Source organism: Lucilia sericata, unplaced genomic scaffold (assembly GCF_015586225.1).
Source record: "Lucilia sericata isolate MDLA Ls3-8-SP2 unplaced genomic scaffold, ASM1558622v1 Contig002244F_arrow, whole genome shotgun sequence".
Taxonomy (NCBI): domain Eukaryota; kingdom Metazoa; phylum Arthropoda; class Insecta; order Diptera; family Calliphoridae; genus Lucilia; species Lucilia sericata.
Genome location: NW_023996070.1, coordinates 1 through 64,670, shown reverse-complemented (window position 1 = coordinate 64,670; position 64,670 = coordinate 1). Strand labels below are relative to the sequence as shown.

Below are 64,670 nucleotides of genomic sequence, written 5' to 3'. Positions count from 1 at the left end.
TTGGTGGGAATAAAGTATCACAGATTTTATCCTTTATGCCTAGGGCTTCATTTTAGCCATAAATAGACTGTTATATGTTTTTAGATTCAAAAATCGATTTTTGGTGGGGAAATAGAGTGATCGCATATTTTAATCCTTATAGGCTAGGCTTCTAGTTTAGTCCAGAAAATGGACTTTTATGTTTTTCACTCAAAAATCGACTTTTGATAGGAATTATAATGATCAACAGATTTTAAACCTTTAGGCCCTATGGCTCTAGTTAGCCAAAAATGGACTTTTATGTTTCAACTCAAAAATCGTTTTTTTTGGTAGGAAATATAAAGTGGATCACAGTTGTAATACTTTAGGCCCCCCCCCCCCTAGGGCTTCTATTTAGCCAGAAAATGGACTTTTATGTTTTCACTCAAAAATCGATTTTTGGTAGGAAATATAAGTGATCACAGATTTTAATCCTTTAGGCCCTAGGGCTTCTAGTTTAGCCAGAAAATGGACTTTTATGTTTTCACTCAAAAATCGATTTTTGGTAGGAAATATAAGTGATCACAGATTTTAATCCTTTAGGCCCTAGGGCTTCTAGTTTAGCCAGAAAATGGACTTTTATGTTTTCACTCAAAAATCGATTTTTGGTAGGGAAATATAAGTGATCACAGATTTTAATCCTTTAGGCCCTAGGGCTTCTAGTTTAGCCAGAAAATGGACTTTTATGTTTTCACTCAAAAATCGATTTTTGGTAGGGAAATATAAGTGATCACAGATTTAATCCTTTAGGCCCTAGGGCTTCTAGTTTAGCCAGAAAATGGACTTTTATGTTTTCACTCAAAAATCGATTTTTGGTAGGGAAATATAAGTGATCACAGATTTTAATCCTTTAGGCCCTAGGGCTTCTAGTTTAGCCAGAAAATGGACTTTTATGTTTTCACTCAAAAATCGATTTTTGGTGGGAATATAAGTGATCACAGATTTCAATCCTTTAGGCCCTAGGGCTTCTAGTTTAGCCAGAAAATGGACTTTTATGTTTTCACTCAAAAATCGATTTTTGGTGGGAAATAAGAGTGATCACAGATTTAATCCTTTAGGCCCTAGGGCTTCTAGTTTAGCCAGAAAATGGACTTTTATGTTTTCACTCAAAAATCGATTTTTGGTAGGGAAATAAGAGTGATCACAGATTTTAATCCTTTAGGCCCTAGGGCTTCTAGTTTAGCCAGAAAATGGACTTTTATGTTTTCACTCAAAAATCGATTTTTGGTGGGAAATAAGAGTGATCACAGATTTTAATCCTTTAGGCCCTAGGGCTTCTAGTTTAGCCAGAAAATGGACTTTTATGTTTTCACTCAAAATCGATTTTTGGTAGGAAATATAAGTGATCACAGATTTTAATCCTTTAGGCCCTAGGGCTTCTAGTTTAGCCAGAAAATGGACTTTTATGTTTTCACTCAAAAATCGATTTTGGTAGGGAAATATAAGTGATCACAGATTTTAATCCTTTAGGCCCTAGGGCTTCTAGTTTAGCCAGAAAATGGACTTTTATGTTTTCACTCAAAAATCGATTTTTGGTAGGGAAATATAAGTGATCACAGATTTTAATCCTTTAGGCCCTAGGGCTTCTAGTTTAGCCAGAAAATGGACTTTTATGTTTTCACTCAAAAATCGATTTTTGGTAGGGAAATATAAGTGATCACAGATTTTAATCCTTTAGGCCCTAGGGCTTCTAGTTTAGCCAGAAAATGGACTTTTATGTTTTCACTCAAAAATCGATTTTTGGTGGGAAATATAAGTGATCACAGATTTTAATCCTTTAGGCCCTAGGGCTTCTAGTTTAGCCAGAAAATGGACTTTTATGTTTTCACTCAAAAATCGATTTTTGGTAGGGAAATATAAGTGATCACAGATTTTAATCCTTTAGGCCCTAGGGCTTCTAGTTTAGCCAGAAAATGGACTTTTATGTTTTCACTCAAAAATCGATTTTTGGTAGGAAATATAAGTGATCACAGATTTTAATCCTTTAGGCCCTAGGGCTTCTAGTTTAGCCAGAAAATGGACTTTTATGTTTTCACTCAAAAATCGATTTTGGTAGGAAATATAAGTGATCACAGATTTTAATCCTTTAGGCCCTAGGGCTTCTAGTTTAGCCAGAAAATGGACTTTTATGTTTTCACTCAAAAATCGATTTTTGGTAGGAAATAAGAGTGATCACAGATTTTAATCCTTTAGGCCCTAGGGCTTCTAGTTTAGCCAGAAAATGGACTTTTATGTTTTCACTCAAAAATCGATTTTTGGTAGGAAATATAAGTGATCACAGATTTTAATCCTTTAGGCCCTAGGGCTTCTAGTTTAGCCAGAAAATGGACTTTTATGTTTTCACTCAAAAATCGATTTTTGGTAGGAAATATAAGGTGATCACAGATTTTAATCCTTTAGGCCCTAGGGCTTTAGTCTAGGCTTTAGCCAGAAAATGGACTTTTATGTTTTCACTCAAAAATCGATTTTTGGTAGGAAATATAAGTGATCACAGATTTTAATCCTTTAGGCCCTAGGGCTTCTAGTTTAGCCAGAAAATGGACTTTTATGTTTTCACTCAAAAATCGATTTTTGGTAGGAAATATAGAGTGATCACAGATTTTAATCCTTTAGGCCCTAGGGCTTCTAGTTTAGCCAGAAAATGGACTTTTATGTTTTCACTCAAAAATCGATTTTTGGTGGGAAATAAGAGTGATCACAGATTTTAATCCTTTAGGCCCTAGGGCTTCTAGTTTAGCCAGAAAATGGACTTTTATGTTTTCACTCAAAAATCGATTTTTGGTGGAAATAAGAGTGATCACAGATTTTAATCCTTTAGGCCCTAGGGCTTCTAGTTTAGCCAGAAAATGGACTTTTATGTTTTCACTCAAAAATCGATTTTTGGTAGGGAAATATAAGTGATCACAGATTTTAATCCTTTAGGCCCTAGGGCTTCTAGTTTAGCCAGAAAATGGACTTTTATGTTTTCACTCAAAAATCGATTTTTGGTGGGAAATAAGAGTGATCACAGATTTTAATCCTTTAGGCCCTAGGGCTTCTAGTTTAGCCAGAAAATGGACTTTTATGTTTTCACTCAAAAATCGATTTTTGGTGGGAAATAAAGTGATCACAGATTTTAATCCTTTAGGCCCTAGGGCTTCTAGTTTAGCCAGAAAATGGACTTTTATGTTTTCACTCAAAAATCGATTTTTGGTGGGAAATAAGAGTGATCACAGATTTTAATCCTTTAGGCCCTAGGGCTTCTAGTTTAGCCAGAAAATGGACTTTTATGTTTTCACTCAAAAATCGATTTTTGGTGGGAAATAAGAGTGATCACAGATTTTAATCCTTTAGGCCCTAGGGCTTCTAGTTTAGCCAGAAAATGGACTTTTATGTTTTCACTCAAAAATCGATTTTTGGTGGGAAATAAGAGTGATCACAGATTTTAATCCTTTAGGCCCTAGGGCTTCTAGTTTAGCCAGAAAATGGACTTTTATGTTTTCACTCAAAAATCGATTTTTGGTGGGAAATAAGAGTGATCACAGATTTTAATCCTTTAGGCCCTAGGGCTTCTAGTTTAGCCAGAAAATGGACTTTTATGTTTTCACTCAAAAATCGATTTTTGGTGGGAAATAAGAGTGATCACAGATTTTAATCCTTTAGGCCCTAGGGCTTCTAGTTTAGCCAGAAAATGGACTTTTATGTTTTCACTCAAAAATCGATTTTTGGTAGGGAAATAAGAGTGATCACAGATTTTAATCCTTTAGGCCCTAGGGCTTCTAGTTTAGCCAGAAAATGGACTTTTATGTTTTCACTCAAAAATCGATTTTTGGTGGGAAATAAGAGTGATCACAGATTTTAATCCTTTAGGCCCTAGGGCTTCTAGTTTAGCCAGAAAATGGACTTTTATGTTTTCACTCAAAATCGATTTTTGGTGGGAAATAAGAGTGATCACAGATTTTAATCCTTTAGGCCCTAGGGCTTCTAGTTTAGCCAGAAAATGGACTTTTATGTTTTCACTCAAAAATCGATTTTTGGTGGGAAATAAGAGTGATCACAGATTTTAATCCTTTAGGCCCTAGGGCTTCTAGTTTAGCCAGAAAATGGACTTTTATGTTTTCACTCAAAAATCGATTTTTGGTGGGAAATAAGAGTGATCACAGATTTTAATCCTTTAGGCCCTAGGGCTTCTAGTTTAGCCAGAAAATGGACTTTTATGTTTTCACTCAAAAATCGATTTTTGGTGGGAAATAAGAGTGATCACAGATTTTAATCCTTTAGGCCCTAGGGCTTCTAGTTTAGCCAGAAAATGGACTTTTATGTTTTCACTCAAAAATCGATTTTTGGTGGGAAATAAGAGTGATCACAGATTTTAATCCTTTAGGCCCTAGGGCTTCTAGTTTAGCCAGAAAATGGACTTTTATGTTTTCACTCAAAAATCGATTTTTGGTGGGAAATAAGAGTGATCACAGATTTTAATCCTTTAGGCCCTAGGGCTTCTAGTTTAGCCAGAAAATGGACTTTTATGTTTTCACTCAAAAATCGATTTTTGGTGGGAAATAAGAGTGATCACAGATTTTAATCCTTTAGGCCCTAGGGCTTCTAGTTTAGCCAGAAAATGGACTTTTATGTTTTCACTCAAAATCGATTTTTGGTGGGAAATAAGAGTGATCACAGATTTTAATCCTTTAGGCCCTAGGGCTTCTAGTTTAGCCAGAAAATGGACTTTTATGTTTTCACTCAAAAATCGATTTTTGGTGGGAAATAAGAGTGATCACAGATTTTAATCCTTTAGGCCCTAGGGCTTCTAGTTTAGCCAGAAAATGGACTTTTATGTTTTCACTCAAAAATCGATTTTTGGTGGGAAATAAGAGTGATCACAGATTTTAATCCTTTAGGCCCTAGGGCTTCTAGTTTAGCCAGAAAATGGACTTTTATGTTTTCACTCAAAAATCGATTTTTGGTGGGAAATAAGAGTGATCACAGATTTTAATCCTTTAGGCCCTAGGGCTTCTAGTTTAGCCAGAAAATGGACTTTTATGTTTTCACTCAGAAATCGATTTTTGGTGGGAAATAAGAGTGATCACAGATTTTAATCCTTTAGGCCCTAGGGCTTCTAGTTTAGCCAGAAAATGGACTTTTATGTTTTCACTCAGAAATCGATTTTTGGTGGGAAATAAGAGTGATCACAGATTTTAATCCTTTAGGCCCTAGGGCTTCTAGTTTAGCCAGAAAATGGACTTTATGTTTTCACTCAAAAATCGATTTTTGGTGGGAAATAAGAGTGATCACAGATTTTAATCCTTTAGGCCCTAGGGCTTCTAGTTTAGCCAGAAAATGGACTTTTATGTTTTCACTCAAAAATCGATTTTTGGTGGGAAATAAGAGTGATCACAGATTTTAATCCTTTAGGCCCTAGGGCTTCTAGTTTAGCCAGAAAATGGACTTTTATGTTTTCACTCAAAAATCGATTTTTGGTGGGAAATAAGAGTGATCACAGATTTTAATCCTTTAGGCCCTAGGGCTTCTAGTTTAGCCAGAAAATGGACTTTTATGTTTTCACTCAGAAATCGATTTTTGGTGGGAAATAAGAGTGATCACAGATTTTAATCCTTTAGGCCCTAGGGCTTCTAGTTTAGCCAGAAAATGGACTTTTATGTTTTCACTCAGAAATCGATTTTTGGTGGGAAATAAGAGTGATCACAGATTTTAATCCTTTAGGCCCTAGGGCTTCTAGTTTAGCCAGAAAATGGACTTTATGTTTTCACTCAGAAATCGATTTTTGGTGGGAAATAAGAGTGATCACAGATTTTAATCCTTTAGGCCCTAGGGCTTCTAGTTTAGCCAGAAAATGGACTTTTATGTTTTCACTCAGAATCGATTTTTGGTGGGAAATAAGAGTGATCACAGATTTTAATCCTTTAGGCCCTAGGGCTTCTAGTTTAGCCAGAAAATGGACTTTTATGTTTTCACTCAGAAATCGATTTTTGGTGGGAAATAAGAGTGATCACAGATTTTAATCCTTTAGGCCCTAGGGCTTCTAGTTTAGCCAGAAAATGGACTTTTATGTTTTCACTCAAAATCGATTTTTGGTGGGAAATAAGAGTGATCACAGATTTTAATCCTTTAGGCCCTAGGGCTTCTAGTTTAGCCAGAAAATGGACTTTTATGTTTTCACTCAAAACTCGATTTTTGGTGGGAAATAAGAGTGATCACAGATTTTAATCCTTTAGGCCCTAGGGCTTCTAGTTTAGCCAGAAAATGGACTTTATGTTTTCACTCAAAACTCGATTTTTGGTGGGAAATAAGAGTGATCACAGATTTTAATCCTTTAGGCCCTAGGGCTTCTAGTTTAGCCAGAAAATGGACTTTTATGTTTTCACTCAAAACTCGATTTTTGGTGGGAAATAAAGTGATCACAGATTTTAATCCTTTAGGCCCTAGGGCTTCTAGTTTAGCCAGAAAATGGACTTTTATGTTTTCACTCAAAAATCGATTTTTGGTGGGAAATAAGGGTGTTCACAGATTTAAATTCTTTAGGCCCTAGGGCTTCTAGTTTAGCCGGAAAATGGACTTTTATGTTTTCACTCAGAATTCGATTTTTGGTGGGAAATAAGGGTGATCACAGATTTTAACCCTTTAGGCCCTAGGTCTTCTAGTTTAGCCGGAAAATGGACTTTTATATTTTCACTCAGAATTCGATTTTTGGTGGGAAATAAGGGTGATCACAGATTTTAATCCTTTAGGCCCTAGGGCTTCTAGTTTAGCCAGAAAATGGACTTTTATGTTTTCACTCAAAAAACGATTTTTGGTGGGAAATAAGAGTGATCACAGATTTTAATTCTTTAGGCCCTAGGGCTTCTAGTTTTTGTGGGAAATAAAAGTGATCACAGATTTTAATCCATTAGGCCCTAGGGCTTCTAGTTTAGATTTTGATCCGTTAGACCTTAGGGCTTCTTGTTTAGCCAGAAAATGGACTTTTATGTTTTCACTCAGAAATCGATTTTGGTGGGAAATAAGAGTGATCACAAATTTTAATCCTTTAGGCCCTAGGGCTTCTAGTTTAGCCAGAAAATGAACTTTTATGTTTTCACTCAGAAATCGATTTTTGGTGGGAAATAAGAGTGAACACAGATTTTAATCCTTTAGGCCCTAGGGCTTCTAGTTTAGCCAGAAAATGGATCTTTATTTTTTCACTCAGAAATCGATTTTTGGTGGGAAATAAGAGTGATCACAGATTTCAATTCTTTAGGCCGTAGGGCTTCTAGTTTAGCCAGAAAATGGACTTTTATGTTTTCACCCAGAATTCGATTTTTGGTGGGAAATAAGAGGGATCACAGATTTTAATCCTTTAGGGCCCAGGGCTTCTAGTTTAGCCAGAAAATGGACTTTTATGTCCATTTTTGGTGGGAAATAAGAGTGATCACAGATTTTAATCCTTTAGGCCCTAGGGCTTCTAGTTTAGCCAGAAAATGGACTTTTATGTTTTCACTCAAAACTCGATTTTTGGTGGGAAATAAGAGTGATCACAGATTTTAACCCTTTAGGCCCTAGGGCTTCTAGTTTAGCCAGAAAATGGACCTTTATGATTTCACTCAAAACTCGATTATTGGTGGGAAATAAGAGTGATCACAGATTTTAATCCTTTAGGCCCTAGGGCTTCTAGTTTAACCAGAAAATGGACTTTTATGTTTTCACTCAAAACTCGATTTTTGGTGGTTAATTAAAAGTGATCACAGATTTTAATCCTTTAGGCCCTAGGGCTTCTAGTTTAGCCAGAAAATGGACTTTTATGTTTTCACCCAGAATTCGATTTTTGGTGGGAAATAAGGGTGATCACAGATTTAAATTCTTTAGGCCCTAGGGCTTCTAGTTTAGCCGGAAAATGGACTTTTATGTTTTCACTCAGAATTCGATTTTTGGTGGGAAATAAGGTGATCACAGATTTTAACCCTTTAGGCCCTAGGTCTTCTAGTTTAGCCGGAAAATGGACTTTTATATTTTCACTCAGAATTCGATTTTTGGTGGGAAATAAGGGTGATCACAGATTTTAATCCTTTAGGCCCTAGGGCTTCTAGTTTAGCCAGAAATAGACTTTTATGTTTTCACTCAAAAAACGATTTTTGGTGGCAAATAAGAGTGATCACAGATTTTAATTCTTTAGGCCCTAGGGCTTCTAGTTTTTGTGGGAAATAAAAGTGATCACAGATTTTAATCCGTTAGGCCCTAGGGCTTCTAGTTTAGATTTTAATCCGTTAGACCCTAGGGCTTCTTGTTTAGCCAGAAAATGGACTTTTATGTTTTCACTCAGAAATCGATTTTTGGTGGGAAATAAGAGTGATCACAGATTTTAATCCTTTAGGCCCTAGGGCTTCTAGTTTAGCCAGAAAATGAACTTTTATGTTTTCACTCAAAAATCGATTTTAGTGGGAAATAAAAGTGATCACAGATTTTAATTCTTTAGGCCATAGGGCTTCTAGTTTAGCCAGAAAATGGACTTTTATGTTTTCACTCAGAAATCGATTTTTGGTGGGAAATAAGGGTGATCACAGATTTTAATTGTTTATGCCCTAGGGCTTCTAGTTTAGCCAGAAAATGGACTTTTATGTTTTCACTTCAAAAATCGATTTTTGGGTGGGAAATAAGAGTGATCACAGATTTTAATCCTTTAGGGCCTAGAGCTTCTAGTTTAGCCAGAAAATGGACTTTTATGTTTTTACTCAAAAATCGAGTTTTGGTGGGAAATAAAGTGATCACAGATTTCAATCCTTTAGGCCCTAGGGCTTCTAGTTTAGCCAGAAAATAGACTTTTATGTTTTCACTCAAAACTCGATTTTTGGTGGGTAACTAAATGTGATCACAGATTTTAATTCTTTAGGCCCTTAGGGCTTCTAGTTTAGCCAGAAAATGGACTTTTATGTTTTCACTCAAAACTCGATTTTTGGTGGGAAATAAGAGTGATCACAGATTTTAATCCCTTTAGGCCCTAGGGCTTCTAGTTTAGCCAGAAAATGGACTTTTATGTTTTCACTCAAAACTCGATTTTTGGTGGGTAACTAAATGTGATCACAGATTTTAATTCTTTAGGCCCTAGGGCTTCTAGTTTAGCCAGAAAATGGACTTTTATGTTTTCACTCAAAACTCGATTTTTGGTGGGAAATAAGAGTGATCACAGATTTTAATCCCTTTAGGCCCTAGGGCTTCTAGTTTAGCCAGAAAATGGACTTTTATGTTTTCACTCAAAACTCGATTTTTGGTGGGAAATAAGAGTGATCACAGATTTTAATCCTTTAGGCCCTAGGCCTTCTAGTTTAGCCAGAAAATGGACTTTTATGTTTTCACTCAAAAATCGATTTTTGGTGGGAAATAAAGTGATCACAGATTTTAATCCTTTAGGCCCTAGGGCTTCTAGTTTAGCCAGAAAATGGACTTTTATGTTTTCACTCAAAAATCGATTTTTGGTGGGTACTAAAGTGATCACAGATTTTAATCCTTTAGGGCCTAGGGCTTCTAGTTTAGCCATAAAATGGACTTTTATGTTTTCACTCAAAAATCGATTTTTGGTGGGAAATAAGAGTGATCACAGATTTTAGTCCTTTAGGCCCTAGGGCTTCTAGTTTAGCCAGAAAATGAACTTTTATGTTTTCACTCAAAAATCGATTTTTGGTGGGAAATAAGAGTGATCACAGATTTTAATCCTTTAGGCCCTAGGCCTTCTAGTTTAGCCAGAAAATGGACTTTTATGTTTTCACTCAAAAATCGATTTTTGGTGGGAAATAAAGTGATCACAGATTTTAATCCTTTAGGCCCTAGGGCTTCTAGTTTAGCCAGAAAATGGACCTTTATGTTTTCACTCAGAAATCGATTTTTGGTGGGAAATAAGAGTGATCACAGATTTTAATCCTTTAGGCCCTAGGGTTTCTAGTTTAGCCAGAAAATGGACTTTTGTTTTCACTCAGAAATCGATTTTTGGTGGGAAATAAGAGTGATCACAGATTTCAATTCTTTAGGCCCTAGGGCTTCTAGTTTAGCCATAAAATATACCTTTATGTTTTCACTCAAAAATCGATTTTTGGTGGGAAATAAGAGTGATCACAGATTTTAACCCTTTAGGCCCTAGGCCTTCTAGTTTAGCCAGAAAATGGACTTTTATATTTTCACTCAAAAATCGATTTTTGGTGGGAAATAAAAGTGATCACAGATTTTAATCCTTTAGGCCCTAGGGCTTCTAGTTTAGCCAGAAAATGGACTTTTATGTTTTCACTCAAAAATCGATTTTTGGTGGGAAATAAGAGTGATCACAGATTTTAATCCTTTAGGCCCTAGGGCTTCTAGTTTAGCCAGAAAATGGACTCTTATGTTTTCACTCAGAAATCGATTTTTTGTGGGAAATAAGAGTGATCACAGATTTTAATCCTTTAGGCCTTAAGGCTTCTAGTTTAGCCAGAAAATGAACTTTTATGTTTTCACTCAGAAATCGATTTTTGGTGGGAAATAAGAGTGATCACAAATTTTAATCCTTTAGGCCCTAGGGTTTCTAGTTTAACCAGAAAATGGACTTTGGTTTTCACTCAGAAATCGATTTTTGGTGGGAAATAAGTGTGATCACAGATTTCAATTCTTTAGGCCGTAGGGCTTCTAGTTTAGCCAGAAAATGGACTTTTATGTTTTCACCCAGAATTCGATTTTTGGTGGGAAATAAGAGTGATCACAGATTTTAATCCTTTAGGCCCTAGGGCTTCTAGTTTAGCCAGAAAATGGACTTTTATGTTTTCACTCAGAAATCGATTTTTGGTGGGAAATAAGAGTGATCACAGATTTTAATCCTTTAGGCCTTAAGGCTTCTAGTTTAGCCAGAAAATGAACTTTTATGTGTTCACTCAGAAATTGATTTTTGGTGGGAAATAAGAGTGAACACAGATTTTAATCCTTTAGGCCCTAGGGCTTCTAGTTTAGCCAGAAAATGGATCTTTATTTTTTCACTCAGAAATCGATTTTTGGTGGGAAATAAGAGTGATCACAGATTTTAATCCTTTAGGCCCTAGGGTTTCTAGTTTAGCCAGAAAATGGACTTTGGTTTTCACTCAGAAATCGATTTTTGGTGGGAAATAAGAGTGATCACAGATTTCAATTCTTTAGGCCGTAGGGCTTCTAGTTTAGCCAGAAAATGGAATTTTATGTTTTCACCCAGAATTCGATTTTTGGTGGGAAATAAGAGGGATCACAGATTTTAATCCTTTAGGGCCTAGGGCTTCTAGTTTAGCCAGAAAATGGACTTTTATGTTTTCACTCAAAACTCGATTTTTGGTGGGAAATAAGAGTGATCACAGATTTTAACCCTTTAGGCCCTAGGGCTTCTAGTTTAGCCAGAAAATGGACCTTTATGATTTCACTCAAAACTCGATTATTGGTGGGAAATAAGAGTGATCACAGATTTTAATCCTTTAGGCCCTAGGGCTTCTAGTTTAACCAGAAAATGGACTTTTATGTTTTCACTCAAAAATCGATTTTTGGTGGGAAATAAGGGTGTTCACAGATTTAAATTCTTTAGGCCCTAGGGCTTCTAGTTTAGCCGGAAAATGGACTTTTATGTTTTCACTCAGAATTCGATTTTTGGTGGGAAATAAAAGTGATCACAGATTTTAACCCTTTAGGCCCTAGGTCTTCTAGTTTAGCCGGAAAATGGACTTTTATATTTTCACTCAGAATTCGATTTTTGGTGGGAAATAAGGGTGATCACAGATTTTAATCCTTTAGGCCCTAGGGCTTCTAGTTTAGCCGGAAAATGGACTTTTATGTTTTCACTAAAAAAAACGATTTTTGGTGGGAAATAAGAGTGATCACAGATTTTAATTCTTTAGGCCATAGGGCTTCTAGTTTAGCCATAAAATGGACTTTTATGTTTTCACTCAGAAATCGATTTTTGGTGGGAAATAAGGGTGATCACAGATTTTAATTGTTTTTGCCCTAGGGCTTCTAGTTTAGCCAGAAAATGGACTTTTATGTTTTCACTCAGAAATCGATTTTTGGTGGGAAATAAGAGTGATCACAGATTTTAATCCTTTAGGCCCTAGGGTTTCTAGTTTAGCCAGAAAATGGACTTTTATGTTTTCACTCAAAAATCGATTTTTGGTGGGTACTAAAAGTGATCACCGTGTGGAGTTGTCAGATCTCCCATCGGACGCGTCCCAGGTGGCGGATAGGGGGAGCTAAGCATGGTCTTTTTCGACACATTGGACATAATGGTCGAAAACGACGACGCTAGCTCGAGATAAGGCAGACCTGACTAGATACATTTTTTTGACAAATGGTCTAACAAGCCTGTCATATCTAGATGAGTGCATGAATCAGGACAATCTTTTATCACATCAGTGGATACATTTTTGACAAATGGCCTACTGATATGTAAAGAGATGGTAGAGTGCTGATATGATTTATGGTACACCTGATAACAGGCGGTCATATATGATAACAGGACTTCTCCTGTTCCCCATGCACAAATCCGCGGACCAAAACTGTCAACCCCACCCCCATCCCCATATTTCCCAATCCACCTAGTTTATCCCTCTTCAATCCAATCCCAATAACCCATTCCCTCATCCCCCACTTGTAAGGTTAAGGTGGTTGGAAGCAGTGCCGAGAACCTGAATGGCTAGTTAGTGGTTAAAGAGGACTAGTCGTTAACAGCTCCCCTCCGATGCCAGGGCACGGATCGGTTGTAATGCTTAGCCTAGCCCACGTACGCCGTCCCTGCGTGGGTCGTCCACCCATTACGCGCCTACTCGTGGGAATCACATGGAGAAAAAAACAAATAAACAAACAAACAACAAACAACCCGTGGAAAGCCAGTTGGGGAAACCTAAACTGGTGGACTGCAAACAGCCTGCTATCCAACCTTCTGGTGATAGCACGGCTGAACGCAGCGAGGAAATCTTGTCCGTAGTGGCAAGCACCTCATCAGCTGCACAAGCCTTAGCTGGTACGCCAGCAAATACCCCTGCCTCGGGCACTGCGGACCAAGCAGTGACCCCCGCGACTTCTGGACAGGTTGGATCGTCGAACTCGATGTCGGGTCCAACTAATGCCCCCTCAACCGCCCTCACGGCTAACGAAAACCCCCCTAGTCGCAAAGATCCATCTAGGAAGGCTTTTGTTCAAAGGCGTGCCGCCATGCGTTTAGTCGAGCGACTTGGAGTTAAGTCGGTCGATACGCTTACCCCGGACGAAAAATCGTCCCTAGATTGGGCTAAAGCCCTACTGGCTCAGCCGGAGTGTTCTGACCCTCCTACAACCTCAGATGCAGCGGACCAAGCTACATCTGCAGGGCCTAAACGGCAGCGATCGGAGGAAGAACATGCTCTCCAGGCAGTCCCACAGCCGAAGACTAAACGTCAGAAGCAGTTCGAGACTCGTATAGTCAATAGACCCTACAGCGAAGTTGCCAAAAACCCGCTGGTTAGGGCCATTGTTGACAAGAGTGTCAACGACGGAGCTATCTCCCAGGATAAATGGTTGATAATCCGTCAAAAAATGCTGGAGGTGTATTGGAAAATTCTCAAAGAGAATCCCGGTCCATCTCCGCAGAATGATGATGCTGGCTGGTACCAAGGTCACATCAAACTGCTGGCGTGCACGAACGAGCGCTCAGCAAACTTGCTTAAGTTGGCGGTTACGTCTATAGGGGAAGTGTGGCCCGGCGCGAAACTTGACGTGATCCCGGTTAGTGAGATACCTCGCAGACCGAGATCAATCACGGTTATTCCGGCGGAACCACACGAACCAGAGGCGATTCTGGCGTACCTTCAGAGTGGAAACCCTGACCTACCTACCCACAATTGGAAGGTAGTCAAGGTCTCCGAACCTGAAGGTGCTAACAGAAAGGCGGTCGTGGTCCTTAATAAGGAATCGTTGCCGTTACTCCGAGAGAAGCAAGGCAAAGTATACTACGGATTTGATAGTATCAAGCTGCGCGTCTACCGGGGTGACGACAAACTAGACCCCAAACCGGTAAGCACGGACGGAGGAAAGGTAGACGATACCACTAACTCTGACGACCAAATGGACGCCCAATCAAGTACAGACTTGATTGGGAATCTATTTGATAGCCAGGGCGAAGTGATTGACGAAGACGAGCTTCTGAAAACAGACCCAGAAGACGCCGACGTCACAATCGTCTACGACCCTGACCAAGATGAAGGTGATCCAAGTGAACCTTCACCACTCTAAAGCAGCTTCAGCTGCATTACACCTCCACCTTGGATATCAAGGGGAGGATATAGCGTTGATCCAAGAGCCGTGGACCCATAACGGCAACATACTTGGAATCAACGTAAAAGGCTATAGAATACTATACGCAAAAGGCACAGGTAACATTAGATCTTGCATACTTGCTAAAAGCACCCTAAATATCTTCATTCTATCTGATTACAGTGATGAAGATACAGTAACCGCAGCATGGGAGACAGAGGAATCCACAATGTGGATCCTCTCCTGCTATATGGCGCACGACCAGACAGACCCCCCGCCAAGTAACACGGTCGTCAGGGCAGTAAGTGCAGCAAACGGAAAACGCATCCCTGTTATTATAGGCGCAGATGCAAACGCACACCATACACTATGGGGTAGCACCAACATCAACACACGAGGTGAGTTCGTATTAGACTTCATTTTAAATCATAATCTTGAAGTAGTAAATAGAGGTTCAGAACCTACATTTGTAGTTGCAAATAGACAAGAGGTACTGGACATAACGCTTGTAAATACAAGTCATTCGCACATAATCCGAAACTGGAAAGTATCGGAAGATTGTTCCTTTTCAGATCATAGATATCTCGTATTCTCAATAGAAAATACACAGGAAAGGAAAACCCCCTTTCTAAACAGAAGAAAGACAAGATGGGAAGAACAAAATCGAATCCTGACAAGTCTTCTTCAAAATACGCCGGAAATAAACAATACAGCAGATATTGATAGAGCTGTAGACAACCTTACACGCTCTCTTAATCAAGCAACAAGAAGAACATGCAAACCTTCGATACCAAAGGGTAAAAGTAAACCTCCTTGGTGGTCCTCGGAAATAGCGAAGACTAGGAATAGATGTCGCAAACTTTTCAATGAGGCCAAAAGATCAGGTGAATGGTCCACATATAAAGCCTCATTGAATAAATTTAAGAATCAGGTTAGGAATGCTAAACGCTGCTCATGGAGAAGCTTCTGTGGTAGCATCGAAAGCTCTTCAGAGACAAGTCGTTTATGCAAAATCCTGTCTAAATCACAAACCGTTCAAGGCTACATCCAAAAGCAAGACGGTGAGTGGACAACGAGTGAACAAGAATCCCTACAGGAATTAATGGACACTCATTTCCCAGGTAACTTACCATTAGATATTACAATGGAAAGACCACAAACGTATTGTCAAACCCCGATCGGAATAACTATAGACGAGGGAATGATAAAATGGGCAATAAACAGCTTTAACCCATATAAGTCACCGGGCCCGGACGGCATAATTCCAGCTGACCTGCAATATAATGCAGAATTAGTTATACCATGGCTACTTGAAATATTTCAAGCCTGTCTTACATGGTCATACGTACCAGAACAATGGACCAAATGCAGTGTGACGTTTATCCCCAAAGGAGGAAAAACAACGCACATTAAGGCAAAAGATTATAGGCCCATAAGTCTATCATCGTTTCTGCTTAAGACCCTAGAGAGGATCATCGACGTCCACATAAGATCGTCAATAGATCCTATGCTCCTATCTCCCTCACAACATGCCTACACCAAAGGCAAATCAGTTGAGACGGCCCTACACTCACTAGTGGGACATATAGAAAAATCCTTGGAATTTGGTGAATACACGTTAGTGGCCTTTCTGGACATAGAAGGAGCCTTTAACAACGTCAAACCCGACATCATCATATCAGCTCTAGAAGAGCTCGGTATTGAGACATCAGTGATTAAATTCATAAAAGACCTTCTTCAACACAGGATTATCCGTTCTAACATGGGAATGGCATGTATTCAAAGAATGGCAATCAGGGGCACACCTCAAGGTGGAGTCCTATCACCACTTTTATGGAATGTGGCCATAAACAGCCTACTAATGAAACTGGACAACCAAAGATACAAGACTGTCGCTTACGCAGATGACGTTGCGGTAGCAGTATCAGGTTTCCATCTGAATACGATATCTCAAAGACTCGAATCAGCACTCAATCTACTAAGTAAATGGAGCGTTGATAGTGGTTTGAGTGTAAACCCTAGTAAAACCGAACTTGTACTCTACACCAGGAAATACAAGATCGAAAATTTTACCCTACCTCGACTAAACGGAGTCGTACTCTCACTTTCGAACAGTGCGAAATACCTAGGGGTGATACTTGATAGTAAACTATCATGGAAGGAAAATATCACAGCCAGAGTAAACAAAGCCTTAATGGCAATGTACATTTGCAAGAAGGCCATAGGGAAAAGATGGGGACTAAATCCCAAACTGGTAAATTGGATCCATGAAGCGGTTATTAAACCTATTCTCTTTTACGGGGCTGTTGTCTGGTGGAAAGCACTGGACAACAACTCCAATTGTATACTTCTTGATAAGGTACTAAGAAGGATAGCAATCCTTATAACAGGAGCACTGAGAACAACTTCAACCAAATCTCTATTCGCAATGCTTAATTGGATCCCAACGGATCTGATAGCCAGAAAACTGGCACTCATCACTGCCCTCAGACTTGATGCCATAAATGCTTGGACACACAGGCCATACGGCCATGCGGCTATTATGAGGGAAACATCTTTCCTCCCGGGCAATATTGATTACTGTATACCCAAACCTTTCCTCCGTAGGGACTTCGGATACACAATATCCGAAAACTCTTCACCGGAGGATAACAGTTCCCCAAGAACCCTCCTGGTATATACGGATGGTTCTAAAAAAGGGGAACGAGTTGGAGGTGGCATTTTTATCCCTGAATTTGGAACTAAAATAAGCTTTAGGATACAGAATAATTGTAGTCCACTACAGGCTGAACTATCAGCCATAAAAAGAGCAGCAAATTGGCTTTGGTACTACAGAATATCAAACAGAGATATTCAAATTTGTACCGACAGCCAAGCTGCTATCAAATCCCTGATTGGTGTATATACTACATCTAAACTAGTCCAGGAATGCCGGGCATCCTTAAACAGGATGGCGAGACATTCAATAATCGTGCTCAAATGGGTACGGGGACACGGGGATTTGACTGGCAACTATATCGCTGATGAATTAGCGAAACTAGGAGCCTCAATGTCCGACAGAGACATAGACATCTTTTGCGGAATACCGCTAAAAGCTTGCAAGACCATAATAGATGGAAAGTTCTATGAAATTTCTCAGACAAGATGGCGTAATGAACCAACTTGTATCAATACAAGGAAGATATGGCCAAATTTGGATAGTAAACGCACGTCATATCTTCTGCAACTAAACCGCCCTCATATCAGCAACCTTGTTGCTGTCATTACGGGGCATATCTCATTGGGAAACCATGCAAGAAGACTTGGAATTCCCCACAACGACTTCTGTAGAAGCTGTCAAGACGAAGAGGAGGAAGAATCCATCGAACATCTTCTCTGTCAATGCCCGGCGCTAGCGGACACTCGATCAGTATATCTAGGAAAACGACTATTTGATGACTTGTCAGAACTATCTAATCTAGGACTGGATAACATAAATGCCTTCATCAGGCACAGTAACTGGTTTTAGGACCACCAAGCCATAATTAAGGCACTCGCTAGTCCGCAAGGACAGACCTCTCAATCTTCTCTTCCACTTCAATTTCTCTTCTATGACTTAATCCTAAACTATCTTCTACTATCCTCTACCCTCTTTCTTTTATATTTTATTATCTTTACAGGTATCACAAAGGGACCAACAGGACCCAAGTGTGCGTCTTTGCAGCCTGAATACCTAACCTAACCCTAAAAGTGATCACAGATTTTAATCCTTTAGGCCCTACGCCTTCTAGTTTAGCCATAAAATATACTTTTATGTTTTCACTCAAAAATCGATTTTTGGTGGGAAATAAGAGTGATCACAGATTTTAATCCTTTAGGCCCTAGGCCTTCTAGTTTAGCCAGAAAATGGACTTTTATGTTTTCACTCAAAAATCGATTTTTGGTGGGAAATAAAAGTGATCACAGATTTTAATCCTTTAGGCCCTAGGGCTTCTAGTTTAGCCAGAAAATGGACTTTTATGTTTTCACTCAAAAATCGATTTTTGGTGGGAAATAAGAGTGATCACAGATTTTAATCCTTTAGGCCCTAGGGCTTCTAGTTTAGCCAGAAAATGAACTTTTATGTTTTCACTCAGAAATCGATTTTTTGTGGGAAATAAGAGTGATCACAGATTTTAATCCTTTAGGCCTTAAGGCTTCTAGTTTAGCCAGAAAATGAACTTTTATGTTTTCACTCAGAAATCGATTTTTGGTGGGAAATAAGAGTGATCACAGATTTCAATTCTTTAGGCTGTAGGGCTTCTAGTTTAGCCAGAAAATGGACTTTTATGTTTTAACCCAGAATTCGATTTTTGGTGGGAAATAAGAGTGATCACAGATTTTAATCCTTTAGGCCCTAGGGCTTCTAGTTTAGCCAGAAAATGGACTTTTATGTTTTCACTCAGAAATCGATTTTTGGTGGGAAATAAGAGTGATCACAGATTTTAATCCTTTAGGCCTTAAGGCTTCTAGTTTAGCCAGAAAATGAACTTTTATGTTTTCACTCAGAAATCGATTTTTGGTGGGAAATAAGAGTGAACACAGATTTTAATCCTTTAGGCCCTAGGGCTTCTAGTTTAGCCAGAAAATGGATCTTTATTTTTTCACTCAGAAATCGATTTTTGGTGGGAAATAAGAGTGATCACAGATTTCAATTCTTTAGGCCGTAGGGCTTCTAGTTTAGCCAGAAAATGGACTTTTATGTTTTCACCCAGAATTCGATTTTTGGTGGGAAATAAGAGGGATCACAGATTTTAATCCTTTAGGGCCTAGGGCTTCTAGTTTAGCCAGAAAATGGACTTTTATGTCCATTTTTGGTGGGAAATAAGAGTGATCACAGATTTTAATCCTTTAGGCCCTAGGGCTTCTAGTTTAGCCAGAAAATGGACTTTTATGTTTTCACTCAAAACTCGATTTTTGGTGGGAAATAAGAGTGATCACAGATTTTAACCCTTTAGGCCCTAGGGCTTCTAGTTTAGCCAGAAAATGGACCTTTATGATTTCACTCAAAACTCGATTATTGGTGGGAAATAAGAGTGATCACAGATTTTAATCCTTTAGGCCCTAGGGCTTCTAGTTTAACCAGAAAATGGACTTTTATGTTTTCACTCAAAACTCGATTTTTGGTGGGTACTAAATGTGATCACAGATTTTAGTTCTTTAGGCCCTAGGGCTTCTAGTTTAGCCAGAAAATGGACCTTTATGATTTCACTCAAAACTCGATTTTTGGTGGGAAATAAGAGTGATCACAGATTTTAACCCTTTAGGCCCTAGGGCTTCTAGTTTAGCCAGAAAATGGACTTTTATGTTTTCACTCAAAAATCGATTTTTGGTGGGAAATAAGGGTGATCACAGATTTAAATTCTTTAGGCCCTAGGGCTTCTAGTTTAGCCGGAAAATGGACTTTTATGTTTTCACTCAGAATTCGATTTTTGGTGAGAAATAAGGGTGATCACAGATTTTAACCCTTTAGGCCCTAGGTCTTCTAGTTTAGCCGGAAAATGGACTTTTATATTTTCACCCAGAATTCGATTTTTGGTGGGAAATAAGGGTGATCACAGATTTTAATTGTTTTTGCCCTAGGGCTTCTAGTTTAGCCAGAAAATGGACTTTTATGTTTTCATTCAAAAATCGATTTTTGGTGGGAAATAACAGTGATCACAGATTTTAATCCTTTAGGGCATAGAGCTTCTAGTTTAGCCAGAAAATGGACTTTTATGATTTCACTCAAAAATCGAGTTTTGGTGGGAAATAAAAGTGATCACAGATTTCAATCCTTTAGGCCCTAGGGCTTCTAGTTTAGCCAGAAAATAGACTTTTATGTTTTCACTCAAAACTCGATTTTTGTTGGGTACTAAAAGTGATCACAGATTTTAATCCTTTAGGCCCTAGGGCTTCTAGTTTAACCAGAAAATGGACTTTTATTTTTTCACTCAAAACTCGCTTTTTGGTGGAAAATAAAAGTGATCACAGATTTCAATTGTGTTTGCCCTAGGGTTTCTAGTTTGGCCAGAAAATGGACTTTTATGTTTTCACTCAAAAATCGACTTTTGGTGGGAAATAAAAGTGATCAAAGCTTTGAATTCTTTAGGCCCTAGGGCTTCTAGTTTCGCCAGAAAATGCACTTTTATGTTTTTTACTCAAAAATCGATTTTTGGTGTTAAATAAGAGTGATCACAGGTTTTAATCCTTTAGGCCCTAGGGCTTCTAGTTTAGCCAGAAAATGGACTTTTATGTTTTCACCCAGAATTCGATTATTGATGGGAAATAAGGGTGATCACAGATTTTAATCCTTTAGGGCCTAGGGCTTCTAGTTTAGCCAGAAAATGGACTTTTATGTTTTCACTCAAAAATCGATTTTTATGTTTTCACTTAAAACTCGATTTTTGGTGGGTACTAAAAGTGATCACAGATTTTAATCCTTTAGGCCCTAGGGCTTCTAGTTTAGCCAGAAAATGGACTTTTATGTTTTCACCCAAAAATCGATTTTTATGTTTTCACTTAAAACTCGATTTTTGGTGGGTACTAAAAGTGATCACAGATTTTAATCCTTTAGGGCCTAGGGCTTCTAGTTTAGCCAGAAAATGAACTTTTATGTTTTCACTCAAAAATCGATTTTTGGTGGGTACTAAAAGTGATCACAGATTTTAATCCTTTAGGCCCTAGGGCTTCTAGTTTAGCCAAAAAATGGACTTTTATGTTTTCACTCAAAAATCGATTTTTGGTGGGTACTAAAAGTGATCACAGATTTTAATCTTTTAGGCCCTAGGGCTTCTAGTTTAGCCAAAAAATGGACTTTTATGTTTTCACTCAAAAATCGATTTTTGGTGGGTACTAAAAGTGATCACAGATTTTAATCCTTTAGGCCCTAGGGCTGCTAGTTTAGCCAGAAAATGGACTTTTATGTTTTCACTAAAATTCGATTTTTGGTTGGAAATAAAAGTGATCACAGATTTTAATCCTTTAAATGGACTTTATGTTTTCACTCAAAACTCGATTTTTGGTGGGTACTAAAAGTGATCACAGATTTTAATCCTTTAGGCCCTAGGGCTTCTAGTTTAGCCAGAAAATGGACTTTTATGTTTTCACTCAGAAATCGATTTTTGGTGGGAAATAAGAGTGATCACAGATTTTAATCCTTTAGGCCCTAGGGCTTCTAGTTTAGCCAAAAAATGGACTTTTATGTTTGCACTCAGAAATCGGTTTTTGGTGGGTACTAAAAGTGATCACAGATTTTAATCCTTTAGGCGCTAGGGCTTCTAGTTTAGCCAAAAAATGGACTTTTATGTTTTCACTCAAAAATCGATTTTTGGTGGGTACTAAAAGTGATCACTGATTTTAATCCTTTAGGCCTTAGGGCTTCTAGTTTAGCCATAAAATGGACTTTTATAAGAGAAATAAGAGTGATCACAGATTTTAATCCTTTAGGCCCTAGGGCTGCTAGTTTAGCCAGAAAATGGACTTTTATGTTTTCACTCAAAAATCGATTTTTGGTGGGAAATAAAAGTGATCACAGATTTTAATCCTTTAAATGGACTTTATGTTTTCACTCAAAACTCGATTTTTGGTGGGTACTAAAAGTGATCACAGATTTTAATACTTTAGGCCCTAGGGCTTCTAGTTTAGCCAGAAAATGGACTTTTATGTTTTCATTCAGAAATCGATTTTTGGTGGGAAATAAGAGTGATCACAGATTTTAATCCTTTAGGCCCTAGGGCTTCTAGTTTAGCCAGAAAATGGACTTTTATGTTTTCACTCAGAATTCGATTTTTGGTGGGAAATAAAGGTGATCACAGATTTTAATCCTTTAGGCCCTAGGGCTTCTAGTTTAGCCAGAAAATGGACTTTTATGTTTTCACTCAAAACTCGATTTTTGGTGGGTACTAAAAGTGATCACAGATTTTAATCCTTTAGGCCCTAGGGCTTCTAGTTCAGCCAGAAAATGGACTTTTATGTTTTCACTCAAAAATTTATTTTTGGTGGGTACTAAAAGTGATCACAGGTTTTAATCCTTTAGGCGCTAGGGCTTCTAGTTTAGCTAGAAAATGGACTTTTATGTTTTCACTCAAAAATTGATTTTTGGTGGATACTAAAAGTGATCACAGATTTTAATACTTTAGGCCCTAGGGCTTCTAGTTTAGCCAGAAAATGGACTTTTATGTTTTCACTCAGAATTCGATTTTTGGTGGGAAATTAAAGTGATCACAGATTTTAATCCTTTAGTCCCTAGGGCTTCTAGTTTAGCCAGAAAATGGACTTTTATGTTTTCACTCAGAATTCGATTTTTGGTGGTAAATAAGGGTGATCACAGATTTTAATCCTTTAGGCCTTAAGGTTTCTAGTTTAGCCAGAAAATGGACTTTTATGTTTTCACTCAGAATTCGATTTTTGGTGGGAAATAAGAGTGATCACAGATTTTAATCCTTTAGGCCCTAGGGCTTCTAGTTTAGCCAGAAAATGGACTTTTATGTTTTCACTCAGAATTCGGTTATTGGTGGGAAATAAGAGTGATCACAGATTTTAATCCTTTAGGCCCTAGGGCTTCTAGTTTAGCCAGAAAATGGACTTTTATGTTTTCACTCAGAATTAGATTTTTGGTGGGAAATAAGAGTGATCACAGATTTTAATCCGTTAGGCCCTAGGGCTTCTAGTTTAGCCAGAAAATGGACTTTTATGTTTTCACTTAGAATTAGATTTTTGGTGGGAAATAAGAGTGATCACAGATTTTAATCCGTTAGGCCCTAGGGCTTCTAGTTTAGCCAGAAAATGGACTTTTATATTTTCACTCAAAAATCGATTTTTGGTGGGTACTAAAAGTGATCACAGATTTTAATCCTTTAGGCCCTAGGGCTTCTTGTTTAGCCAGAAAATGGACTTTTATGTTTTCACTCAGAATTTGATTTTTGGTGGGAAATAAGGGTGATCTCAGATTTTAATCCTTTAGGCCCTATGGCTTCTAGTTTAGCCAGAAAATGGACTTTTATGTTTTCACTCAGAATTCGATTTTTGGTGGGAAATAAGAGTGATCACAGATTATAATCCTTTAGGCCCTAAGGCTTCTAGATTAGCCAGAAAATGGACTTTTATGTTTTCACTCAGAAATCGATTTTTGTTGGTAAATAAGAGTGATCACAGATTTTAATTCTTGAGGCCCTAGGGCTTCTAGAAATAAAAGTGATCAAAGCTTTGAATTCTTTAGGCCCTAGGGCTTCTGGTTTAGCCAGAAAATGCACTTTTATGTTTTCACTCAAAAATCGATTTTTGGTGTTAAATAAGAGTGATCACAGATTTTAATTGATTTTTTAAACTAGAAGATTAAAAATATTTAAATAACTTCTCTTATATTAACCGTTTACAAATTAACTCCACCCCTGCTTTCACTATAAATGTTTTAAATGAAAAACAAATCTCTCTGTCCCTCGTCTGTCGTTGACTAAAATTGCAATAAACAAGAGTTTAAAATGTAAGAAAGAAAAAAAAAAAACAACATTTTTTTGTGGAAATAATTTTCAACAACGTGTAATTTAAAAGTGACATGATGTGGCGCAGCATTAAGAAAGCGTAACTATCTAAAGATGTTACGTATCAGTGCATTTGTAGGTACAACATAATATACATATTGTACGTATTTACATACATAGATATCTAAACTTATTTACACATATAAATGTACATATGAATATACATATGTACACAACAAACTGACACTCTTACATGCAACATTGCAAAATATTTATAAACATTGTTATGTATGTTTATTAGGTTGCTGTCAAATAGATGGGTTTGAAAAAAAAAATCAAGTTAATCAAAATTAATATAAGATATCAGTTATCACAAACCTATTTCGATTATGTAGAGATCGTTAACTCTTTTATCTCTTTTCATAGAGCTGGTGATCTTAATGAGTTGATAATTGATTAGAAAGGGGGATAATTTAAAAGATAACTCTAAAAGTTATTTACAATTCCTAATGATCGCGAGCAGGTGATCTTCACCGATCTCCAAAATCATACGAAATGGAGAAACTAAAACTTTTAGAGAGAGAGACTAAAATTGTTTCTTAATTGAGGGATAATTTAAAAGAAACTGATGATCATAGATCTTTTAAAGTTCTCTAGAATTTCTGAAGGAATTAAGGTCTTTTGTAGGCGATCTTCATTGATCTCCGAAATCATAGGAAAAAAGTTAACAAAAGTTGATTAGAAAGAGGGACAATTTCCACCATCTTTACCGATCTCCGAAATCATTTAAAATTGAGAAACTAAAGCTGTTAGAGGGGGACTTAAATTGATTAAAAAGAGGGATAGAAACATATGATTTTTACAGATCTATAGCTCTTTAGAATTTCTAAGGTATCGTGCAAACGGAAGGCTTTCGCAAGTAGATGATCTTCAACGATCTCTGAGGGATAATCTAAAAGAAATAGATGATCTTCAGAGATCTTTTCAATTTCTAATGCTGGTGATCTTCACCGATCACCGAAGTCATATGAAATTGAGAAACTAAAGTTTAAATAGATTGGAGAGAGTAATAATTTCATCCATCTTTACCGATCTTCGAAATCATACAAAATTTAGAAACAAAAGTTGTTGGAAAGGGACTTACTTAAATTGATTGGGAAGAGGTATAATTTAAAAGAAACCGATGATCTTCACAGATCTTTAAAAGTTATTTAGAATTTCTAAAGAATCGTGTAAATGGAATAGGAAAAGAGTTAACTAAAGTTGCTAGAGATGGGTCTTAAATTGATTAGAAAGAAGGACAATCTCCTCCATCTTTACTGATCTTCGTAATCATTCAAAATTGAGAATCTAAAGCTGTTAGAGAGGGACTTAAATTGATTAAAAAGAGAGATAGAAACATATGATTTTTACAGATCTATAGCTCTTTAGAATTTCTAAGGTATCGTGCAAACGGAAGACTTTCGCAAGTAGATGATCTTCAACGATCTCTGAGGGATAATCTAAAAAAAATATAGATGATCTTCATAGATCTTTAAAAGTTATTTTCAATTTCTAACGCTGGTGATCTTCACCGATCTCCGAAGTCATATGAAATTAAGAAACTAAATTTGCCAGACAAGGGCTTTGCATTGATGACATCTCACTGATCTTCAAAATCATACAAAATTTAGAAACAAAAGTTGTTGGAGAGTGACTTACTTAAATTGATTGGGAAGAGGTATCATTTAAAAGAAACCGATGATCTTCACAGATCTTTAAAAGTTATTTAGAATTTCTAAGGAATCGTGTTAATGGAAGGCTGTGGCAAGGAGGTGATCTTTACCGATCTTCATCGAAATCATACGAAATTGAAAAACTAAAGTTTCTAGAGAAGGCCCTACTGATTAGAAAGAGGAATAATTTAAAAGGAACAAATGATCTTCAAGGATATCTAAACGTTATTTACAATTTTTAAAGAACTTTCAAAAGTAGGTGATCTTCGCCGATCTCCGTATCTATACGAAATTAAACCTAGGACAAAAATGTTGAAAAATATTTTCTTAGAATGAACCAAACTTTCATTTATGATAGTATAATCGAATAAATTTAAATTCTCTACACAGATTTTATTTTAATTAATTTCATACAATTCATTTATTTTATTTCAATTATTTCATTTTAATTATTGGCTAATTCACTTCGATTAAATACCGCACGTTAATTAACTTATTCGCTCATCATCAACTCTCAACTGACTTCTCTTTTTGCTTTTACTCCTTCTCCTTTTCTGACATTTGACATCTTGACCAGTGATGTAAACTTTTGCGCTTTCAGTCGGCCAACCTGTCATCACAATCGACCTCGATTGATTGCTGGACTGTTCTCGCCGATGTCTTCTTTCTCATCATCACTTGACGACTCGTATTCGACTGGTGGTAGGGTGCAAAATGGCTTGATTTTATCGGATGCATAAATTGACGTGTAGTGACGCTGCGTTCGTCTAGACCCAGGCAAATCCTCGATGACGTACCGGTCTTTATCGAGAACCTTTGTTATTATGAATGGGCCCTTATAAAGAGGCTCCAACTTTCTAGAAGTACCCGTCGATGTTGCCTCATTTTCTGCTAGAACTAAATCGCCCACGCCGAATTCTTTAGGTCGGGCATGTTGTTGGTCATAACGTTTTTTAGCTACTTGTCGTTGCAAGTTAATCTTCTCAGCTGTTTCGGCACGCAATTCTTGCAAGGTGTGGTCATCTATTACCTCGCTACTGTGTAGGGCAAGGACAAGTTTATTTTGTAAAATATCCCTAGGCTGAAAACCGAATAAAAGTTCTTGAGGTGTTTTTCCTGTGGTCTTATTAACCATGGTGTTGAGAGACCACTGTATTCGCCGTAATTGTTCGTCCCAACGTTTGTCTTCTCTCGTAGATGGTCGAAGCATTCCTAAGATTGTACGATTTGTACGTTCCGCATGCCCGTTAGCTCGTGGTGTACGGACGGCATTTAGTATATGTCGTATATCATTATTTTGGCAATATCGCTCGAACTCGTGCGACGTAAACGCCGTTCCACGATCGGTGATGATTCGTGTTGGCACGCCAAAGTATTCGCTGATTTCGTTTAGGTTGCTAATAACGTGTTTGCTCGCTGTACTTTTTACTGCTTTTATTAGGGTGAATTTGGTAAATGCGTCCACGATGACCAAAATGTGTTCGTTGCGTTTAGATGATTTTGGGAACGGACCTAGGTGGTCCATATGTACCGTATGAAATGGAACGGGTGTTATTTTATCGTAGTGGTATTCGCCCTCGTGCCTTCCACCAGGAGATTTATTGAATGCACATTCCACACACGCTTTGATATGCAATTTTACAGCGTTTCGCATTCTAGGGAACCAAAAATGTTTTTGAAGACCAGTTAACGTTTTCTCCACTCCCAGATGTCCTGCGTTGTCGTGTTGTCCTTGTATTACGCGCCACCGTAGAGCTTTTGGAACCACCCATAGACAATTTTCACTGACTTTGCGGAATAGTCTGCCGTTCTTGATTAAATACTTCTTGCACATTTCTTTATTACCAGCTTTAACCTTTTCAATAATTTCACGGATATTGTCGTCTTGCAGTTGCATCGAAAACAGGAGATCTTCTTCATTTACAGTTGTTTTTGCGATACGTAATGACGCCGGATCCATAGCACGAGATTCTTCGCATGGTGCCCGACTTAACGCGTCGACGTGTTGCATACGTAGACCGGATCGATGCTCAATATTCAGATCGAAATCCTGAATTCGCAACCACCATCTGGCTATTCTTGGGATTAGCTCCTTTTTCTGCATAGTCGTTTTAATAGCATTACAATCGGTTATGACGGTTACTCTTTTTCCGTACACGTAATAACGGAAACGTTCAAGAGTTTCAACGACCGCCAAAGCTTCCAACTCATAGCTATGATATTTGCGTTCATCATCTGTAGTTGACCGGCTGAAAAAGGCTACAGGTTTCCATCCATCGTTTTCACTTTGTAGAAGTGCGCCGGCTAGGCCTATTGAACTTGCGTCTGTATGTATTTGGTGCTCTGCCGCGGTTCTATAACCTACTACTACCGGACTTGTTGTGAGGCTGGTCTTTAGCTTTTTAAAGGCTTCATCCTGCTCATCCTTCCACTGGAACTGCATATCCTTTTTTAATAAATTACGTAACGGCTCGGAAATTAAAGCGTAGCCTGGCACGAATTTGCGAAAGTACCCACTCAAACCTAAGAATTGTCGCACTTCTCGCACGTTAGATGGTGTAGGGAATTCTAATATTGCGTTTGTTTTTGCCGTTCCCGGACTCATACCGCCACTATGAATTTGATGGCCAAGGAACTCAATTGATTGTTTTAAAAACTCGCACTTATTGACATTGACGGTTAAACTTAGGTCACGTAAGACATTAAATACGCGACGTAATTTGCCGAACATTTCGTCAATGTCGTTGCTACCAACCACAATGTCATCCATATAATGAATGATGTCGCCATCCTGAGTTTTCTCCCTTATTAACGCCATCAATCGTTGGAAAACTGCAGGCGCGTTTTTGAGTCCAAATGGCATCCGTTTAAACTCATACATCCCGTCAGGTGTCACAAAAGCGGTAAACTTCTGGCTGCTTTCTTCGATTGGGATTTGATAATATCCGCTATTCAAATCCAAAATCGTGAAGTAGGTAAACTTCATCACTTCCTACAAACGCTCCTCGATGTTTGGAGTGGGGAAAATCTCCTTAACCATATGTTGGTTTAAACGCCGATAGTCTATACATAATCGATCGTCGCCGTTTTTCTTTTTTACGAGTACGATGGGACTGGCATATTCCGACGTCGATTTTCTGATAATATCGTTCGATAAAAGCTCATTTATTAATTTTCTTACCGATTCTTTTTAGTTTCTGGGAGTCTATACGGTTTCGTTACGATTGGCTCATTTGTTGACAGTTTAATTTTCATTTGCACTGCACGCGTTAACCCGAGTTCACTCAGTTCTTTGCCGAAAACATCACGGTATTCGTTAATCAGTTCAAATAAACAGGATTGAGTTGTGTTATCGATTACACCATATTTAATTTCCGTTATTTTATTACGCGATAATTCATTGTTTTTGGGGTTTTCGGTATTTAAATATTCGAAATGTTGTCCTTTATCGTTACATATAAGGCGTACACTATTGTTTGCGAAAATATCGTTACCGATTATTATATCTGATGAAAATGTGTCGTCACCCGCAACGTACAGATCTACCGAGAGTTCAACTTCATCGACAATAATTTTTGTTTTTATAATTTCGTTTAAGACGCGAGTACCGCCACCAACACCATTAATACGCACACTACATGATTCTCTATTTTTATTTATTTTAACCGCTTTCGAGTGTTTAATCATACTGCATTCACTGCCGGTGTCGATTAATGCAAACATTTCCACCCCATTGACTCTCACTTTTTTATCAGTACAAATTTTCTTCACACTATTCGTATTCCGTACGTCTGACTTGCCGCAGTTTTCAGGTGAGCCCCTCGGATGCACTCGTTGGCAATCTTTGCACCTCTTACGCCGTTGTGGTTTAGGGCACGCACTGGATATATGACCTGCCTCTGAACAGTTGAAGCACACGATTGATCTACGTTCAATTTTTGGCTTGGCCCCAGTGTCTATTGTTTTATTTACGTTTTTGTTGTTATCAACACGCTTTGGCGTTGCATTGCAGCCTGCAATGTTCGTAAAATATTCTTCTAAGGCTTCTCGCATTTCTTTCATTGATTTAAATCGAACTGTAGCAATGGCTAACTGCAGCTCACGATGCTTCAGCCCCTCTCGAGTGTATTTAATTATCGCAGACTCACTCAAACCATGTCGTTTACCTAAGGCGCTCATTCTAAAACAGTATTCGTTTATGGGTTCGTCATTTCCCCTCGTTGCGTTGGACATTTTAAAGTGTACGTCAGCCTCATCTGGTACTGTACTAAACTCCTCTTTCAAGGCAGCTGCAAGCTCAGACCAAGTCACGAAAAGGTCTGACGATGCGTCCAGCCATAATTTAGCGGGACCTTTCAACTTGGAGTATATCGCCAGCATCAAACACCGTTCATCCCAATCATATGCACGTATAGACTTTTCGACTCTGTCAATGAATTGTTCAACACTAAATATTGAATCCTTTGTGGGATCGTATTCCGGGAGGGTATCAGAGATTTCCTTTACGCTGTATACATTTCTTTGACGAGATTCACGATTTGGTAATGGTGATCTCGGATGACGATCCTGCACATCGGTACGTATTTCTGTTGAGGTTAAGGGTTGAGCGTTTTGATTCGTTTGTCGTTGTACGATAGTCATCACGTTTTCTATCATACTCCGTAAATCATCGATTTGTGCCCGCATACTTCCGTCTAAGCGGGTCTCATCTACCTCGATTTCGTCGGAACCTTCAGCTTCTATAAGACGTTCTACTAGTTCAGCTTTTGAACCATTTGTTGACAAATCTCGTTCTCGTAGCAATTCTCTCAGGTCGATTACTTTCAGGGATGATATGAGTGGCATAATTGTAGATATTTTCCGTTCTATTTACGTTACACACGATTTTCTAAATTATAATTTCGTTAAAAGGCGTTGGGAATTATAAATCGTTGGACAAATATTAATTATTACACGTTCAATTAATATTTAATCGTTATTTATTTTTTTTTAATTCGTATTCAAGGCGTTTGGTGCCACTGTATAAAACATTAGCAGTTTTGTTTTGATTTTCGTTTTTCGTTACAAATTGATTTTCTATTTATGAGTTTATTTTTTTACTTAAATGTTCTTCTTTACATTTCGTTTTACATCATATTTCTTTTTCATATTGTTTAGTCTTTTGTACTAAGTGTATTCCTAGTTTCTCTTTAAATGAAGTTCTTGTGCCAATTTTATTACGTTCCTGTTTAAGAGTATTTTCGCGAGAACAATAAAACCGACTGCGCTTTAAATGATCATTGTTTTCTTTTCTGCCGTCTCCCAAAATTCATATTATATGTATTTATAATGATCATTAATTTCGTTGGCATTTATAACTGCATGTATGTAAGCAGATTTTTTTTGGAACTTTACAATAATTTCTTAACGCACTTATATACATACATATTTGTATAATTTTTTTAAACGGTATTTTTTCAAGATTTTTTTTTTAATTCCACACTTGTTCTTTCTAAACACTAGACGAGTGTTTATCCCACTTCTGAACTATAATCGAATAAATTTAAATTCTCTACACAGATTTTATTTTAATTAATTTCATACAATTCATTTATTTTATTTCAATTATTTCATTTTAATTATTGGCTAATTCACTTCGATTAAATACCGCACGTTAATTAACTTATTCGCTCATCATCAACTCTCAACTGACTTCTCTTTTTGCTTTTACTCCTTCTCCTTTTCTGACATTTGACATCTTGACCAGTGATGTAAACTTTTGCGCTTTCAATAGAAACATTAGTACCTTATTTTTACCCCCTACAAACGTTGCCACCCTATTTTACATATTTGTCATAATGATAGTTAATGTTGAAATAAATTTAATAATAATCATAATTTCAATTGCATAATAAACGTCAATATGAATGAAGTACAAAAAAATATGTAAAATAAAAAAAAAAATAATAAAAAAGTGGTTGCGTTTATTGTAAGAATATTCAACTGATGAAAGCAAAGTTGACAGATGCCAATAACTTATTCATAAATTCGATGTACAAACCACTACACGTGCATTTGTAACAAAAAAAAAAAAAAATGTTTATGTATCTGAGAATATTGTGTGGGTGCGTATACAGCGATGCTTTAAACATCATTCCCTTAACCATTCACCACTAGTAAGGACTTCGTCATATTGATTTATAAAATCATTCATACTTGTTTGTTGTTATTGTAGCTGCTGTTTGTATAAAAAATATGTATATTTTTTGGATTTTATTTTTTTTTATATAAAATGTTATAAATCGATTAGCCTAGTTGTCAAGAAAACAACATTTTTAGTCGAAGAGCATATTCGTATTGAATAATATTTCTTCGTCTTGATAGAGTTTAGTTTGGTTTAGTTTTTCTTTTCGTCTTTTTCCCATTTTTTTGTCAAAAAAACAAGCTCAGCATTAAATAACCACAAACTCACATAGTATTTATATGAGGAATACTTTACTCTGAAATACGAGTTTATGGATGATATTGATGTTGTTGCTACACATTTAAAGTTTTGTTAAATATTGCGAATATTTGTTGTTATTTTATTTAGTAGACATTGTCCATTGGAAAATTTTTCTAAACAATACCTATGTTTAGCAACAACTCCAATTCTGGCAACAAATGTTGCTGTGATATTTTACATTATGATTAATTGCCTGCTTATCAAAAGAAATTGTTTATCCGGGGGGGTTTTTCATCGATTAAGATGGATCACATCCATAAAATTTAATTTACCACAGATTATATTTAGTCTAGTCTATAGTCTAGTCTATAGTCTAGTCTATAGTCTAGTCTATAGTCTAGTCTATAGTCTAGTCTATAGTCTAGTCTATAGTCTAGTCTATAGTCTAGTCTATAGTCTAGTCTATAGTCTAGTCTATAGTCTAGTCTATAGTCTAGTCTATAGTCTAGTCTATAGTCTAGTCTATAGTCTAGTTTATAGTCTAGTCTATAGTCTAGTCTATAGTCTAGTCTATAGTCTAGTCTATAGTCTAGTCTATAGTCTAGTCTATAGTCTAGTCTATAGTCTAGTCTATAGTCTAGTCTATAGTCTAGTCTATAGTCTAGTATAGTCTAGTCTATAGTCTAGTCTATAGTCTAGTCTATAGTCTAGTCTATAGTCTAGTCTATAGTCTAGTCTATAGTCTATCTATATCTAGTCTATAGTCTAGTCTATAGTCTAGTCTATAGTCTAGTCTATAGTCTAGTCTATAGTCTAGTCTATAGTCTAGTCTATAGTCTAGTCTATAGTCTAGTCTATAGTCTAGTCTATAGTCTAGTCTATAGTCTAGTCTATAGTCTAGTCTATAGTCTAGTCTATAGTCTAGTCTATAGTCTAGTCTATAGTCTAGTCTATAGTCTAGTCTATAGTCTAGTCTATAGTCTAGTCTATAGTCTAGTCTATAGTCTAGTCTATAGTCTAGTCTATAGTCTAGTCTATAGTCTAGTCTATAGTCTAGTCTATAGTCTAGTCTATAGTCTAGTCTATAGTCTAGTCTATAGTCTAGTCTATAGTCTAGTCTATAGTCTAGTCTATAGTCTAGTCTAGTCTAGTCCATAGTCTAGTCTATAGTCTAGTCTATAGTCTAGTCTATAGTCTAGTCTATAGTCTAGTCTATAGTCTAGTCTATAGTCTAGTCTATAGTCTAGTCTATAGTCTAGTCTATAGTCTAGTCTATAGTCTAGTCTATAGTCTAGTCTATAGTCTAGTCTATAGTCTAGTCTATAGTCTAGTCTATAGTCTAGTCTATAGTCTAGTCTATAGTCTAGTCTATAGTCTAGTCTATAGTCTAGTCTATAGTCTAGTCTATAGTCTAGTCTATAGTCTAGTCTATAGTCTAGTCTATAGTCTAGTCTATAGTCTAGTCTATAGTCTAGTCTATAGTCTAGTCTATAGTCTAGTCTATAGTCTAGTCTATAGTCTAGTCTATAGTCTAGTCTATAGTCTAGTCTATAGTCTAGTCTATAGTCTAGTCTATAGTCTAGTCTATAGTCTAGTCTATAGTCTACAGTCTAGTAAATAGTCTAGTCTATAGTCTAGTCTATAGTCTAGTCTATAGTCTACTATAATTTAGTCTATAGTCTACTATAGACTAGTCTATAGTCTAGTGTATAGTTAGTCTATAGTCTAGTCTATAGTCTAGTCTATAGTCTAGTCTATAGTCTAGTCTATAGTCTAGTCTATAGTCTAGTCTATAGTCTAGTCTATGTTAGTCTATAGTCTAGTCTATAGTCTAGTCTATAGCTATCTATAGTCTAGTCTATAGTCTAGTCTATAGTCTAGTCTATAGTCTAGTCTATAGTCTAGTCTATAGTCTAGTCTATAGTCTAGTCTATAGTCTAGTCTATAGTCTAGTCTATAGTCTAGTCTATAGTCTAGTCTAAGTCTAGTCTATAGTCTAGTCTATAGTCTACAGTCTAGTCCATAGTCTAGTCTATAGTCTAGTCTATAGTCTAGTCTAGTCTAGTCTAGTCTAGTCTAGTCTAGTCTAGTCTAGTCTAGTCTAGTCTAGTCTAGTCTAGTCTAGTCTAGTCTAGTCTAGTCTAGTCTAGTCTATATTCTAGTCTATATTCTAGTCTATATTCTAGTCTAGTCTAGTCTATAGTCTAGTCCATAGTCTAGTCTATGGTCTAGTCCATAGTCTAGTCTATAGTCTAGTCTATAGTCTAGTCTAGTCTAGTCTATATTCTAGTCTATATTCTAGTCTAGTCTAGTCTAGTCTAGTCTAGTCTAGTCTAGTTTAGTCTATAGTCTAGTCTAGTCTATAGTCTAGTCTATAGTCTAGTCTATCTAGTCTATAGTCTAGTCTATAGTCTAGTCTATAGTCTAGTCTATAGTCTAGTCTATAGTTTGGTCTAGTCTATAGTTTAGTCTAGTCTATAGTCTAGTCTCTAGTCTAGTCTATAGTCTAGTCTATAGTCTAGTCTATAGTCTAGTCTATAGTCTAGTCTATAGTCTAGTCTATAGTCTAGTCTATAGTCTAGTCTATAGTCTAGGTCTATAGTCTAGTCTATAGTCTAGTCTATAGTCTAGTCTATAGTCTAGTCCTATAGTCTAGTCTATAGTCTAGTCTATAGTCTAGTCTATAGTCTAGTCTATAGTCTAGTCTATAGTCTAGTCTATAGTCTATAGTCGTATAGTCAGTCTATAGTCTAGTCTATAGTCTAGTCTATAGTCTAGTCTATAGTCTAGTCTATAGTCTAGTCTATAGTCTAGTCTATAGTCTAGTCTATAGTCTAGGTCTATAGTATAGTCATAGTCTAGTCTATAGTCTAGTCTATAGTCTAGTCTATAGTCTAGTCATAGTCTAGTCTATAGTCTAGTCTATAGTCTAGTCTATAGTCTAGTCTATAGTCTAGTCTATAGTCTAGTCTATAGTCTAGTCTATAGTCTAGTCTATAGTCTAGTCTATAGTCTAGTCTATAGTCTAGTCTATAGTCTAGTCTATAGTCTAGTCTATAGTCTAGTCTATAGTCTAGTCTATAGTCTAGTCTATAGTCTAGTCTATAGTCTAGTCTATAGTCTAGTCTATAGTCTAGTCTATAGTCTAGTCTATAGTCTAGTCTATAGTCTAGTCTATAGTCTAGTCTATAGTCTAGTCTATAGTCTAGTCTATAGTCTAGTCTATAGTCTAGTCTATAGTCTAGTCTATAGTCTAGTCTATAGTCTAGTCTATAGTCTAGTCTATAGTCTAGTCTATAGTCTAGTCTATAGTCTAGTCTATAGTCTAGTCTATAGTCTAGTCTATAGTCTAGTCTATAGTCTAGTCTATAGTCTAGTCTATAGTCTAGTCTATAGTCTAGTCTAGTCTAGTCTATAGTCTAGTCTATAGTCTAGTCTATAGTCTAGTCTAGTCTAGTAGTCTAGTCTATAGTCTAGTCTATAGTCTAGTCTATAGTCTAGTCTATAGTCTAGTCTATAGTCTAGTCTATAGTCTAGTCTATAGTCTAGTCTATAGTCTAGTCCTATAGTCTAGTCTATAGTCTAGTCTATAGGTCTAGTCTATAGTCTAGTCTATAGTCTAGTCTATAGTCTAGTCTATAGTCTAGTCTATAGTCTAGTCTATAGTCTAGTCTATAGTCTAGTCTATAGTCTAGTCTATAGTCTAGTCTATAGTCTAGTCTATAGTCTAGTCTATAGTCTAGTCTATAGTCTAGTCTATAGTCTAGTCTATAGTCTAGTCTATAGTCTAGTCTATAGTCTAGTCTATAGTCTAGTCTATAGTCTAGTCTATAGTCTAGTCTATAGTCTAGTCTATAGTCTAGTCTATAGTCTAGTCTATAGTCTAGTCTATAGTCTAGTCTATAGTCTAGTCTATAGTCTAGTTATAGTCTAGTCTATAGTCTAGTCTATAGTCTAGGTCTATAGTCTAGTCTATAGTCTAGTCTAGTCTATAGTCTAGTCTATAGTCTAGTCTATAGTCTAGTCTATAGTCTAGTCTATAGTCTAGTCTATAGTCTAGTCTATAGTCTAGTCTATAGTCTAGTCTATAGTCTAGTCTATAGTCTAGTCTATAGTCTAGTCTATAGTCTAGTCTATAGTCTAGTCTATAGTCTAGTCTATAGTCTAGTCTATAGTCTAGTCTATAGTCTAGTCTATAGTCTAGTCTATAGTCTAGTCTATAGTCTAGTCTATAGTCTAGTCTATAGTCTAGTCTATAGTCTAGTCTATAGTCTAGTCTATAGTCTAATCTAGTCTAGTCTATAGTCTAGTCTATAGTCTAGTCTATAGTCTAGTCTATAGTCTAGTCTATAGTCTAGTCTATAGTCTAGTCTAGTCTAGTCTATAGTCTAGTCTATAGTCTAGTCTATAGTCTAGTCTATAGTCTAGTCTATAGTCTAGTCTATAGTCTAGTCTATAGTCTAGTCTATAGTCTAGTCTATAGTCTAGTCTATAGTCTAGTCTATAGTCTAGTCTATAGTCTAGTCTATAGTCTAGTCTATAGTCTAGTCTATAGTCTAGTCTATAGTCTAGTCTATAGTCTAGTCTATAGTCTAGTCTATAGTCTAGTCTATAGTCTAGTCTATAGTCTAGTCTATAGTCTAGTCTATAGTCTAGTCTATAGTCTAGTCTATAGTCTAGTCTATAGTCTAGTCTATAGTCTAGTCTATAGTCTAGTTATAGTCTAGTCTATAGTCTAGTCTATAGTCTAGTCTATAGTCTAGTCTATAGTCTAGTCTAGTCTAGTCTATAGTCTAGTCTATAGTCTAGTCTATAGTCTAGTTTATAGTCTATAGTCTAGTCTATAGTCTAGTCTATAGTCTAGTCTATAGTCTAGTCTATAGTCTAGTCTATATAGTCTATAGTCTAGTCTATAGTCTAGTCTATAGTCCAGTCTATAGTCTAGTCTATAGTCTAGTCTATAGTCTAGTCTATAGTCTAGTCTATAGTCTAGCCTATAGTCTAGTCTATAGTTTAGTCTATAGTCTAGTCTATAGTCTAGTCTATAGTCTAGTCTATAGTCTAGTCTATAGTCTAGTCGATAGTCTTGTCTATATTCTAGTGAATCGTCTAATCTATAATCTAGTCGATAGTCTAATCTATAATCTAGTCTATAGTCTTGTCATAGTCTATTCTATAGTCTAATCGAAAGTCTAGTCTAGTTTATAATTTAGTCTATAGTCTAGTCTATATGTAGTCTGGTCTCAAGGAAATTTTACCGATTTGATCATGATGGATGCAAGGATTAAAATTTTAAAAAAAAACTAAGGATAAGTTTTAATTTTTAAAAATTGGAATTAAGCTAAATCATTGCTAGATGCAAAACCAAATGGCCAACACTAGTGTGTTAAACAACATGTTGACTGGAATCTCTTGGAAATAACAACAAAGTAAAACTCTTTTTTGTAAGTTTATTTACCGCTCAATTCTTAAAAATTTGAGTAAACGAAACAAACTGAGCATGACTGGTCGAAATTAAAGAAATGAAACGAAGCAAAACGTTAACACTTTGCATTGCCTTGAGTTGAGACGAGACTTCAGTTCGTTTCGATTTGCCGTGGCCGATGGTTGGGTGTTTTAAATTGTTCACATAACTAGTGAACAAATAAAGAAAAAAGTCTATTATAATATGAAAACAAAATTAATAGAAATTAAAAAAAAAAATAGTTTCTAAAACAAAACGAAAAAAAAAATATATAAAAAACGCAATTAATCAAGCATATCAATTAACTAGCATAATACTAAACGAAATACATAATAACTAACGAAAAAGCAAATAAAATAAGAAAACAAAATCAGGATACGGTTGAAAGAACTTCAAAACGGATTTGGCATAAATTAATTGAAATTGCGTAAAGAGGAAGGGAAATAAGAAAATATATGTGTGTGTGTATAGAACACAAGTTAAAGAGTGCGTTTGTGTGTTTTATTGGAGTGTTACTATGATGAATATTAAAGAATATGAGAAAAAAGTGGTTGTATTTAATTACCGTTACCAGGTCAATCAAAGGCGATATTACAAAATATAAAAAAAAATAAAGTAAACAACAAAAACAACAAAACAAGAATTTCCATTTAATTAACAAAACACGCATATTTAACAAAACAAAATTGTTATATTAACACACATATCATTGAATGTAAAAATTTAATTGAATAAAAAGCAAATCTAACAAAAATCTGCTCAAATTAATAAGAGAAAAAATGTAGTTAATAAAAATATGTAAAATGTAATGAAAGAAATTAATAAAAAGAAAATTTTATAAAACAAAGTTTTAAAAATGTATAAGAAAGTGCATTAAAACACAATTTGCATACAACTGGCATAAATTAAGCAAAAAAAGGAGAAAAAAATTAAGAAAAATAAAAAAAGAAGAAAATTGTTGATGAAAAAGTTTTTATTGCCATTAAGAGATTATAGTTAAAAAAAAAAACAACAATAACAAACAAAATTAAAGTAAAAAAACAAAGAATAAAACACAAAAATGACAAAACTTCTGGAAATGACATTTTTAATTCATCTGCTAGATTTGCATTTAACACCGACTGTGTTCTCGTCCTCATCGTCGTCATCGTCACATTACGGTCGTGCTCAGAAAGTTAAACACTATGCTGGTGGCACTACCTACCATCATGCCACAGATGTTGGGGCAACTTCTCATCCCACCGATGCACTGGCTGCACACTCTAATAATGGACGTCAGCGTAAATTGGAACATGTGGATAATGTTAGCAGTAATCTTTATGCCATGATTGATAATCCCTCCATATCGGAGGAATATTTGGATCCCTTTAATGATCCTTTGCAACAGTCCGCGGACAATACATTGATTATTAATCATCAACAGATGAGTACGTGTCAGACAGTTTGTGCCTGCAAGTGGAAAGGTGGCAAACAGACGGTGGAATGTATTGATCGTTTGCTTACTCGCATACCCGATAATATAGATCCCTCTACCCAGGTATTGGATATGTCGGGCAATAGACTGCAGACTCTGCTTAATGAGCAATTTGTTCGCGCAAATCTTTTGAATTTACAAAAACTGTATTTGCGCAATTGTCGCATAGAACACATTGAACCGCAAACCTTTAAGGGTCTTACAAATCTGGTGGAATTAGATTTGTCACAGAATCTTTTAAACTCAATACCCTCCATGGCGCTTAGCTATATTTCTTCCTTAAGAGACTTGACCATAGCTTCCAATCGTATACAAAAGGTGGAACCCAATGCTTTTATTGACACCCCAGCTCTGCACAAATTGGATTTATCTCATTGCGATATACAGCAAATAGCTCCGCAGGCTTTTGAGGGTTTAGAGGGTCTAACACTGTTGCGTTTGAATGGCAATAAGTTAAGTGAATTGGTGGCCAAGACCATTGAAACTTTGAGCCGTTTGCATGGCATTGAATTACACGACAATCCCTGGATGTGTGATTGTCGTTTGCGTGAGGCCAAGTTGTGGCTTATGCAAAAGAATATACCCTATCCGGTGGCTCCAGTATGTGCGGGTGGACCCGAACGTGTTTTAGATCAAACTTTTGCCGAACTCAGTATAGATGATTTTGCCTGTAAACCAGAGCTTTTGCCCTCCAATCATTATGTGGAAGCTACTATGGGCGAGAATGCCTCGATATTGTGTCGCGCCAAAGCTATACCAGCGCCTACTGTTAATTGGTATTGGAATGGTCGTTTGTTAACCAATAATACAGCCTTTAGTTCCCATCAACGTTTGCATATATTCGAACATGGTGGTTTTGAGAAGACTTCACGTTTAGTGCTGACCAATGCCCAGGAAATCGATTCCAGTGAGTTCTTTTGTGTTTCGGAAAATCGTGCCGGTTCCACGGAGGCCAATTTTACATTGCATGTTAAAATGCGTGCGGCCGGCATGGCTTCTCTAGGCAGTGGCCAAATAGTGGGCTTAAGCGCTGCCTTGGTGGTGCTGATATTATTTGTTTTACTATTTGTTTCCTTTCTACTAATGCGTCTAAAGCGAGAACCTTATAATGCTAGTAAAACACCCAATCATATGGAGGTTATTACCAGCATTAACCAGCAGAATATGATTATCAATAAAACCCAGGCCAATGGCACGGTTAATAATACCAATTCTTCCCTGGGGGAGGTGAAAATAAGCGACGAAACCATACATTTAGATAGTGCGGGTACGGAAAATGCCAATCCTTTGCAGAAACCGCCACGTTTAACGGATATGACTTATGCCACCAGTAGTTATGATAAAGCCGGCAGTGTTTTGGTAACAGCGCCCTGTTTCATTTCACCTACCGCCTCTGCGGGCAATAATCCAGATTTGATTAATGACACTAAACGTTATGAGGGAGAAGAGTTTTCCGATTTGAAAATACCACCCATACTAACAAAAGCCTTGGCTACCGATCTGGCCAGCTTGACTACCAATGGCGAATATAAAAGAGCGGGCGGCTGTGATTCTTTATATCCCTCGGGTCTGTGGGAGGATATAACATCCGTGAACTGTACTTCCTCGGCAGATGATTTGTTCCTAAGACGTTATTCCGATAAGACACCCATAATGGATGCCACACAACTGTACGACATGCATGATGGCAGCACTAGTAATGATAATTTCAGTAAAACCTTTCCACGCACCAGCTTTAATCACAATCTGCAGTCGAATGATGGCAGTTGTAATATAAATACCGAATCTACTGCCTCTACCACTACCACTAATCTTTCGAATTCTGGTTCGGGCATAGTAATGGGTGGTTATCCCAATGATTATGGCTTGCCGGTGGTGCCTGGAGCCGAACTGCAGCTTAATCATCATATGCAAATGAATTCTTTGCAAAAACAACTTTTAGGCGGTACTTTGGGACGAACTAGTGTTAGTAATCCTTTAAGTAGGGCCACCCTAATGTCCAGCAATAATGGCAATGGCAGCAGTAGTAGTCCACCGTTTACCAGTCGAACGTTGCCAAGGCAAAAACCCACTACCAGCTATGAAGCCAATAGTTCACGCAGCTCACCGGTACACAATAATGTCTTAGTAAATCCAGCCTCGATCAATGCCAAAACGATACGTGTGTGGCAGAAAGGAGGAGTACCCGTTCTACCACCTGTTACCGCCATCAAAAGAGCCTTAATTAGCACGAGTCGTAGTTCACCCGATGAGGGCTATCAAGAGGGCTGTGGCACCGATGTGTAAACTATTAAAAAAAACTAAAAAAAACTCTATAACTCAAAACTTTCCTACTGTACAAGTTAAAAAACAAAAAAAAAAAAAAAAAAAACAAATAATACAAATTACGCTTTGTAAATGAAGAAGTTAGATGAATGTTTTACGCAGCATCTCATTTTGCGCCTGACTGAATTTAGTTGCATCTATACTTCATCATCGTTAACGATACTTGTATAAGCAATAATCAACTCTAAACTTAAGTATTATTGTCATCTTCATCATTAACAACATCATCATCATCATTATTAACATCATTGACATTTCATCTAAGAAGAAAAGAAGAAAAAAAAACCAAAACTCATTAATGGATTGTGGACTGACTGAAAGTTATAAATTTAAAAAATTAATGTTTAAAAATTTGAAAACAAACAAACAGATACGCTCATGTTGCGTGTCAACAGGATTGTGATAGTGTATGCGTAAATAGATAATAATTTTTGTATAAAAATATATAAATAAAAATTATAATAAAAAAAATTTAAATTAAAAAAAAAAGAAATGAATTAATTACCTTAAATTAAAACAACATTAGGATAAATAACAACAATAATTGCAGCAAAACAAATTATGTTTATTTTTTTTTAAATAAATTAAAAAAAAAAATTACAGCTACACCCCCCTCTTCCCTACTCTCCCCATAACACCCACAAACTATGTAAAACAAAATTATTAAGGAAATTATGCAAAAATGTTTAAACTGTAACAAAAAAAGGTTAATTAATTCTACTTACATACATATGCACCTAAAATCGTATGTATGTATTTGTATAAAATAAATTTCTCTTAATTTTTGTAATTATATATTTGTAGCTAATAACTGCACATTATTATTAATATTATAAATATAAAATATTTAATTATGATTATAAGTTATAATGTAAATTATCTTCCAGTGCTAAAGAAGACACACACACACATACACTTACACTAGTAAACTAAAACTTAAAACTTGTTTTGAAACAAATGTTCAACAAATTTTCTTAAGAAAAACATTAACATATCACCTACACTTATAAACAAAACATATCACTCACATATACATACTTACATACATACATATAAACAAGTTACCCAACAGTTTAAATTTACATATGTATGTATATGTACATTGTTTACCCTTTAAGCTACCAACAAGGCTTTAACTAACACTAAACCCAAGGTTCAATTGCAGCTAAAGTGTTGATTAAGGGGGGTAAAAAGCTTCTAAACTAAAAAAGTTACATCAAAAATGTTACACTCAACGTTGTTTTTTCAAAATATAAGCGGTTAGGTGTCTGGTACTTTTTTCGAAATTCGTTATTTTGGTACTTTTTTTCTTAAACCGTAAGCAAATATGGAAATAATATCTATATCACATTTGTGACCCATTGAAACATTACGAAAACAAGTTTGGTACTTTTGAGAAAATACGAACGTTTAAGGGTTTAAAAACGTACTTATTTTTGGTACATTTTTCATAAAATATTGTTTTCTAGTTATTGGTTTGTACGGCCCTAAATCAGCAATGCCCCGTTAGCATCCTTATCGGAATTCTTAAGACTGCCTCTATCCAGTTCTATAAGTTTTTTGGTAGCCCCCATATCAAGTTTTGGCCATAGGGGCCTTTGATACTTTGCAATTCAATCAACTATTCCAGAAGTGGTTTATGATGTCACGTGACAAATAAGTCACTATTTACCGTAGTGGCAGTTCGGAAGCCTGTATCATCTCAAGCTTTACTGCTGGGTTAATGACGCTACATTTGATAATGGTCCAAGTAGTTCTCGTTTCCACAATTGACAACTTTCACGGCCTCAACCCAGTCTGCACATCTTCCGAGCTACCCTAAAAGAAGGCGATTTCATCAATCAGCCTACTTTCAATTGATTGCCAGAAGTCGGTACTGATCCTCCAATCTGGATCATTCCGATCAATGATGCCACTTAAAGGCATATATACTGGTTTACTTCTTCACCCTCTTGCAGGATGAAGAAGCTTGATCATGCACAGATCTGGCTCTCTTAATTGTCTCCTTACGGGGACCTTTAGAGACCTCAGACTCTTTGAAGTGTTTGGTGACTTTGACACCACTGGTTTGGATGGTCAGTCACTACCAGAGCCCTTTCCCTTACTGACATTCTTGCAAAGATCAGTAGGAGTATGGGCCGGAAGTTTACCGTCCTCTTTAGCTTTCCTGGTGCCGTGGCCAACTTGCTAGGGTTTTTGGGAGGTAATTTGTTACTTTTATAAAGCGTACTTTTTGCACAAATGAATAGTACTTTTCATAAAAGCAGAATTTACAAGAATTTCAACAATCATGGTTCGCATGATGATATTTTTATATGACAGAACTTTTTGGTACTTTTTTGTTCCTTAACTGGTACTTTTTTAAATTACTTCTTAAAATTACGAAAAATAACCAAACATCTAACTTCAATATAATAATTGCAAGCTATAACCACCAACTGCATTACTTTGGTTTTGTAAAGTAACTAGTGTTTGTTAAAGCGAACACAGAAATCTATTTTAAAGCTTAAGAGTAAACTAAAAGTTGTTGTGTATTATGTAAGAGAAAAAAGCTCACCTTTAAACTTCCAACACTGCAGGGTTTTGTCAGATACCAAATTTTCCAAATATACACTAACAGTATACACCGTATGTAGGTTTGTATGTGTATTTCTGTAACAAAAATTCATCTGTTAAAATGTAATTCTATACAGCATTAGTAACAACATTCAGAACGAAGTACATTCATTTATTCATTCATTTATACATCCCATTCATAAAAAAATAAAAACAAAAGCAACAATACATTCATACATATGTACATACATATGTATGGACATTAGGGTGTTACGAACATAGAAGTTGCTGATGTTCCCATCTAAAATTGAAATTTAGTACTTTCTAAGATAACATTTCTAAATATCTTCTGTAGTGATCTCAATATTCCATGAGCTGGACAAAGGATAAAAAGGACCTTTTTGAGCTTTTTAGGATCTTTTCAATATTTCTTGGAAAGACGCTTTCAATGTAATTTCGAACAGTTTTCATAATAAAGCATTTAAGTTGACCTGTAGTTTGATTACAAGGTTTACAAGCCCTATTCGGGGGTTTAGTTGTATGGGGGATAGGTGAAATTATAGACCTATCTTAACCATTTTTAATAGGCTTCGTCCCTAGGACAATAGAAGATCTTGTACCAAATGAATTATCTTCGAAATTGCGACATGTAGTTTGATTACAAGGTTTGCCTGGCGGACGGACGGACATAGCTAAATCGACTAAGAATTCAGATTCTAAGCCGATACTTTAAGGTGGGTATAGGACCAATATTATTGTGCGTTACAAACATCAGTACAAACCCAATATACAATCCCCACTAAAGTGGTGTAGGGTATAATTATGAACTTAAAAGGCCTATTCGGCGGGTTCAGTTGTATGGGTGCTAGGTGAAATAATGGTCTGCTGTTAACCATTTTCAATAGGATTCGTTTTTGGTATAATAGAAGATCATGTGCCAAATTTCATAGAATTATCTTCAAAATTGCGACCAGTAGTTTGATTACAAGGTTTACATGGACGGATGGACGAAAAGACAGATAGACGGACATACAGACAGACAGACAGACGGACGGACGTAGCTAAATCGACTCAGAAAATTATTCTGTACTTTAAGGTGTGTATAGGACCAATATTATTGTGCGTTACAAACATCAGCACAAACCCTATATATCCTCTCCACTAAAGTAGTGTAGGATATAAAAAGTACCAAAAATAAGTACCAATAATAAATGACCGAATTCCCCAAAAGTACAAATCATATATTCGTAATTTTTCATTAAACTTCAAATGTGATTGAAATTTTACATTTATGTTCACAGGTTTAAAAGATACATGAGTTCCAAAAAAACTACCAAAATACAGTTTTTAGCCGTTTGCTACTAAAAAGAAACAAATTTCGAAATAGTACCAGACATCTATACGGTTTTTTTGCATAAACAATAATGAGGGTATAATATTTGTTGTATCTATTTTAGTTTAAGGGATAAGAGGTTATCGAATTTACCCGTTTTTACTTTTTTTAAACCTCCTTATGAGATTTTACATGATCAAAAGTACATCTACCTTAAAAAAAGTACCTTTTTATACTTTGACCCAGCTCATCAAATATTGACTCCCAAGAGAAAATTTTTGAGTAACAATATCTAAAAATGAACCCAGCTTACATTATGGTGGGGAAATATTTTTTCTCCCCACAAACCGAGCCACCCTAATATACATTTACTCAACAACATTTTCGTTATCCATGCATGACATTGTACAACTACAAATTTGTTTCTGTTTTTTAACTAAAGAAATTTATTTATTTCTTTTTATTTTTTTTTTAATTTTTTCGGGTTTTTGTTTTTGTTTTTTTATAAACCTCGCTCGCACAATAAAGTTTAATGTTTTAAATCAAACGTTTGAAGTTTATCAAACCGTAAACACATTGTAACTGACTTAATTTGTAGCCCAAGGTATGGAAGCGATGGATGATGGTTGTTGGTTGGGCATATATGAAAGTTTTTCTACTTTACAGCCTTAAAGTTTAGTTGTTTTTCTACTTATTTATTTGTTGTTGTCTTGTGTACTTTATTTATTTACTTATTTTTGTGTTTTAATCTAACATGTTTTTTACATTTATGGACAATTTCCCAACTAAGACAGACAGACGGACGGACAGACAGACAGACATACTATTTTCAAGAGTAAATACTTATAAACTTTTATTTAAGTTTTTCACTTTCTACCTTGAATGTATAAAATTTCGAAAAAAAAGTTTGCAAAACTTGCATACAGAAATGTGAATAATACAAGAGTCAAGCTTTTGGGGGTAAAAGGGGTAAAAACGGGTAAATTTGGTAACCTCATATATCCTAAACTAAAACAGATACAAGAAAAGTGTTACACTTATTGTTGTTTATTCAAAAAATAAGTGAACTGGTGTCTGGTACTTTTTTGAAATTCAGTTCTTTTTAGTAGCAAACGGGTAAAAACTGTATTTTGGTACTTTTTTTTTTGAACTGAATTATATTTTAAACAAATAAACATAGAAGTCAAATTTCTAGCACATTCTTACCTTATTGAGAAATTACGACTATAAGTTTGGTACTTTTGGGAAATTCCAACATTTAGGGGAGAAAAAATCGTACTTATTTTTGGTACTTTTTCATAAAATATTATTTTCTTATTAATGGTTTGTACATATGAATAATTTTTAATAGTGGAAGCTATGTTGTTGTAATTTTTTTAATAAAATTTTTGTGTCATCATTAGGACAAGAAAAAGTACCAAAAGAGGACGTAAAAAAGGGAATTTTAAATTTATACCAACTCATTAAGTTTATATTTGTTTAAATATTACATTTTTACAGATTTAGTTACACTAAATTGTGTGCTTTTTGGAACATGGATTCTAAGTCCTACTTAGGACCAAATTCAGGCTTCAAAGTAAACGGATAAAAACTGTATTTTGGTACTTATTTGTGGCCCTCATGTATCTTTTAAATTTTTGAACATGGAACTAAAATTTCTAGCACATTTGTAACTTATTGAACGATTATCAATACAAGTTTGGTACTTTTTCAAAATTCCAACATTTAAGGGATAAAAAAACGTACTTATTTATGGTACTTTTTTATAAAATATTATTTTTTATTTGTTGGTTTGTATATATGTATATTTTGTTAATAGGCTCCCACTACGATATTGTAATTTTTGGAAGGAAATGTTTATTGCATTACTAGGGAGAAAAAAAGTACCAAAATAGGACGTAAAAAAGGGAATTTTAAATGTATTCCAATTCATTGAGCTTATATTTGTTTAAATTTTTACATTTTTACAGATTTAGTTACACTAAATGGTGTGCTTTTTGAAACATAGATTCCAAGCCCTACTTAGGACCAAATTCAGGTTTAGTAGTAAACGGGTAAAAACTGTATTTTGGTACTTTTTTTGTGGGACTCATGTATCTTTTAAACTTTTGAACATGGAACTAAAATTTCTAGCACATTTGTAACTTATTGAATGATTATCAGTACAAGTTTGGTACTTTTGGTACTTTCCAACATTTAAGGGATAAAAAACGTACTTATTTATGGTACTTTTTTATAACATATAGTTCTCTATTTATTGGTTTGTACATATAAATATTTATAAAAACGCTCTTACCATGATGTTGTAATTTTTGGCAGAAAATTGTTATTGTATCGCTAGGGAGAAAAAAAGTACCAAAAGGGGTCGTAAAAATGGAAATTTTTATGTTATTCCAACTCTTTGAGCCAATTTTGATTAAACTTTACAGTTTAACAGATTAGTTGCACTAAATGGTTTGTTTTTTGAAACTCGGATTTCAAGCTTTACTTAGTACCAAATTTGGGTGAATAATTTGGTACTTTTTTTAAAAGGTACTTTTTGTACAAATGAAAAGTACTTTTTACAAAAACAGAGTTTACAAAAATTATAATTAACTTGTTGCTGTTTGATTGAAAATATATATGAAGGAGCATTTTGGTACTTTTTTTGTTCTTTAACTGGTACTTTTAAAAATTGTCTGTAATTTTGCACCTAGACATGTTTTAACAATTTGCTGACAAAAAAAGAGATTTTTTAAAAGAGTAGTTATGGACCCTAACCTGACTTGAGTTTTGCTGGTTATTGGAGAGATAAAAGATCATTTAACATATTTATGAGCTCAAAAGCCCTTTTCGGTAGATACGGTTGTATGGGGGCTAGGCGAAATAATGGACCGATTTTAACCATTTTCAATAGGCTTCGTTCTTGGCTCAAAGGAAGAGTATGTGCCAAATTTTATCAAATTATATTGAAAATTGCGACAAAGTTTACATGGACAGACAGACAGACAGACAGATGGACGGACGGACGGACAGACAGACATAGCTAAATCATCTCAGAAAGTGATTCTGAGCCGTGTTTTATACTTAACTGGATTTTCAAAGAACTCATAAATTAGCCATAATCTTCATATGCTTGTCTACTCTATTTTTAACTCCTGTCAAATGAAATTGTATCAAAAGTATTAAATACCCCGTCGTGTAATTTGTTGTGATTAAGGAATTTTAATTATTTTAAATTTGACATTATATTGATGTTTTTTTTTTCATTATTAGCGGCATAAAAAGAAGAAAGGATTTTCTCTACAAAACTTTTAACACTGACATTTAACAAAGTTTATATAAAAGAATTTTCCTATATACTTTATTTAAGCAACCTTTATTAACTTTAATAAACCATTATGTCTGAAGTATACCAACGCTATTAATAAACTTTTAATTGGATTATTAAATTCGAGGAAAAATATTAGCGAAATATGGTAAAAAAAAGAAACAATGCAAGGAAATTTAAAAAAAAAAAAAACTAATTTAAACCATTAAAATAGAGTTTAGCTAAAACTAGTATAGCAAAAACATGTATCAAGTTAATATATGCAAAAAATGCTAACTCAAAAAAGACTAGATTTCAAGAGAGTAAAAAGAAAAGTAATTAATTTGTATGAACAAAAGAAACACTTGCCATTAAAAAAATCTCACTTTAAACCAAAATTAAGTTAGCACTTTTTGAATATAGGACATCGTTATATAATTTAAGAACACATTTTTTAGATCACAAGTATTCATATTCCCTTAAAGTGTTAAAAAAAAACACTTAGCTAATTACTTTAAGCTTCTCAGGTAATTCACCTTCAGTCATACTAGCACAAAACTCTTTCAACTGTCAAAACGAAACTTGACATTTATAATGTCAAAATTTTATTTTTTTCTTCTACATTTTGTTTATAATTAACCAGAAATGTCATATTTCAGACAGACAACATTCAGAAAAAAGTTGCTAGTGATTTATAAATCTTAATTAAGAAATATTTTCATTGATAAATAATTAACAACAACTACGAGGACAACAACAACAAAAACAATGTGAAATATTTATGCAATTAACTAACGCTTCAGTAGCTTTAACCAGTTGGGGTTAAAACATACTGTAACATACATTATTTAGGGTTAATTAATGAAATTATTATATATTTAATAAAAATTCAATTCATACATTCTCATATATGTGTTATTAGGGTGGTACACTTTTGTGGGGTGAAACATTAAGGTCATTAAGCTCAAAATTTTGGTTATATATTAACAGTAGTTACATTTTTGATTATGTAGATCCACTAAGATGGGATTTTTGGAAATTTGAACTTTTTGGGGTTAAAAAGGGTAAAAACGGGTAAATTTGGTAACCTCATATCTCCTAAACAAAAGCAGAGGCAACAAATAAGTTACACTTAACATGGTTTATTCAAACATTAAGTGGACAGGTGTCTGGTACTTTTTCGAAATTCAGTTCCTTTTAGGAGTAAACAAGTAAAAACTGTATTTTGGTACTTTTTGGTAAACATCATGTATCTTTTAAACTTATGATTACAGAACTAAAATTTATATAACATTCGTAACTTATTGAACAATTACCAATACAAGTTTGGTACTTTTGAAAAATTCAATCGTTTAAGGGGGTAAAAATCGTACCTAATTTTGGTACTTTTTTATAAATTATTGTTTTACATTGATTGGTTTGTACATACAAATATTTATTAATAGGCTTTCACTACGATGTAGTAATCTTTGGATGAAAATTTGTATTGCATCACTAGGTAGAGAAAAAGTACCAAAAGGAATGCAAAAAAGGGAATTTTTGTGTTATTCCAAATCATTGAGTTGATTTGGATTAAATTTTACATTTTTACAGATTTAGTTAAACTAAATGGTGAGCTTTCTGAAACATGGATACCAAGCCCTAATTAAGACCAAATTCAGGTTTAGAAGTAAAGGGGTAAAAACTGTATTTTGGTACTTTTTGTGGGCTTCATGTATCTTTTGAATCAGTGAACATAGAAGTAAAATTTCTAGCACATTCGTACCTTATAGAACGATTATCAATATAAGTTTGGTATTTTTCGGAAATTCAGAGGTTTAAAGGGATAAAAATCGTACTTAATTTTGGTACTTTTTTTATAAAATATTGTTTTTGATTTAATGTTTTGTATATATGAATATTTTTTCATAGGCTCCCACTGTGATGTTGTAATTTTTGGAAGAAAATTGTTATTGTATCACTAGGTGAGGAAAAAGTACCAAAAGGAACGTAAAAAGGGCATTTTAAATATATTCCAACTGATTTTGGTTAAATTTTACAAATTTAAATGCTGTGCTTTTTGAAGTCGAATTTCAATCCCTAATTAGGATCGAATTCGGGAAAATATTTTGGTCCTTTTGTTTTTAAGTAGGTACTATTTGTACAAAAGTACTTTTCAAATAAGTAATACTTTTCACAAAAGCAGAACTTAGTCCCGATTGAATGGAGATATGTGTATGTCTAAGAGGGAACTTTTTGGTACTTTTTTTTTGTTCTTTAAGTGGTACTTTTATATATTTTCTTTAATATTGAATGTAGAAAACACAAAATTAAACACATACCCTTTTGATTGAATTAGAACCTATCAAAGATCCTAGAGATCTATTTATCAAATGGTACCTTAATCATAAAAACTTTAAAAAAGGACCTTTTTATCCTTTGACCTAGCTCACCTAATATTAACGTCCAAAAAAAAAAGATGTTTAAGAAATGTTATCTTACTATAAACTAAATTTCCATTTTCGAGGAAAACCTCGGCAACTTCCTTTTTTTGGATCCACCTTAATCTACATAGATCCGCAAAATCAGTGAGAAAAACTTTACAATCAATTTTAACTTTTTCCTTTTTATTTGTTTTGCAATTAAAATAACTGACAAATAAGTATTGTAGTAGTAGTAAATCGTATTTTTTTATTTAACATATTTAATTAAAACAAATTTATGCAAATTAATATTTTTATAATCATTATTGCTGCTATTGTATGTGTAAATTTATTTAACTATTTGCAGTAAATCTCACAACTCTCAGGGAACAACACATTTTCATATGTACGTACATACATACACATATGGGCAAACGAGTGATAGATAGAAGCAATACATTCAAATAAAATCGTGTGTGTAGAGTTTTGTGATATTTAGTGTATTTATTTAAATTAATAAATATTAATGTAGTTGATATTTATTATTTATTCTAAATGAGAATTGCGTTGTTTAATGTTTGCAATTAATATCAATACAAATAAATTTGTGGTAATTAGAATAAATGATAAGAATCAAATAGAAATTCATTTATGTGTATTTGTTTGGAAAGTTATTTTGGGAGGAGTTTTATGGAGTTTGACAATTTGGTATAAATTATTTGAAATCATTTTTATTGTTTAATATAAATTCTTTGGAGAGTAGTTTTGATTAGGTTGCAAACGTTCTAAACTTAGATATTTTGTTAAACTTGTGTTGTTCTTGATGTCCATCAGGTCTCTTGTACGCATCACCAAATTTTATGAAAATAGGCCCATATTTGATCCATATAACACAGTTTTTTTATTTATAAATTATTTAAACATGTGTATTAGGGGGGTCCAAAATGGAAGTTACAAATGTTCTCGCCTATTTTTTTCCTATATTTTTTCCTTACGTCAAGATTTAGTAAATTAGGTCAAAGGTTAAATGGTTCTTTTTCAAGTTTATTTATTCTAGACTATAGACTAGACTATAGACTAGACTATAGACTAGATTATAGACTAGACTATAGACTAGACTATAGACTAGACTATAGACTAGACTATAGACTAGATTATAGACTAGACTATAGACTAGACTATAGACTAGACTATAGACTAGACTATAGACCAGACTATAGACTAGAATATAGACTAGACTATAGACTAGATTATAGACTAGACTATAGACTAGACTATAGACTAGACTATAGACTAGACTATAGACTAGATTATAGACTAGACTATAGACTAGACTATAGACTAGACTATAGACTAGACTATAGACCAGACTATAGACTAGACTATAGACTAGACTATAGACTAGACTATAGACTAACTATAGACTAGACTATAGACTAGACTATAGACCAGACTATAGACTAGACTATAGACTAGACTATAGACCAGACTATAGACTAGACTATAGACTAGACTATAGACTAGACTATAGACTAGACTATAGACTAGAACTATAGACTAGACTATAGACTAGACTATAGACTAGACTATAGACTAGACTATAGACTAGACTATAGACTAGACTATAGACTAGACTATAGACTAGACTATAGACAGACTATAGACTAGACTATAGACTAGACTATAGACTAGACTATAGACTAGACTATAGACTAGACTATAGACTAGACTATAGACTAGACTATAGACTAGACTATAGACTAGACTATAGACTAGAATAGACTAGACTATAGACTAGACTATAGACTAGACTATAGACTAGTATAACCTAGACTATAACTAGACTATAGACTAAGACTAACTAGACTATAGACTACTATAGACTAGACTATAGACTAAGAACCTAATAGACTAGAACTATAAGACTAGACTATAGAACTAGACTATAAGACTAGACTATAGACTAGACTAGACAAGAACCTATAACTAGACTAATAGACTAGACTATAGACCTAGACCTATAGACTAGACTATAGACTAGACTATGACTAGACTATAGAATAGACTATAGAACTAGACTATAGACTACTAGAGACTAGACTATAGACCTAGACTAATAGACTAGACTATAAGACTAGACCTATAGACTAGACTATAGACTAGACCTATAGACTAGACTATATACTAGACTATAGACTAGACTATAGACTAGACTATAGACCTAGACTATAGAACTAGACTATAGACTAGACTATAGACTAGACTATAGACTAGACTATAGACTAGACTATAGACTAGAACTATAGACTAGACTATAGAACTAGACCTATAGTACTAGAACTATAGACTTAGACTATAGACTATACTAAGACTAGACTATAGACTAGACTATAGACTAGACTATAGACTAGACTATAGACTAGACTATAGACTAGACTATAGACTAGACTATAGACTAGACTATAGACTGGACTATAGACTAGACTATAGACTAGACTATAGACTAGACTATAGACTAGACTATAGACTAGACTATAGACTAAACTATAGACTAGACTATAGACTAGACTATAGACTAGACTATAGACTAGACTATAGACTAGACTATAGACTAGACTATAGACTAGACTATAGACTAGACTATAGACTAGACTATAGACTAGACTATAGACTAGACTATAGACTAGACTATAGACTAGACTATAGACTAGACTATAGACTAGACTATAGACTAGACTATAGACTAGACTATAGACTAGACTATAGACTAGACTATAGACTAGACTATAGACTAGACTATAGACTAGACTAGACTATAGACTAGACTATAGACTAGACTAGACTATAGACTAGACTATAGACTAGACTAGACTATAGACTAGACTAGACTATAGACTAGACTATAGACTACTATAGACTAGACTATAGACTAGACTAGACTATAGACTAGACTATAGACTAGACTATAGACTAGACTATAGACTAGACTATAGACTAGACTATAGACTAGACTATAGACTAGACTATAGACTAGACTATAGACTAGACTATAGACTAGACTATAGACTAGACTATAGACTAGACTATAGACTAGACTATAGACTAGACTATAGACTAGACTATAGACTAGACTATAGACTAGACTATAGACTAGACTATAGACTAGACTATAGACTAGACTATAGACTAGACTATAGACTAAACTATAGACTAGACTATAGACTAGACTATAGACTAGACTATAGACTAGACTATAGACTAGACTATAGACTAGACTATAGACTAGACTATAGACTAGACTATAGACTAGACTATAGACTAGACTATAGACTAGACTATAGACTAGACTATAGACTAGACTATAGACTAGTCTATAGACTAGACTATAGACTAGACTATAGACATAGACTGCACTACATGCAACATGTTGTTTTTGTTTCTTCGTAAACATGAATTTTTCTTAATTGGACATTTTTTAGGTACCTCTTTTTCTAAAAACTCGTTTTCTATTCATATTTTTTATGCAAAATGTTATATAAAATTCGTATAGTGAAACATAAAGATTATTAATTTTTCCTTTTTAAAGATGTTTCAACAATATTTTTTTCCAAAAACTTGTTTCAGCAACATTTTTCTATAAACATATTGCAATGTATTTTTTAAATTAAATTGCATACTTTCTTTTGATATTACTATTTCATACACAATGTTTAATATGAAAATGTGTAAAAATATTGTCATTAGTTTGTCTCATAAAGTAACTACTTACCTTGAAAGTCAAATACATACACATGTATGTAATGTATGTAATTACATAAAAAACTTTTAATCATTATAATCAGTGTAACATTGTCCCTTAAATGAATATTGTACAAATTCCTACTTGATCTTGTATATTGTTTAAACTTGAATAATTTCTGTAAAAAAAAGAGAACGTAATTACTTAAGTAATAGAAATTTCTAACAAATACATGTTTTGCTACAACATTTAAAGAACATACATGCATACGTATGCATGTATGTGTGTGTGTTGATACAAAAAAATAAAGGAAAATTTCAAAAGAAATGTTTGTTTTTTTTTCCTTCTTTATTTTTAATTTTAAAGGCATCAATCAACTTTACCTTGACATTAATTTGTACAAAAATGTTTTTCATTTACTGTAAAAGAAAAAACAGATGAATGTAAAGGAAATATACATATGCACATACGTACATTTAAACATATCTACATAATACATCAACTAAAATCATTGTATACACTTATACACATATACACATGATGTATATAACATTACATGTTTGTAAATAGTAAATTTAGTAAACAGACAAGTATACAGTTAAATACAGACCTTTTACTTGTATAATTACACTTACATATAATACATACATACAATACAATATACATAATGTACATATAAACAAGTACACATATACATATATACATGTATTTTTACTTAGGTACACATAATCACATATGTATATACATACATTAGGGTGGCCCAGTTTGTATGGTGAAAAATAAGGTAGCGATGAAAACTTTTCAAATTGGACAATACTACCTCTTTACGAGTGTGAAATTTCATCAAAATCGTACTAACCATTAAGAAATCGGGCGGGTTTTAAATGAAGAATTATAATCGCTTTCAATATTTTACATATGCGAGGTGTCGCACTTGGGAACGTCTGGCAGGGTCTGTAGTAGCTCTATGCGATCCAAATTCAAATGTCAAATTGAACAACACTATGTCTTTACGTATGTGAAATCGAAATCAAAATCGGACTTATCATTAAGAAATCGGTCGGGTCACAAACGAAGAACTAGTATCGTTTTCAATATTTAACATATGTAATGTATCGTACTTGGGAACGTTTGGCCCGGTATCTAATAGCACTATAAGGTCCAAATTCAAATCTCAGATTGGACAACACTTCTTCTTTACGAGTGTGAAATTTCATCAAAATCGGACTAACGAATAAGAAATTGAGTGAATCACAAACGATGAATCAGAATCGCTTTCAATATTTATAAGGTGGCGTTCTTAACAAGCTCTGGCCAGGACTCTAGTAGCTCCATGAGGTCTAAATCTCACATCTTATATAGCTCAATACTTCCTCTTTAAGAATGTAAAATTTCTTTAAAATCGTATTAACCACCAAGAAACGGGGAGGTTATCAAACGAAAATATAATATAATTTTTCAAAATTTTACATTCCCAAGCTGTCTTACTTTGAGAAACTCTATTCAGATTTTCATTGGGCCTATCCGGTCCCTATTCAAAACTTTAACTCTATAATACTTTCCTTTTACATATGGGAAATTTCATTACAATCGGTGTATATTTAGGAAATCGGATTACAAACAAAGTATTTGAATAATTTTCAATATTTTTCATAGCTGAGGTGTGTTTATCCTTATTTAAATCCTCAACTGGAGAGTAATTCCTGCTTCTTTAGGTGGAATTTTATTTAAATCATTATAACTCATAAGAAATCGGTTCATAAAAGAGGAATTAAGATCGTTTTCAATATTTCACCACTGTCTGCTCTTCTTTACGAACCTTTGTCTAGGCCGTCATTGGGTTTACATCCAAAACTTTTACTCATCAACACTTTTTCTTTAAGTATGTTGAATTCTATTACAATTGTAAGTCGGATCACAAAGGAACTATGAAGATGGTTTCCTATATTAAACATTTCCGAGTTGTCCTAATTTGAGAACCTCTGGCCAGATCCCTGCTGGTTCTATGAGGTGCAAATTAAAATCTTAAACTTTTAAAACACTTTCTCTAAATTCATGTGAAATTTCACTCAAACCGGACTAATCGTCAAGGAATAATAGTCCTATTTCTGCTTAATTTTTTACTTTCTCATTGTAAGTCTATTGTGGGCATTTATGTCCCACAATAGACTTAATCCTTAAACTGTGTTTTAAGAAATTCTAACACAATTAAACTGAGCCACCCTAATTTCTACAAATACACACATACATACACACATGCATACATACACATGTATTTATAAACACTTCACATAGTTCAATGATATTTGATGATTTGAACTCAAAAAACAAAAAGTAAAACAACAACATTTTGTTACATTATTAAATAAGTTAATTATAAGTAATTACAATTATACGTACGTACAAGTATTCTATATAAATTGTATTTAAGGCATAAAACAAAAACAACAAAAAAATTAATTTAAATTCAAACCAGAAAAAAACTAACAACAAACAAAAGAAACATGTAAATTTTAAGAGTGAATGTACAGGCAGGAGTGTGTGTGTAAGAAAAAAAAAGTTAGTATATATTTAAATACACATATACATATGTATGTATACATAAGTAAAATACATATATACTCATACATTGTATAAGTTAAAATTAAAGACTTTTTGTTATTCAATAAAAAAAAAATGAAAGAAAGAAAGAAAGAATGAAAAAAATGGAACCTAATAAAAAAAGAAACATAAAATAAATAAATGCATATATATAAACTATGAAAAAAAAAAAACAATATATGAGCTTTGAAAAAAGATCATATCAAAATATTAAAAGTCAAGTGTTTTAATTTATACTTTAACCTTTTGAAAACAAATAACAAATAGCAGTAAGTAGTTAATAATCATAATAATAACATTGTTTTGCATACACGATTGAACTTTTTGTTCGTTGAAAGTTCAACAAACTTAGAAGCAGTTTAATCAACTGAAAGTTTTCTTTTTTTACTTATCATTGACCTGTGCTGTATAGTTATAATATATAAAAGGACATTTATAAGGATTTGTTGTTTTGGGAGAATTAGGATAATTGATTTAAACTCTCTTGGCATATAATATATTATTACACTGCTACTAAAGGTTTATAAATTGCAGATATATTTCCATTTTTCTGGCAATTCTTATAAAAAAAGTACGTATGGGTTATATTTTTGAAATATATTAAATAAATAATACTCATACGTTAGGTTGTACGTGTATAGATATAATAGAAGGAAATAGACCTGTAACTTCTAAACGTTTACTACAATTTGAATGAAATTTCACATACGCCAAGGAAGTATTGCTGAGTTTAAATTGTAAACTTTGACCACATGAGTCTACTAGGGGCGCTGCAAGGGGACCTCAAAATGGGATACCTTGGATTAAATATAAAAATTTTTAAAACGATAATTTTTCAAAGTTTGTGTTCCGATTTCAAACCAATTACATTTTCTTACAGTCTACATTACATTCACTTACAGTCTACATATAAGAAAGTACAGCGTATGAGTTATATTTTTTAAATACATTAAATAAATAATACTCATACGTCAGATTGTACGCTATAGATATAAATAGAAGGAAATAAACCAGTTTCTTTCAAAGGATTATCTCGATTTTAATGAAATTTCTGATACGCCAAGAGGAAGTATTGTTGAGTTTAAATTTCGAACTTGGACGACAAGAGTCCACAAGAGGCGCGTCAGGGGGTCCTAAAAGTAGGACACCACGGGTTAAATAAAATTTTTAAAACGATCCTTTTTCAAAGTATGTGTTCGATTTCAAATCAATTTCATATTCTTACAGTCTACATTACATTCACTTACAGTCTACATATAAGAAAATAGGGCGTATGAGTTATATTTTTGAAAAACATTAAATAAATAATACTCATACGTTAGGTTGTACGTTATAGATAAAAAAAAGGAGGAAGTAAACCATTAACTGCCAAAGGATTACCCCGATTTTAATGAAATTTCACATACGCCAAGAGGAAGTATTGCTGAGTTAAACTTGTGAACTTTGAGGCGTCCTAAAAGTAGGACACCATGGGTTAAATTTAACATTTTTTAATACGATCGTTTTTCAAAGTTTGTGTTCCGATTTCAAATCAATTTCATATTCTTACAGTCTACATTACATTCACTAACAGTCTACATATAAGAAAATAGGGCGTATGAGTTATATTTTTGAAATACATTAAACAAATAATACTCATACGTAATGTTGTACGTTATAGATATAAATAGAAGGAAATAAACTAGTTACTTCCAAAGAATAATCCCGATTTTAATGAAATTTCAGATACGCCACGGGGAAGTATCGTTGATTTTAAGTTTCGAACTTGTACCACAAGAGGCGCGTTTAGGGGAAGGACAAGGAAAATAGGACACAACGGGTTAAATATAACATTTTTAGAACGATCCTTTTTCAAAGTTTGTGTTCCGATTTCAAACCAATTACATATTCTTACAGTATACATGTAATAAAATAGGGCGTATGAGTTATATTTTTGAAATACATTAAATAAATAATACTCATACGTCAGGTTGTACGTTATAAATATAAATAGAAGGAAATATACCAGTAACTTAAAGAGGATTATCCCGATTTTAATGAAATTTCAGATACGCCAAGAGGAATTATTGTTGAGTTTAAGTTTTGAGCTGGGATCATATTAGTCCACTAGAGGAGCGGCAAGGGGTCCTAGAACGATCTTTTTTCAAAGTTTGTGATCCGATTTCGAACCAATTACATATGTATGTATATAAAATCTGATCGTTCAGTACTACTTCGTTGTAGCTATAATTAATCTATATCTATGTATGTATATGTCTTCTGTCAATCTTCTTCTATCTATTATGTATATAAAATAGTCATGTTACTAATTGATTGATCATCGCGGAGCCAAAACGGCTAAACATAGAATCGTGATTAATTTTGATAGCAGATGCACTTTTGGTCATCTAGGTGGGATTAGGGCTTAAAAACGGGTGAATTCAGTAACCTAATATTTACTAAACTAAAATAGATGCAACAATATCGTTGTTTATTAAAAAAATAGACGGATATGTGTCTGGTACGTTTTCGAAATTCGGTTCATTTTAGCAGTAAAAGGGTAAAAACTGTATTTTGGTACTATTTTTGGACCTCATTTAGCTTCTAAACCTGTGAACATAGAAGTGAAATTTATATCACATTCGTAGCTTATTGAAAAAGTACGAAAATGAGTATGGTACTTTTGGAAAATTCTGACGTTTAAGGTGTAAAAATCGTCATTTTTGGTACTTTTACAGACAATTTTTAAAGTACCAATTAAAGAACAAAAAAATAGCAAAAAGTTCCCTTATATATATATGTATGTATATCTTCATCCAATCGGAACCAAGTAAAAATTTTAACAAATTCATCTTTTGTGAATAGTTTAATACTGTTATACAAAAGGTACGTTTAAAAAAGCACCAATTTCCCCCCTGAATGTAGTCCTAAGTAGTCCTAAATATGAGTTCCAAAAAGCAACAGTTAAAGTAACTTTTTTATAAATTTTTTTCAAAATCGGCTCAATTAAGTTAAAATTACCAAGTTTACCCTTTTATAACCCTTAAAAAAACCTCTCCTTAGGGTGTTAAAATAATATGCGGCGTATGAGTTATCTGTTAAATATGTTAAATTAATAACACTCATACGCCTTGTCAAGTATTATGTTTGATTTGGATTATTAAGTTTAATTAAACTTTTTCTTAAATTATTTCTAAAAGGCTTAGAAATCGCCCATGGAATGTCTAAAAGCAAAAAACTCACTTTTAACTGTTTATAAATAATAATTTAAACTAAAATTTTATTATTTTATATATTCAACTTTAATCTGTTTTCAAGTACAGACGCCATTTCTTCAACATCATTTCCAGTTAAAAGTAAACATCAATAAAAGTGAAAGAACCAGCCACCCACTATGTATTACTTGATTTTCGCTTTCATCACTGTACAAACTTTTAAGTAAAACTTATTTTTAAGAAAAAAAATTTATTAAAATAAGTATTTTTCATTAATTTTCATAAAGGTAATTTACAATTTCAAGAAACGCCCTTCTAATCTTTTATTTACTCAATAACCAAGGAAATAAAAAAAACATAAAAAGCAAACTATTTACTAGTAGTTGCTTTTAAATTAATCTTCATGTTTTTTTGCTGTATTTACCCAGATTTCATTTTTCACTTGTAATGAAAAAAAAATATGCTCCTGCTCTGTCTATAGTATAAAAACCAAAGGCAAATATTGCAATTTACTTAAAAACTCACTGTGCACCTGAACAACTTCCGTAACAAACCGCGTCATACAGTGCCGCTGCTGCCTGTTTTTGCTTACACTTCCGTTTCCACCACCTGACCCTAACCTTTTTGTTGTAGAGTTTTTGTCATTATCTTTCAACAACATGATGTTTGTGCTTGCTTACTTGCTCTCTCTCTCTCTCTGTACCAAAATATGAAAAAGTTGTTAAAACAATTTCAAAACAAGCACAAAGCTTGCTGAGCAGCTTGCTGTTTAGTGATGGCTAGAGGGTAAAGGGAGTTGTGAAACTTCACAGAAGCACTTAATCATTGAGTTGTATCTCTAAATAGTAAGTAAAACATTGATATACATTATTAAATATGCTCTATGAGATGGGAAAAAATGTATAGAAAATAAAAAAAGAACAGAAATTCCATTTTGTTTGAAGTCTTTGCTGTGTTAATGTTCAACTGTATTTATTCTCATCATTTACCTACTCCTCCAAATACAACAAGAACAGACTCACATAGATAGACAGACGGACGGACAGACAAACAGACAACCAAACAGCCAGTCAGTTAGACAGTCATGAAAGCAAATAGAATGATAGACTTATTTTGCGCTTTCCAATTTCCATAATGACGAATGACATAAACATTAAAGAACAAGATGACTAATTCAATTACTCGTACAGATGCCTAAAGTTTTCAGTTTGAGTTTTTAATGATGGCGCGGATACCGTTATTTCTTTAGGCAGTAGAGAAACTACTATACACATATATACAAACAGATTTATGCCAATACATAATACATACATAATTTGTTAACAAGTTATAAAGAAATTTTGGTTTTTGTTTGAATATGCATTACCCTGCAATTCGGGGAGACTTAACTATATTCATGAACTCTGCCATATATTAATAATAATTCTAACTAATGTCAAATCAACACAGTGATATCTCGCAAAACTGCTAGGCTGTTAGCTCTCTTGTACATCGTATGTTAATGTGTATAAATATAATTGAGGTTCCTAAACTTTAATGTAGAATTATTAGCATTAGATTTGTGCCGTTACACGGAATTATAAAGAATTCTAATTTGCTTTCAAACAGAATTATGCAAAATTAAACATCCCTGATATAAGTTACGTTATTTAGTAAAACTCTTAAACATTATTACAATGTTAAAAAATGTGAATAAAAAGCCTCAGAGACTGCATACATTAAATCAAATAATTGTTATTTTTTAAAAATCTTCTATAAAAGGTTCAATTCCAGTTCAATTCCAGTTCAAGTTCAATTCTAGTTTAGTTCTAGTTCAGTTCTAGTTCAGTTCTAATTCAGTTCTAGTTCAGTTCTAGTTCAGTTCTAGTTCAGTTCTAGTTCAGTTCTAGTTCAGTTCTAGTTCAGTTTAGTTCAGTTCTAGTTCAGTTCTAGTTCAGTTCTAGTCTAGTTCAGTTCTAGTTCAGTTCTAGTTCAGTTCTAGTTCAGTTCTAGTTCAGTTCTAGTTCAGTTCTAGTTCAGTTCTAGTTCAGTTCTAGTTCAGTTCTTTAGTTCAGTTCTAGTTCAGTTCTAGTTCAGTTCTAGTTCAGTTCTAGTTCAGTTCTAGTTCAGTTCTAGTTCAGTTCTAGTTCAGTTCTAGTTCAGTTCTAGTTCAGTTCTAGTTCAGTTCTAGTTCAGTTCTAGTTCAGTTCTAGTTCAGTTCTAGTTCAGTTCTAGTTCAGTTCTAGTTCAGTTCTAGTTCAGTTTAGTTCAGTTCTAGTTCAGTTCTAGTTCAGTTCTAGTTCAGTTCTAGTTCAGTTCTAGTTCAGTTCTAGTTCAGTTCTAGTTTCAGTTCTAGTTCAGTTCTAGTTCAGTTCTAGTTCAGTTCTAGTTCAGTTCTAGTTCAGTTTCTAGTTCAGTTCTAGTTCAGTTCTAGTTCAGTTCTAGTTCAGTTCTAGTTCAGTTCTAGTTCGTTCTAGTTCAGTTCTAGTTCAGTTCTAGTTCAGTTCTAGTTCAGTTTTAGTTCAGTTCTAGTTCAGTTCTAGTTCAGTTCTAGTTCAGTTCTAGTTCAGTTCTAGTTCAGTTCTAGTTCAGTTCTAGTTCAGTTCTAGTTCAGTTCTAGTTCAGTTCTAGTTCAGTTCTAGTTCAGTTCTAGTTCAGTTCTAGTTCAGTTCTAGTTCAGTTCTAGTTCAGTTCTAGTTCAGTTCTAGTTCAGTTCTAGTTCAGTTCTAGTTCAGTTCTAGTTCAGTTCTAGTTCAGTTCTAGTTCAGTTCTAGTTCAGTTCTAGTTCAGTTAGTTCAGTTCTAGTTCAGTTCTAGTTCAGTTCTAGTTCAGTTCTAGTTCAGTTCTAGTTCAGTTCTAGTCAGTTCTAGTTTTCATCTAGTTCAGTTCTAGTTCTAGTTCAGTTCTAGTTCAGTTCTAGTTAGTTCTAGTTCAGTCTAGTTCAGTTCTAGTTCAGTTCTAGTTCAGTTCTAGTTCAGTTCTAGTTCAGTTCTAGTTCAGTTCTAGTTCAGTTCTAGTTCAGTTCTAGTTCAGTTCTAGTTCAGTTCTAGTTCAGTTCTGGTTCAGTTCTAGTTCAGTTCTAGTTCAGTTCTAGTTCAGTTCTAGTTCAGTTCTAGTTCTAGTTCAGTTCTAGTTCAGTTAGTTCTAGTTCAGTTCTAGTTCAGTTCTAGTTCAGTTCTAGTTCAGTTCTAGTTCAGTTCTAGTTCAGTTCTAGTTCAGTTCTAGTTCAGTTCTAGTTCAGTTCTAGTTCAGTTCTAGTTCAGTTCTAGTTCAGTTCTAGTTCTAGTTCAGTTCTAGTTCAGTTCTAGTTCTAGTTCAGTTCTAGTTCAGTTCTAGTTCAGTTCTAGTTCAGTCTAGTTCAGTTCTAGTTCAGTTCTAGTTCAGTTCTAGTTCAGTTCTAGTTCAGTTCTAGTTCAGTTCTAGTTCAGTTCTAGTTCAGTTTCTAGTTCAGTCTAGTTCAGTTCTAGTTCAGTTCTAGTTCAGTTCTAGTTCAGTTCTAGTTCAGTTCTAGTTCAGTTCTAGTTCAGTTCTAGTTCAGTTCTAGTTCAGTTCTAGTTCAGTTCTAGTTCAGTTCTAGTTCAGTTCTAGTTCAGTTCTAGTTCAGTTCTAGTTCAGTTCTAGTTCAGTTCTAGTTCAGTTCTAGTTCAGTTCTAGTTCAGTTCTAGTTCAGTTCTAGTTCAGTTCTAGTTCAGTTCTAGTTCAGTTCTAGTTCAGTTCTAGTTCAGTTCTAGTTCAGTTCTAGTTCAGTTCTAGTTCAGTTCTAGTTCAGTTTTAGTTCAGTTCATAAAATTTTAGTAATAAATTGAAATTGTCCGAAAAATACTTATGGTATAGATGATGAGAGCCACAAAAAAGTTTAGACTTACATATATCTTTCTGTAAGGTATCAAAAACCCACCTAGTTTTTTTTGTCGATTTCCTGAATTCATCGAAATTAATGGAATAAAGTATATTAAAATATAAGTCATCCATACATATATATATTATATGTATATGAGGAGTATTCATTTACATTTTCAATATTATTTTAAAATATGGTTGAATATATTTAGATACTATTCGTAAATGTTTGATGCTGATGCTACCAGTGATTTTGTTGTCATTACTTTCATTGTTGCAATGGACTAATATACCTACATACAAACATATATACAATTTGTATAAGGACGTTTACATTTTTTTTGTGAAACTAAAAATTTTACAAACACGCACGTGTAACTTTTTGAGTTTCTCCTTTTTTTGGAAATTTCTAAAGCTGTATTGTGCTGCATTTAATATCAAACAATTCAGGGAATTTCTGAGCAATTTCACAAACAAGTATTTCAGTTTCGAATTTAAATCAAAAGCAGAAAAATATGATAAAGCTGAAATTTAAGAATTTTCGGAAATTATTTAAATTTTAAATCTTAATGGTTAATTGGGAAAATGTTGTTTTTAACAACAAATTCCTCT

General features: G+C 34.4%; 2 protein-coding genes across 2 annotated transcripts; both read left to right on the top strand.

The window, feature by feature from the left end:
* The first annotated feature begins 12,303 nt into the window (after positions 1-12,303).
* LOC119613686 lies at positions 12,304-17,967 on the top strand. The gene is made up of 3 exons (XM_037969710.1): positions 12,304-14,363; positions 14,428-14,642; positions 17,904-17,967. Exon 1 carries the CDS (start codon positions 12,793-12,795, stop codon positions 14,221-14,223), a length of 1,431 nt encoding a protein of 476 aa, XP_037825638.1. The 5' UTR covers positions 12,304-12,792; the 3' UTR covers positions 14,224-14,363; positions 14,428-14,642; positions 17,904-17,967.
* Positions 17,968-37,458: 19,491 nt separating this feature from the next.
* Positions 37,459-44,349, top strand: LOC119613688 (amphoterin-induced protein 2). Its single transcript, XM_037969711.1, has one exon. It carries the CDS (start codon positions 38,387-38,389, stop codon positions 41,084-41,086), a length of 2,700 nt encoding a protein of 899 aa, XP_037825639.1. The 5' UTR covers positions 37,459-38,386; the 3' UTR covers positions 41,087-44,349.
* The last annotated feature ends 20,321 nt before the right edge of the window (positions 44,350-64,670 follow it).

Excerpts from the sequence above, each read along its gene's own strand:
- LOC119613686 (XM_037969710.1), top strand. The coding sequence starts at position 12,793 with ATGGAGAAAAAAACAAATAAACAAACAAACAACAAACAACCCGTGGAA.
- LOC119613688 (XM_037969711.1), top strand. The coding sequence starts at position 38,387 with ATGACAAAACTTCTGGAAATGACATTTTTAATTCATCTGCTAGATTTG.